Source organism: Manacus candei, unplaced genomic scaffold (assembly GCF_025592945.1).
Source record: "Manacus candei isolate 608988 ecotype Guabito, Panama unplaced genomic scaffold, ASM2559294v1 h1tg000096l, whole genome shotgun sequence".
Classification (NCBI taxonomy): domain Eukaryota; kingdom Metazoa; phylum Chordata; class Aves; order Passeriformes; family Pipridae; genus Manacus; species Manacus candei.
Window position 1 is genome coordinate 989,387 of NW_026138144.1, and position 60,501 is coordinate 1,049,887.

The 60,501-nt window shown below is 54.8% G+C and overlaps 1 protein-coding gene across 1 annotated transcript; it reads right to left on the reverse strand.

Annotated features, from left to right (window-relative positions):
• Positions 1 to 16,009: 16,009 nt before the first annotated feature.
• LOC127461173 (corticotropin-releasing factor receptor 1) lies at positions 16,010 to 47,090 on the reverse strand. The gene is made up of 13 exons (XM_051768674.1): positions 46,781 to 47,090; positions 38,742 to 38,826; positions 30,357 to 30,476; positions 29,168 to 29,253; positions 28,149 to 28,255; positions 26,880 to 27,000; positions 25,931 to 26,084; positions 25,081 to 25,141; positions 23,786 to 23,858; positions 22,678 to 22,763; positions 20,794 to 20,929; positions 20,576 to 20,617; positions 16,010 to 18,511 (listed from the first exon to the last, which is right to left on the reverse strand). Exons 1-13 carry the CDS (start codon positions 46,820 to 46,822, stop codon positions 18,371 to 18,373), a joined length of 1,254 nt encoding a protein of 417 aa, XP_051624634.1. The 5' UTR covers positions 46,823 to 47,090; the 3' UTR covers positions 16,010 to 18,370.
• Between the last annotated feature and the right edge of the window lie 13,411 nt (positions 47,091 to 60,501).

Consider the following 60,501-nt stretch of genomic DNA (forward strand, 5'->3'; position numbering starts at 1 on the left):
AGCATCTCCTGTTGTCAGTGGTTGTGGCTGTTCTGGGTGGGTGACAACAGCAGTGACTGGGAGATGGAAGCTGGGGCCAGGCTGTCATTACACAGTGAGCAGAAATGCTTTTGGTGGATGCTACAGTCAGATCCTTTGTCCCACAGCATGGATTTAAAACACTCCTTTTCTTCCCTCTGGAAAAGGAAAAAACCCCAGTGGGTGAGTGCTGATGCTCTGGGTGGGATGGGATTCATCCTCAGGCTCCCCAAGGCTGCCAGAGCTCCAGGAGGGTTTGGACAATGCTCTGAGGGACAGGGTGGGATTGTTGGGGTGTCTGTGCAGGGCCAGGGGTTGGACTGGATGATCCTTGTGGGTCCCTCCCAGCTCAGGATATTCCATGACTCCGTGGTGTCCCCAGACCCCTCTGCTGCCGGGGCAGGTCCAGGCAATGGATCTCTCCCGAGTTTTACCCACTAAACAGGTCAGAGGAGCACACAAGTGCCATGGACCTGTTGTACAGGGATCCTTGGGATGGGGGGACCCTGCAACTGCCCTCAGTGCTGAGAATTTGAGGATCAGGGACTCGGTATCTCCCTGAATCCCCCTCCCTTTGTTCAGAGAAGTGTCCCAAGCACAAAGCTGTGCTCGGATCACCCCTGAGCTCCTGTGCTCTGTGCTCCTGAGGGTCCAGCAGCACAGCCAAACCCAAACCCTGCCCTGGAGAAGAGCCCAGCACCAGCACACCCTGCTCTGGGTGACATTTGCTCACTTGGCACCACCTTCCCAGGTGCTTTAAAGCCCTTTTTTTGGCCGTTTCGCAGCGGGGCACAACGAGACAGCTCGGATTTCCTCGGATTTCTTTGTGGAGCTTTTATTTGTGGAGCTTCCATTTGAGCTGCTGCAGCTCGTGAGCACCTGTCAGCCCATTGCCAGGGGCTGATGGGTGCCAGCTTGGTTGTGCACAGGGTATTTTTAGCTCCTAGACACCCAAAGGATGGCAAAGCTGGCAGCTGAGATGCTTCCAGTGGGATTGAGAGGCAAACTCCCTCAGGGGGATTTTCTCCCTGGAGAACGGTGCCAGCCAAAAAAAAAAAATCAAAATAAAAATCTCCTCCTTGGAGGATTTGTTTGCTTAAAAAAAAAAAAGAACAGTTTAAATAACCTTCAGCTGAAAGTTTGTGCTGGAAATCACATCCCCAGGCTGCAGTTGCTGGTGGTGGAGCAGCAGGACAGGACCCCTGGGCTCTGAGAACCAGCTGGTCTTCAGTGCCAGGAGTCAGAGAGAAAAAAAAAACCACCTTTAATATCCTGCTTTCCAGCTTTACCAGCCCCACACTCACACCCATCACACCCTTTGCTTCCCATGTCCAACCTGGAGCTGAAGTTTTCAGGAGCTCGAAGAAAAAGCAGCTGAAAACTTTGGGTGAAGTTCATGTTTGTTTTTTTCCTGCAGAATCAATAAAGGCAGAGAACAAGAGCCCTGATATTGTACAAAGCCTCACCTAAGCTCAAAAATGTTTTCAGTACATTTTTGGAACTTCCTGCAGGAAATAATTGAATCCTTTTCAGTCTTCAGCCTGTCCTCAGCCAACCTGCTGTGCTGCTGGCCACCCAGCTGCAGCCAGGGTGGGACTGGGGGTGCTGGGGAGGGGAGAGGGGCATTCCCACCCCCCTGCTGCAAAAAGCACCACAACACCAGTTTGGTGACACTGCAGCAGGAGCAGGGGCTGCCTTAAAATCCCTTTTGGGGGTGGGTGAGAGGAAAGGACGTGGGGAATGACAAGGGTGGGTGGCTGAGGTTGGATCATTGTCAGCATCTGAGCCAACTTGGACAGGGATGTGAAGTCTTGGCTGCCTTATTTGGGGCAGTTTCTGTCTTTAAGTCCAAGCTCAGCCACGAGGAACAGGGTGGGAGTCCAGATTCACCCTCATCCAGGCCAGCAGTGACAGGAGGTTATTGCCACCTGCCAGTGCCTTCTAAGCTGCATGAAATGAGTTTGGTGGAGCTCAGTGACCCTTTAAATAAGTTCCTGGACAGCACACAAAGAGCCACTGCACTATTTGGCCTTGGACAGCACAGGGTGGTGGCCAGAGGGGACTATCTGGGGGTACCAGGGTGTGTTGGGTGCTCTGCCCTTGGACCTGCCCCACAGCAGCTGGAAATGGTTCAACAACCCACCAGTGAGGGAAAAACACACCCCAAGGAGAGCAACTGAGGGCTGGAGGAGAGAGACTGCAAATAAACCATCATCTCTTGAATAAGTGATTATAAAAACATGGAATGGTTTGGGTTGGAAGGGACCTTAAAGCCCATCCAGTGCCACCCCCTGCCATGGGCAGGGACACCTTCCACCAGCCCAGGTTGTTCCAAGCCCCATCCAACCTGGCCTTGGACACTTCCAGGGATCCAGGGGCAGCCACAACTTCTCTGGGCAACCTGTGCCAGGGCCTCCCCACCCTCACAGGAAAGGATTTCTTCCCAATATCCCATCTAACCCTGCCCTCTGGCAGCTTGAAGCTGTTAATCCTCCAGTTTAAAGTCCTTGATCCACCCTTGTGCCTGCACAGACATGGACATCCCAGCCCTGGAAGGTTTTGTGTTCCTGATCCCTCCTTGGGGAGTGAGCTGGTGCTTGGGGGCAATTCCCCACCTCCCTCTCTCCCTTTATCCCTCCCCATGGCTGCACAGGGTCATGCCAAACTTCTCCTTTCTCCACAGCTCTCCTGCTTTCTGGGTGTTGTGTGTGAGCACCTGAGAGCTGCAAACTCTGGGTCTCGGTGCTCTTTGCTCTGGGGGGTGTTTGTCCCCTCACCCTCGTGGCTGTCTGGTGGTGCAGGAGCAGAGCAATCCAGGGGAAGGTTTGTGGGCACAATATTGCTGAGGAGGACTTGGTTGCATCAGCAGATTTGATCCTGAAGAGGCACTTCCACCCTGTGAGTGTTTTTCCTTAATGGGAGGTGATGAACTGAAGTGTTCCTGTTGAATGAACTCCCCTTTGCTGCCGAGACTCCTGCAAATAAAAACCGGGAGAGGCCCCTGATGTGGCTTTGATTTGGTGACTTTTGCAGTGTCCTTGCACTGAGGGAAGTCAGGGAGGTCATTCTTCACGTGCATCACAAAAATCCCTCTGTTTCATGACACGTTCTGCCCTCTTTCCACAACTGCTTCCTTCAGAAGTTGTGAGTCTTGTGCCAGGAAACCCTAAGGAAGGGGCAGGACAGACCAGGAGCTGGTGAGAATCAACTGCACCATTGGCATCAGCTGGGAAATGCTGATTTATTGCCGTGGTTTCCAGGAGTGCAGGGAGGAAAGCTCCACACAAAAATAAAATTAAAAGTGAGTGCAGCACTTTTAACAAGGAGCAGCTGCTGCTGAACAACCTCCAGCTTTATTGCCCAGGCAGGTAAATAAAGCAGAACCTCCTGCCATAAAGAGCCCAATCCCCAGCAGCTGTTTGCTGGGAGCAGCTCTGGGTCCACAGGAGGGTGTTCACATTTAAACAACTGTTCAGTGCAGAGGGCAGACTTTGCAAATGCAAGATTTCAGTGAAACTTTGCAGCTTTTCCTCTTGCTGGTCCCTGCCCACAGCACAGAGCTGGAACTGGAGGACCTGGAAGGTCTCCTCCTACTCAAACCATTCTGGGATTTTCCAGTCCTAAGGAGGAGGAAATGTTAATTTTGAGCAGAGGACAGCAGGTGAGCTGGGGTGGAGTCAGCTCAGGGCTTTGGAGGCTGGTTTTCCTGGGAGCAGCCTGATGGAGGGATCAGAATGGTTTCTCACTGACAGGAGCTCTTATTCTGAACCCTGTTAACCCCCTTGGTTTATCAGGGAGTTGTCCCTGGTGCACACTCTTGAGAAGACTTGTCCACCAGCTTCCTGCAGTGCTTCTGGAGCTGCACAGAGGAGCAGGAAGGACATGGACACACAGGGATGTTGTAACCCATGTGCAAAGTGCTGGAGGGCTGAGGGAGAAGCTGTGGTGTGGAAGTGGTGTGACAGGAGCCAGGGAGGGGGTGGAGGTTGTGCAGGGCTGGAGATGGACAGGGCAGAGCAGGAGAGGCTTGTCCAGACTGGTTGGGTGACCTGGTGTTTTCCTGCCCCAGTTCCTGGTGTCACATTGGGGCAGCTCCCAAAGTCACCCTTGCAGAGTGGCCCTGCAGAGCTCGAGGGTGAGGATGGTCCTGCCAAGCTCTCCTGGCTCAGAGCCTGGGTCAAACCAAGGGTTTGCTCATTTCCCCACAGCACCTGCTCACCCCCTTGGGGTGTCCAACGGGGCTCCTTCTCAGCTCAGGACAAGCTGGTCACCATCAGCAGGAGAGCTCCTCACTGCCCGTTGGCATCCTGGCTCCCTCCAGGCTCCCACCTGGTGCAGGCTGGCAGAGCAGGATGTTTGGGATCCACATGCAATCCCCAGCCCCATTCCCAGCTCCAGGGCTGAGCAGGGAGCAGATGTCAGGGTGCTGCTCTCAGCCTCACATCCAGCTGCCCCCTCTCACCCTCGGTTCGTGATTCACGAGCACCCCCTGCCCTCCTCCCCCTCCTCCCCGTCGCTTTGTTACCACCAAACTGTTTCCAGGCAGATTTGATTGATGTCAAAGGCAGGCTCGGGATCCTTCTGTTCCTGCTCCTCACCATCTCCAGCAAGAGAAGGAAGATTGATCCTGTCTGTCTGAGTTATTACCCTGATGCCTGAAGGGCCATTAACAGCAGGAGGATGGTGCTGCTGTCACCCCTGAGCCTCCACAGCGCTGTCAGAGATGCTCCTGCATCCCCTTCCTCCAGCAGACACGGGCTGCAGTGACTCCTGCAGCGACTCCTGCAGCCACACAGCTCCAGCCTGGCTTTGGGATTGAGCTGAGCTTTGGGACTGAGCCAAACTCCAGTTTGGCTTTGGGATTGAGCCGAGCCAGGAGCTCGGGTTGCAGTTTTGGTCCTGCCCAGTGTCAGAACATCCTCAGGGGTCACACTGCAGCTCCTTCCCACATGGTCGGGGGGGAAAGCAAGTGCTGGGGGAAGAGCAGCAGCACACTGAGGGGGGTTCCTTGCCCCCAGCTGTTTGTGGCTTAGGGATTGGCGAGGCAGAGGGGCTTTCTCTGTGCAATGACTCTGCAGTTTTCCCTTCCCCGTGGTTATCTGGTCCCATCCCACTCCCCCGGCTGCAGCTGCATCTCCTCGCAGGAGCTCTTGGGGACACCCCCCTGCCCTCCCCCACACCGACAGACTGCATGACACAGATTTGATGAGATAAAACCGAGTTTAAGCTCTGTGCGAGGCTTTGCCCTCGGGGGGGAACCGGTCTCCTCTTTGGGAAAACCCTGGTTTTCCAGCCGGCAAACCCCGGTCCCTCCCGGCCACTGCAGCCACCCCTTGGCAGAGGGCGAGCAAGGTCCCCGAACAGAGAGCAGCAGGTCCTGGAAGGCGATAACACCGGGGAGGGGCTGGGTTAGGCAGGGGTTTAGCCAAGATGAGCTGTGTGAACCAAATCCTTCATTCAGCCCCGCAGCGAATTCCCTCGGGCTGCGATGGCGGGGCGGGAACGGGGCTGGCTGAGCAAGGGGCTCGCTCGGGTTCTTGGACACGGCTTGTGGTGTTTTGAGACCCCTAAAAACCCAATTCCCGAGTCCAAGCCCCCCTCCCGCATCTCACCCCAGTGTGAGAGGGGTTTTCCAGACACAACACAAGAAGGGAATTATATTACAATCACTACACAAATAAATACTATAATACATTATACACACTTAACTATCTTTCCTATGGCAAAGCAATATTTACAACGGATCAAATCTCTTCTCCCTCCAATAAAAGTCCAGAAGGGAAGAAGGAAAAGATCCTTTCCACTCTCAGAGCAGCAGTGTCTCTCCTCTTCCATGCAGCAGCTGTAGCTGGATTGTTGTAGCTGGAGGTTTTCAGAAGCACGTTCAGCTGATTTTGGAGCTGAGCACCAGGAATTGGAGCCCTTCCCAGAGGCAAATCCCACAGCTTTGAAATCAATTCCCGCTGAAGTTCATGGAATATTGGGAAATGGGCCAAGGCAGCTGTTTGGAGTTGAACACCTGCACATGTGACTCGTTAAGTGGAGCTTGTCTGTAGCAAGATATTTTGGTGCAATTATTTAAAAGCAGCCTCTGTCCAGGGGCTGGGGGCTGAGGCCTCATCCCAGGGACCAGGGGAAGGCTCTGTGCCTTCTCCAAAGGATAAAACACCCCAAACACTGTCCCTGCCTCCTTCCCACCCCTCCATGGATTTTAAATGCATTTTTTTCTGAAGTAACTCACATCCTACGTCAGGGCACGACTGGAGCTCTGTCTTCAAGCAGCAGCTCCTCTGGCCATGGAAAAATCATTATTTAAGTGGGGCAGTCCTGGACAACTTAACCTTGGAAGCATCACATGTGCTATGAACTCCTGGGTATTTACTGCTGTGGGATTCCTTGATGGACCTTTGGGAGTGGAGGAAAAGGGGAAGAAGGAGTAGAAGAAGTAACAGGAGGAAGAAGAAGAAGAAGAGAAAGACAGAGAGAAATGCTTGGATTTGATGATCTAAAGGGTCTTTTCCAACCTAAATAATTCTATGATTACACTTGTGGAATCAATTCCAGTTTAATCCAATTTGTGAGCAGCTGGTGGGCCCTTTGTACCCTCAGTGAAAAACAGGTAATAGGGCACAAATTAGGTAGGAGCAGTTATTTTAATTAACATAGAAAGTATAGCCAGGGAAGCACACTCCTGACAGAGAGGAAGATAAGGGTAAATTAAATCTCTTCAACCTGCTGCTGCTGCTGCTCACCTGCTGGAAAAGGAATTGGCACTGCATTAAATGTGTTTGGGGTTGTAGCAGATGAGGATTTTTTTATGGGTTTATAATTGAACAAAGACTCAAAGGAGAGAAAGAATGTGTAAGTCAGGAAAAAGTTCATGCTTGGGTCTAAATCCAACCTCTGGAAGTGTCCAAGGCCAGGTTGGACGGGGCTTGGAGCAACCTGGGCTGGTGGAAGGTGTCCCTGCCCATGGCAGGGGGTGGAACTGGATGGTCCTGTGATTTTTATGACTCTAAATCATTTGCATCCCAGGCAGGAGAGGGACAGCAGCCTTAGGAAGGGCATTTCTCTGGTCACACTGTGTTCCTGCTCCTTCTCCATCCTGGTTAGCATCTGCCTGAAGGGGCTGGCTGAGCATGTTTTAAAGATAAACTTCAGCTGTGAGGAATGGGATGGGCTTTAAGGTCCCTTCCAAACCAAACCATTCCATGTTTTTGTAATCCCTGGTACATGGGCTGAGGGTTTATTTGCAGTCTCTCTCCTCCAGTCCTCAGTATCTGTCCTTTGGAATTGGAAACGAGCAGGGGTAGTAAGTTAATAAATTCAGTAATTACTAGAGGAAGCTAAAGGGAGCAGTAAAATGTCCTCGGGATCCTGCTGTGCATTCGGAGCCTGGCTTTCTGCTCCAGCTCCTATTTATCACTCGCCTAAGAGGTGTTTTAATGCTCTGTCACACTCACCCATATCTCTCTGCAGGCCAAGAAATCCTCCACCCATACAACATAAATTCCCAAATGGCTTTTCACAGGTTTTGCTTTCAAGCAATGGCAGGGCTCCATTTGCAGATCCCTGCAATTTGTTATATTTAACCTGCTGGTAAAGACCCTGCAGCCTCCCGGGCTTCTCCTGCCTCGGGGAAGGGAAAAGCCAACACAAACCAACCCAGCAATAACCCTGTGCTGGCCCTGGGCAAACACCAGCACTTGCTGCAGCAGCAGCTTTTCTCAGCTGTCAGCAAAGTTGTCACAGTCAAAGGAGGGGATTGTCCCTCTCTGCTCTGCTCTCATCTCGAGCCCTGGGGGCAGTTTTGGGTGCCACGATATAGGAAGGATGTAAAGCTATTACAGAGTGTCTAAAGGGGGGACAGGGAGATGGTGAAGGGTCTGGAGGGACCATAAAGGTCCCAAAAGGGGGGGGACTGAGGTCAGACCTCACTTCCTCAGGAGGGGCAGCTCCATCTCTGCTCTGTGTGAGCAGGGACAGGACCCAGGGAACGGCTGGAGCCAGGGCAGCAAAGGATATTATTGTATATGGTTGTGTTGTACATGAATATTATTGAACTGCTGAAAAAAAAAACCCCACTCCTCTGGGTAAAGTAAGAGGTGCAGGTGCTTTTCAAAGTGCCTCTCTTTGGAAGCAGGATGGGCTGTTGAGGGGAGCAGGGAGAGCACAGGGAGCAGGGGGTATCAGGGACAGGCACAGGGAACATCAGCCAAGCCCCAAAGTCCACATTCATAAAAGCTCCTCCATAAATACAGATGACAGGTATTGATTTTCCTTTGCAAGCTGAGTGCTTTCCCCCGGCTAATGAAATGCAGCCCCTTCCTTAGACAGAGGTCACAAAGTGGTGCAGCCACGAAGGTTTAACGGGTGGGAAAATAAATGATGCTCCTCCGAGGGAAAACTGCTCTGCTCGGGTTGTACCCGCTGGAAAATGTCTCTTCCAGCCTGGAAATATGAGTTCAGACAACAGCATTTTGTGTTCTGAGCGGTGCTGGCACACAATAGGGTGTGTAGGGCTTCTGGTGGAATTTGTCAGCCTCCCCTAAAATCCAGAATGTCCTTCAAGCTTGAAATGTTTCTCTGTCATATTTCAAAATTACATGTTGTGGATCCCTTCCAGAAGATTGATTTGGGTGGAAATTTACTTCAAAGCCTTCTCCCCCTTTTTATTTTTTTGGACAGCTGCTCTCATCCAGTAAGGAATTCCTAACCCCAAAACAGATTCAGTGCTGGGGAAGGGAGGGGGGGGGAAATGCTTTACTTGACTGAGCAACCTGGTCTAGTGTAAACTGTCCCTGCCCAGGCAGGTGGAACAGGATGGTCTCTGAGGTCCCTTCCACCCGAACCATTCTGATATTCTGTGATTCTGTGATTCTACAACTTCCTGCCCCTCTTCTGAACCCCGGGTGTGTTCTCTCGTGTCCGGCAGCATCGTTCCTGCACCGAGACAAAACCCGCTGCCTCCGCACCGCCCGTGCCCCTTCCCGCAGTGCCCGGGTCCCCGGGAGGGATGCTGAGCTGACAAACGCTGCTGCAGCTGCTGCTGTGCCATTAAAATTCCTCTCACGCCCCGCGATCGCCCTCTCCGAGCGCGCTGGGAGCCCGGCAGGGCTTTTTCTCCTCAGCCCCGGCTGCTCTGCCCGCGGTGCTGCTGCTGGTGTTTGATGGAGAACCCCCCTCTCCTGTGGGTGATCATCCTCCTCCCGCTCTCGTTTTGCTGTGATACATCTCACATTTATCGTGCCCCGTGCCCTGGGAAGAGCCTTGTCCAGCCCCTTCCTCAACGCATCTTTGCCCCCATCAGATTTAACTAAACACGGTCTCCGATTGTCTGAAAATGGTACCTCTGAATGCAGCTTTCCCCTCCTTCCCAAGCACATCTGACTTTCTCAAACAGGCTCCCCAGTTATCTGAAAATGTTACCTCTAAACCCAGTTTTCCCCCTCCTTCCCAAGCACATTTGACTTTCTCACTCTGTCCCATCACGGGGCAGAGTTGAGGGTGTTCTGCTGCTTTGATGGGCTGATAACGGTGTCTATCAAGGCACAAACATCCCCCGAGTGACTCCGCGCGGTGCCGCGGGCGGGGAAACGACCTTAAATTCATCCCCAAGCCCGAGAATGTGACTCAGTCGCTCGCGGCTGCGTTTTGAAGCCACGCGTCCTGACACGCGGCCGCTTCCAGCTCCCCCTCCCTGTGCCAAAGCTGCTGGAGTTTCTCACACCGATAAGATAAGAGGCACTAATTCCCCTCCAGCGAGGCGCAGACGGGCTCAGAGCCCGCGGGTGTCCGTCCTGCTTAGCACCGGGCTGTGACACTGCTCGGGGAACAGGAGCCGTGCGAATTTTCCGGCTCAGTTTTCCCGTGCCCGGGGCAGGAGCTGCGGGAGCCCCAAGGGAAGGGTGTTAGCGAGTGGTTGTGAAGCACAGGGAGCGCGGGGCCGGTGCAAAACCCGGCCTGGCAGCACCCGAGCAGCCCCTGAACGGGGTCAGTGCCTCCCCCAGCTCCTGCTTGCTCCTTCCAGGCAGGAATAACCCATTTCCTACATTCCTACGTGTCCTCAGGGTGTGCCCACTGCCTCTGGTCGCACCCAGGGTGCTGGTGCTCCAGGACAGGGCAAGACCCCGATGGACACTGGCAGCACCTTCCCCAGGGGTGATCTGGGTACACAGTCACCTCTGCCACCCAAACACACCTCCCTGCCACGCGAGAGGCTTAATTTGCCTCGGGAAGAGTCAGTTGAGGCACGAGGGGGCTATTCCTGCTGAGGGTTGGGAGCAGACATATCCAAGACCACACCGTGGTTCACCTCTGCCCGCCCCGAGAGCCCCGGGGCTGCCAAAGGGATGATCCCGGCATGAGCAGGATGCTCCCGAGGTCAGTAGGATGCTCCCAGGATCAGCAGGATGCTCTAGGGATGAGCAGGATGCTCCCGGGATGAGCGGGATGCTCCCGGGGTCAGCAGGATGCTCCAGGGATGAGCAGGATGCTCCCGGGGTCAGCAGGATGCTCCCGGGACCAGCAGGATGCTCCTGGGATCATCAGGATGCTCCCGGGATGAGCAGGATGCTCCCGGGATCCAGCAGGATGCTCCCTGGATCAGCAGGATGCTCTAGGGATGAGCAGGATGCTCCCGGGATCCAGCAGGATGCTCCCGGGATGAGCAGGATGCTCCCGGGATCCAGCAGGATGCTCCCGGGATCACCAGGATGCTCCCAGGACCTGCTCCTCCGGAGCCGGCCAGCTCCGCCCGGCGCACGGTGTCACTGCAGAGTAATTAGCTCCCGCTTATCTCCGTTAGGTGTGCGATTAGTCTCTCATTAATGCAATTAGCGCCGTGGCGCCCGTGGAAGGCTGTAATTGGCACCGAGGCAGCTGCGGCTCAGCTGCTGAGCACCGAAGGCGCCTCTTTGGGGTTTATTTGAGCCAGGGGTCACCTCCCCAAGGGCTGGAAGGGATGGTTTTTATGTGCAGCCCTGGCTGGGCACCCACACCCGCTCCCCGCTCGCTTCAGCCGCGATAAAAAGTGATTTTCTACCGTCTGTTTTTTCTTCAACCCCCCCGAGCTGGTTCAGGGAGGTGATGAGGGGTGTCCCGGCTGCTCCCCAGGTTTATCCTTTTAGGGGCTCAGAGGCCCAGGTCAGACCTTGGCTGGATGCAGGTCCTTCCCAAAGCCTTTCACTCTCCGTGCCAGAGGTGCCCGTCCACCCAATCCGTGCCAGGGGGGGTGAGGGTGGGCAGGGGGAGCAATCCCGGGGATGAGAAATAAAAAATATGATTTTTTTATGGGCGTATGGCGAAGTTGTAAGATATTCAAGTCCCAGACTGGGACTGGGTCTCAGGGACTTTTTCAGCCGGATAAGGGAATATATAAAAATTCCTAAAAATTAAAATCTTTCGGGGCCACGTAAGGTTTTGGTACACAGGGGTTTCTTTTCTCTCTTTGGGCTAAGAACAAAGGAAGATCCATCACTTTTGACAGGGGATGGCCAGTGGCCAATTAGAAAGAAGGGAAAGCCCCTTTTCAGAGAAAAGTAACCTTTTTAGGCAAAAATGAATATATTAAGCTTATCTGAAAAAGGCGAGATTTCGTAAAACTATAAAACGCACGAAATTTAAACCCACGGGGTCTTTTCTCCCCGAAAACTCGGTGTGAGACCAGACCCAGTGCACTGAATACATTCTTATAAATTCTTTCTTTTCGTTTCATGACTTTTTGCCGTCTTTCTAAAATCGAGGGAGAATTTTTTTTTTTTCGCATTCCCGACCAGGGGTGTGAAACCCCCCCAGCCCTTTTCTGGAAAACCCGACACCCCAACCCCCCTCCTGCAGCCAGCGCTCGATGGCTGAGCAGGGGAAACCTCGGCACGAGTTCCCTGCCAGCCCTGGCTCCCGCATTTTTTGGCTTTGGGAGAGCTCCTGACAATCCTGATTAACAACCTCTCCATCCATTCACCGGCGATAAGCCCCGGGAGCTCTGGGCCGTCGCAGCTCTATAATCGAGACGGTTTGAAAGAAGCGATTTTCTCCTCCCGCAGCCCCGGTTAATTCTCTTTTAATTGCTTCCCATTCTGCCCAGATTTCCCCTGGATTGCCCTGGCATTGGCTCCGCTGCTTCCTCCTCTCCAGCGGTGCTTGACTCGCCCCTTGTTTTTTGCCAGGCTGGGATTTGGGATGGTTTGGGTCGTGCCAGAGCCTTCCAATCCCTCCGTGCAGTTTCGGTGCAACGTGCCCTGAAATGCAGCTTTTAGAGGAGCAAATCTCCGAGGGCTGGGCTGGTTGTTGCTATTACACAGCGTGTGTGAGCACTGCTCTTGGAAAAAGAGATGGAAAAGCAGGGGAATTAGACACAGATGGGCAATTTTAGTGGCAGGACAAACACACACACCTTCTTTACAAAAAACCAACCAACCAAGCAGAATTTAATGTTTAAGCAAAATTGTTTACCCAGAGGCGAAAAGAGATGGATGAAGCCTTTGTAAGCTGAATTAAAGTATGTAGGTTTGGTCCTTTTTCAAGGTGGGTTTGAAGCCATTCCCTGTGTCCTGTCCCTCCATGCCTTGTCCCCAGTCCCTCTCCAGCTCTCCTGGAGCCCCTTTAGGCCCTGGAAGGGGCTCTGGGGTCTCCCTGGATCCTTCTCTTCTCCAGGTGAACCCCCCCAGCTATCCCAGCCTGGCTCCAGCCCTTGGAGCATCTTTGTGGCCTCCTCTGGACTCTTCCCAGCAGCTCCACATCCTTCCAGTGCTGGAGGAGCTGGATGCAGCATTCCCTGTGTGGAAAGCTCCATGGAACGAGCCACACCTCGCTGGGGAAAAGAAAGCTACTTTATGTGCTTAGTCAGTCTGTGTCTCTAAGCACATCTGAATCATAGCAATGCATTAAAACACAGCTCCCACCAGCCACCCAAATAATTGTCATCAGAAATGTGACTGTTTCTATTACCATGGTTTTGGGTTAGTGATGGAGCATCAGCCACACTTCAGTCAAGACTGAACCCTTCCAGCCTGTAATCCAGGGCTTTTCCTGAATATCCCCTCAAACCATCAGGCACAGTCACTCTGCTTTTTCCTGGCTTCTGCTGAGCTCCCACTTGTGTTTGCTGCTTGTTTCATTTGCAGGTGGTTTGCAGGCAGCAGTTTTCCACTCTTTGTGTCCCTGCAGGTCTCTGGCTCCTGCTGTGCCAACAATTCTCCCTCTACAACTGCTGCAAGTGCTTAACCCGGGGCTTCCCTTTCTGTCCCATATTTCACACTCCCACAGGCTTCTCCAGAGCCACCAGTTCCCTGGGATTCTCCAGCCTCCCCACTGAAGTCATGCTGCTGCAAGAAGGGCCTCACCCAGCCTCCAAGACCTCACCCAGCACCCCCAGAGCTGCAAGCACGGGACAGGAGACCCTCTTAACTGCAACATCCCTGGATCATCTACTCTTTCAAAGGCTGGTTTCATCCCCAACAGCTGATGTTTGGAGATGCTAATAGTCCCTGGCAGCCACAGAAGATCCCTTGGGACCGAGCCAGGAGCTCTGACACCTCGTGCTGGGGGCTCAGCCACACTCAGCACACAAACCCTGAAGACTTTGTGCTGGCTGAGCTGTGCCAGCCCTGTCACCCACCCCGTGGGCTGGGAAGGGCAGAGGAGGACATGTCCTGGGGGATTTGCCTCCGTGGAACACGGGGAGGCAGCAAATGAAGCAGCCATGGAAGGAGCAGGAGAGGAGCTGGGCATCTGCCTCTCAGGCACTTACCACTGGCAGTGCCCAGCTGGGTGTTGGGCCCCGTGGGGGAAGCTGTGACTCTTCTGCTGCACCCAAAATGAGGGTGTCCTGCTGTGAGGGGCTGGCAGGGCAGCTGGAGCAGGAATCTGGCTGGAAATGGATGCTCCTTGGAGCAGAAAGCAGCCGTGTTTGAGGGGTGGTTGGCTGGGTCGGGGTGGGGTGCTGGGCACAGTCCCAGGGGCAGGAGGAGGCTGTGAGCTGCTGAGGAGGGTCCTGAGCCCCCAGTCACACTGATGGCTCCTGAAACAGGTCTCAGAGCTGGAGGATGTCTGGCAGGGTGGTGCTCAGCCAGCAGAGCCCAACATCTCCCTGTCCACCACGGAGCAAATCCGTGCCTCTGCTTCCCCTGCTAGCAGGAGGCTCAGGGGGGATTTGAGCAGCCTCAAAGCACCACTGTCCCATGGAAACTTGGGCCTATCAGGGTTGGGCTGTTTTGCAAGGGGCTCTCCTGGGAGCAGGTGGTTGGGAACTGCAACTACTCCCAAAAAAACCTGGAAAACCTGGGCAGCCCTGGGTGCACATCCCCGTGGGAGCATCACCGAGGGCTCCAGCAGGAGGATGGGTTTGGATGCTGGTGGCCACAATCAGCTTTTGGTTGTGGGATTAACCCACCCCTGCTCCTTGCAGGTGCCAACTCCAGCTCCTGTGTGATTCCCACAGCTCTGGTGCCTCGGGGCTCCTCGAGGAGCCTTTTTCTCCAGGGCTGGATGGAATCACTTGTGTTCTCTGAGCTTTAGTTTTCCTCCAAATTGGAAAAATAGCCCTTTGAAATTTTCATGAGGGTGGCAGGGAGCTGCCCATGAAAGCCACTTAATGTGACTGCAGTGACAAATGTCAGTGAGAGGCTCGTGCTGGGGGGAGGGCAGCGAGGGAGAGGGCACTGGAATTAAAGGATGAAATATTTATTTGGGAGTTTGGCAGCACTGGAAGGGCAACACACCACGGGCCAGAGGCACCTTGGGGCAGACAGAGCTGGGAGCCACAAATGGGCTGTAAAATGCCACGAGATTTCCTCTCCCTCCCCACCTCCCACCCCTTCCAGGGTCGTTGCCAGCCTGGGAAGGCACAAAGGGGGTTAAACATCCAGGAATGGCCCAAAGCTGTGGACAAGCAGGCAGAAATGTGGGGTGTGAGCCAAGGTGGAGGCTGGGGAGTGATGGTCTGGCTTGGCTGTAAATCCCAGCTCTGACTGAGGGCTGGAGCCTCATCCCTGGAACTGGGAACTCCTGGCTCTGGCAGGGGGGGTTGGCACAGGGCAGCCTGGCTGGAAGGTGGGATGAAAGCCCAGCTCAGCTCCCTCCACAGGGAATCAGGCTCATCAGCTTTCCTCTGCCTCCAGTCAGGCTCTGCATGGGAGATTTTCTTCTCAGGACCCCCAAACTGTGACCCTGGGGGGTGACCAGGGCTGGGGACAACCCCCATGGTGGGCTGGCTGTGTTAACCAAATAAAGAAGCTCAATAAAAATCCATCTCTGTGTGCTGGAGAGGCCCCTGGGAGTCCCCTCATCCCACTGGGATGTCCCACAGCACCACGAGGTCCCATCCCTGGGGTCCCACTCTGCTTTTCCCAGCCCTGAGAGGGGCCAGAATAACACCAAGGGTTAACCCACAACGATCTCAAGAGGCTACAACCTCGTGGAGAGCACAGGATTGGCAGGTCATTAATCTCAGAGTTACTTGATAACTTCAAATACAATCATGTAATCAGCAGGAACCTGTAATTATTATTTATGTGCATGGTGCTTACTAAATTACAGCTCTCTCCAAGGCTCTGTGTGATGAACAAATTAATTCTGCATCGGAAGAGCTTGACCAGAAATCTGTTTGTGTCTGAATTTCACTTGTAAACATTGATGTATGAAATGAAATCCGGGTTTAATTGGCCCTCCCTCCTGCTGAGAAGCACATTATGTTTTTATTCTGCGTTAGCTGAGCTGGGGAGGGGGAAAATTTGGAGGAGTTTCTGCAGCCCTGATGGTGGTACTTGTGTGGGAGACCCGTGTGGGATGTTCCTCACTTGCCTGAGGTGAGATGTTGTTGATCTCCATGCCCTGGGCCTGTGGATTTGGGGTGGAAAGGAGACAAAAAAAGCCACCAGGTGCCTCTGGAGCAGTGGGATGCTGAGCAGTGGGATGCAGGGCAAGGATGATGCCGTGGAAACCTGGGGAGGGTTGTCTTTTCCAAAAGATAAACGTGCCCCAAAAGTCCTCGTGAGAGGAATCCAAGTAGTTTTAATCAAACAAGACCGAGAACACACACACACACTTTTCTCCAGCTACGGAAAGCAAAGTCACATCAGTCAGAGCAAACCACCCAGAGGAGAAGGGAAAACCAGGGATGTGAACACAGATGCTTCTCTTTGGGTTTCTTTCTTTGGTTTTTCGATTTCCAGCTTCTTTTCCCCCCCAGACATGGACCTTGGCTTTAGAAAAATCCAAGTTGAACACGTAGCACATCATTTTTTTTTGGCACCATCACTTGTGGGGACGATGAAAAAAAACTCCCTGGGGCATTTCCCCTTCTTCAGATCCAGCAGATCTTTATTAACCTGCCAGAGCACCCAGTAGAGAAACCAAGATAGGAGAGAAGACACAAGTCTGCTCCTTGTAGGAGCATCTGCAGAACTGGGAGGTGCCACTTTTCCCACTGCATAACTCTGGGGGGGTCTTTTTCTCGCCCATATATTGGATTAAGGGCAGTTTTTGGGACTGTTGGTGATGGATGAACTTGTACTAAGCCTAAAACCTGCCCCATATGCAGGGTGTGGCCCTCACTGGGTCATACTGGGAGCTGTTGCTTCTCCCAGTGCATCCCTGGGGGCAATGGGATATTTCTGGTTTAGCTGCACTGGGGACATGCAGGTGGGAAACCAAAGCAGGAGGGAAACGTGAGGAATTTGCTTCAGACTCCTGAACTTCTCAAACGTTTAAAGAAAGAACCCAGAGGTTTTTTTTCCCCTATGCTTTCCTTTAAAGAAAACAAACAAACAAACAAAAACCACAAAAAAAAAAAAAGGAAATATTTTTCCTCCTTTCTGGTGGTGTATCCTGAGGAAATCACAGAGCACTGAGATTTCAAAGCTGCTTAAATCTCCCCAGGGCAGGACACACTTAGGCCTGTTCTTTATTGGGGGGAAACTGAGGCACAGAAGTGTGAAGGGGCTCCCACCACATCCTGTAGGGCCCCTGCTGGAAAAATCCCTGGGATGCAGAGAGCAGACTGGTCCCATAATGCCCTCCTGGCATCTGTCCCCCAAGCAGATCTCATATGGGGCAAGGAAAATGTGGCTCCAAGGAGGTCAAGGCAAACCCCAAAACCCTCCACTTGCATGGGCCTCTCTGCTCAGCTGCTTTCAGTGACCACATGGAACAGGGAGTGGGATCAGGGACAATCTGGAGTCTCCAGCGTGGGAAGGGAGAGAGGCAGGGATGGAGGGAGGGATGGAGGCAGGGATGGAGGGGGGGATGGAGGCAGGGAAGGAGGCTGCTGCTCCTCCAAGGCACTTAACCCCAGCCTGGGGATGGTTTGGTGCCATCCCCTGTGCGAGAGCAAGGAGCAGCTTTGGCACTGGGCTCACCTGGCACGGGGAGAAGCAGGGCAGGGGGAAGGGGAGCAGAACTACAGCGTGTCCCTGTGGTAGCTGCCTTTGGGGACCTCAGCCACCCCTCCAGCACAGGGTTCCCCCAGCTCTCCGCCCCCTGAGCAAGGACAGGGGGTCAGCCTGAGGGGCAGGGGCTGGGCAGGGACCTGGGGATCCCTCTGGGCTGCACCACACCACACAGTTACCTCACTCTCGTGCCTCCCTTCAGCCCAAACCCCTCTGTGGGGCTGTTCAGAGTCCCTGGCACCATCCCTGTGCTCTGTGTGGTTCCCCCCCCCTCCCACCCCCCATCCTTGGGGTCAAGGTGAGCAGTGACCTGGTCACACCAAGCAGCAGGTACAGGACACCTGAGGACCCAGCACGGGGCAGGGGAAGGGCTCCAGTTATCCCAGTGGCAGAGATGACCCCAGGGCTCAACTGAGAGCCCCCTCAGGGCTCAAGTGACCCCAGTGGTACAAAAACACAGCCACATAAAGCAACGTCTGCCATCAGTCCAGGGCTCTCCAACCACCCCCTGCCAACGCAGAGAGCTTTGGCCCCTCCAGAGGGTTTTCCCACACCAGCAGCATCCCAGCAGGTGCTCACTGGAAGGGCTGACCCAGCTTCCCAGGGATTAGCCCCATCAGCTGTCCCAGCAGTGTCCTGGTGTCCTGTCAGCTCAAAACTGTGACAAACTCAAGCCGGGCAGCGACGAGGGGCATCGTGCCCGGGCTGGAGCAGGCAGGGAGGCTGCTGCGACCTCTCCAGCTTCCTCTGGCTCCTTCTTCCATCCCACAGCAGGTCACAGCAGTGCCAGGGAGACGACCAAGCAGCCTCTCAGCTGTGCTGTCCCGCAGGTCCAGGCAGGAGCTGTGCAGGTCTCCCGTGGCTGCAGCGGGGCCGGGCAGGACCTGCCCCTGTGCTGTGCCCCCTCGGGGCAGGGCCATCGCCTCCCTCAGCCCCTGCAGGCCGTCTCCTGGGGCTCTCCTGGCTCACACAGCCGTGGATTGCTTGATGCTGTGGAAGCTGACTCTGGTGGGGGAGGTGGGGATGGACATGGCCCGGGCCACGCGGGCGCGGATGGAGTGTTTGTCCTGCCAGCGGTGCCAGCGCTTCCGCACGGCCGAGCGCACCTGGGGGCACGGGGAGAGGGGCACTCGGTCATGTGGGAAAGAAACAATCTGTTTTTGTTATAAGCCAAAGGAATTTGGTGGGAAACAGAGGGTGGTGGGATTTGCTTAGGCGCCTCGGGGAGGCCGTGAGGTGGGAAGGCCCCGTCCGGGCCTGAGGCCAGGGAAACATCACGGTCGGGATAGGGAAAAATATAAAAATGGGAAAATATCCCCTGGCTTCATAGCTGGCCTTTGTGTGCAGAGAGACCCCCTGTACATGTACAGGGGATCATCAATCAAATCAGGAGGGAGGGTGACACCCCCTCCTGGGTTTGAAAAATTACCTTTTAATGTAAAATACCTGTCACCGGTTGAATATTTAACAGAGAGTACAAAAAGAGCATGTTTTTCAATGGGATGGTGCTTTTTCCAGGCCATGGGACTTGGGATTGCACCCAGCGCTGCAATAAAGAATTTCTTGCTGCAGTTTTCCTTGTCCTGCAGGTATTTTTTGCCTTTTCATAAATGGAAAGCGAGGGTTTTTTCTGACAGTCACCACACAGCCATCCAGAGCCACCAGCCACCCTCAGCCCCAGGGCTTCCCACCAAAAATGCTGCTGAAACCCTGCTCAGCCTCCCCTGGGGGTCCCAGGAACCCCTGTCACCTGCCCAAGGCACCCAGCTTTCTTTGGTGCTGGTGAAATGCAGCCCTTGCACCTACCAAGGGAGATGAACCCATTAATTGTATTAATTAACACAGCCTTAAGCTGTGCCAGGGGAGCTTTAGGTTGAACATCAGGAAGGAATTCTTTCCAGAGAGAGTGATCAGGCATTGGAATGGGCTGCCCAGGGGGGTGGTGGAGTCACTGTCCCTGGAGGTGTTTAAGAAGAGAGTGGATGTGGCATCAGTGCCATGGGCTGAGTCATTGTCACATGGGTGACAAGGTTGGACTCAATAATCTCGGGGGTCTTTTCCAACCAGGTCGATCCTGTGATTCTCTAACATTAACTATTAAGAGAGATGGTGCCTCTGAGCTTAAAGTGGAAACAAAAGGGAGAAATAAATCTGAGCCAGGGGCTCTGTGGGAGAGGCAGCAGCTCACACCTGCACTGGGTGCTGTGAGGGGCTGGCAGAGCTACAGGAGCAGTCAGGGAGGTTTAATGGCTTGTCTGGTTCATGCCAGTGGCATTCCTTGGACATTAATGCCACCCTCCAGCAGCCCAAGTGCTTTGTGTGGCAGGTAAATGGTGAAGAAAGGCCTGGGATGGCCCTGGGAAATGGGGGCTGAGGCTGAGGTTGGGTGAGCACCAAAGTCCTGAGAGGTGAAGGACCATGGTGTGATGTGTTCCTGGGTCACCAGCCAGCCCTCCTCCAGCCCCTTTTCCTCCTGCATCAATTAGATGTGATTTGGTACCAAAACAAGCTCATCTGGGGCAAACTCTCCTGAGCCAGCAAAGGTGCAGGAGCGTTTGGAGGAGACAGAGGAAAGAGGTGCCCAAATAACTGGCTGCAGGATCAGCCTCTGCTCTCAGCTCCTTTGCTTTCTGCTGCCTGTGTTTTGGGGCAGAGCCCAGGAGGTGCCCTCACCCAGGAGCTGGGTACCCACCTGTGTTTATGGGGTCACCCTGGGGATGGAAGCCCAGGACTGGCAAAGCTGAGCTGTTTTCCAGTGCAATCCCCAAGGGACTGGGCTGGTTTGAGCACTGAGCACCTGCTGTGGTTCCTCCAGCCAGAAAAGGGCAGTGGAGAGCAGAGGCCTGACCTCGAGCTGGCGTGAAGTGATTGGGAAGGATTCCCCAGGGATGGGGGGACCCTTGGCTCTGCTGCACCAAATCCCACAGGGGCACCCAGAGAGCATCTGTTCTGGGGGGGTGGATTTTCCTCCTCCAAAGGCAGGGGCTGACAGCTGCCATTCCCATCTGTGGCTGCAGATGTGCCTGGGGCTGGAGGTGAGGCACTGACTCTGCTCACCTTCAGCTGGGGAATTGGGGACCAGCACCTTCCAAACCCTGGGCAGGGGCAGAGCCTCAGGCTGAGCTCGTGTCTGCAGACCCCCCAAGCACCCCCCAGCCCCCAGTGCTCACCTCACTGTTCAGGAAGCAGTAGAAGACAGAGACAAAGAAGCCCTGGAAGGAGACAAACAGCAGAGTCACCTCCAGCAGGCACCCCAGGACTGGGAGCTTTGGAGCAGCCCTGGGGTCTGGGGGGTCTCTGTTTTTGGGAGGGGGCAGAAGCTGGGGGAGGCATCAGCCCCATCCCTTGGTGGGGGAGCTGGGATGAAAGCCAGTGCTGAGGCCCATACCTGGAAGGACTCCAGGAAGGAGTTGAAGTAGATGAAGACTATCCTGGAGATCTCATCCTCCCCCGGGTTGACGAAGAACAGCATGTAGGTGATCCCCAGCAAGGGCAGCAGCACCAGCGTGGCCTTGACTGCTTTCCTGGGGAGAAAACATGGACCTGAGCTGCTGCAGGGCAGCCCTGGGCACGAGGACTCTGCCCATCCCACTCCCAGCACCAGCATGGCTGGGACTGGCCTGCCTGGGACTGGTCTGACTGGGAGGAGGAGGACAGAGCAAAGCTGAGCTGTTTTCCAGTGCAATTCCCAAGGGACTGGGCTGCTTGGAGCACTGGGACTTGCTGTGCTTCTCCATCCAGAAAAAGGGCAGTGGAGAGCAGGGGCCTGACCTTGAGCTGGCGTGAAATGATTGCTTGGCTGATCCCGGGCTCGATTAAAAAGGAATTAAGGAGGGCATAATAATTCATGCCCTTCAACGTGGGTTTATGAAAACCTCATCTCAGGTAATTAATTTGGTATCTTGCCTTGATGAGATTACAAGTGTGGTTTGTGAAAAGCCAAAGTGCTGATGCAGGGAGTGTGGGAAGGCCCAGGGCTTGGCATTCCTGTGGATCAGGGGACAAGAACAATGCCAAGCCATCGCTTTTTGCTTCAAGATCCTGTTCATGGACAGATTCCAACAGTAGCTGAGCATGGGAAAGTCATCCCTGGTTAGTCTGGGCTGGGTCTGTGTTACATCCCAGACCTGGAGCAGAGCACAGCCCCTGACACAAATGGGCTGATGACATGGAGGAGCTGGAGGAGACTGAGGACAGGAGCATCTTCAGGCTGGAAAACAACAGGAAAACACGTTCTTCTCATGGGAGCAGCCATGGCAGCGTGAAATCCATTCATTTTTTTACCAAAAGCCATCATCTAAGGTGAGCAGGAGCCCCCTCCAGGGCTGTCCCTTGCTGGTTTAAGCAGGACTGCACAGTTTAGAACCTACCAAATTCTCCAGGTTTTCTTGTCCCTTGAAATATTTCTGGGAAATGAACACGTTCTCCTGTCCAGAGGTGAAAAACCTTCCCTGCCAAAATCAGGCAAATACCAGAAAACCAAAAGTCTCTCAAAATTGCTGGCTGAGGCCCACCAGCCTTTTTCAAGAACCTTTCTCTTTGCTCAGCCCCAGCTGAACCATCCATCCCAGCTCAACACTCCATGAGGAGGAAAGCTGCTATTTCCTCATAACTGAACCAAAATACGTCCATTCTTGGCTGAAAAAGCCCCCCCTCCACCCCAAACCTACTTCTCTTGACCCAGCACTCGCTGAGATCCCCCAGTCCCTGCCCACAAAATGCTCCAGAGAGAAGCACTGATGAAGAGCAAGGTGTCTTCTCCTGCTCCAGGTACTTTGGAGAGCTGCTCTGACCACACACCTCCCAAGCTGCCTGCAAAACATTCCCCAGCAGGGAAGGAAGGGTTAAAATCCTCCTGCCTTGTGCTGTGGGAGTGCTGCCTTCTTCTTCACAAGGAGGTGTTGGGGTGGCATCGATTCCTCCCTCCTTCCTCAGCCTCTGCTCTGCTGTCAAGCAGCGATTTAATTCTCACCTCCGTGCCAGGATTTGCAGCTCCGAGCCTGGAGAGCTCATCAGGTCCCACCAGGACAGGCTTTTTTTTTTTTTTGCAAAGAGACTCAAATCCCAAGGGCTCCCTTCCAAGGCAGATCCAGCCATCCATGTTCTCCAGCAGCAGGCTCTCACTGATTTAATGCCTCCAAAGAGCATTTGAGGTGCTCTTGGGTGTCTGTCCGTGCTCCCATCACCTCAATGCCCGGCTGCTGGGGCTGTTCCCATCTCCCCTGATCCTGGGGGAAGCCAGGTCTTGCTGCAGGGTCAAGCCCTTTCTTACCTGTACTGGATGGTCTCTGAGGTGGTGGAAGCTCGGAGCTTCGTCATGAGGATTCGGACGATGTTGAACAGAAAGATGAAGTTGATCTGGAAGGAGGAGGGTCACTGCTTAGTGTCTGCTGCCCCAACATTCCCTCCCATTCCCTCAGCTGTGCCAGGGGAAATGGGAATGTTTCCTCCTGCACCTGATCTACTGCCTTCCCTGTCCTGTCCCAGGCACGTGCATTTATTGTTTTTAAAGCATTTCAGCAACAAGATTTAGGAGTTTGCTCAAGGGATCAGGGCAGCAGGGCATGCCAGGAGACTGGTGAGGCAGGACAAGTGTCAGAGGAAGGGCTGAAGGTGAAAAAGTTGGAGGGAGAGGAGGAATACAAGGCTGGGAGTTGCTGCCACCACAGCCAGCAGCTGCTTGGCCTCTCTCCCTCTGCAGAATCACTAATGAGGGCACGGGAAGGTGGCCCTGGAGCTGAGCACAAATGACATTTATTAGCAGTGGCCTGGCTACCTGACAGGCTGGGAAGTGGGAAGCAGGATCAATTGTTCCAGGAGGCTGGTGATCAGTCCTCCCTTGGGTGGTTTCAGCACTGGGCAAGTAGGGAGGGATGGTTTGGGGACCTTGTGCATGGCTCTCCCCCTGCAAACACAGGTTGTGATCTGCCACCACTGCTCTCTTTGTCCCTTCCCAAAAGGACAAAGTCCCAGCAAACTGTGCTCCCTGTGACCCCTGGGTCAAGCATCACTGCTCAGCCAGGAGCAAAGAGAGGTGGATCTGGGAATGGAGTTGAGGTTCCCAGGCTTCTGCAAGTGCAGAGCACCCACCTGCACCCAACCAGTGCCAGGGCAGGGATGGAGGGGCTTACTGGTACACATGGGAGTCTGCTGATGGGACATCCCTGTCAGAGTGAGGTCTCCAGGCACATTTGCAGCCCATCCCAAGCCCAGATTTTCTCAGGGGGCAGTTTGGGTGAGGGCAGTGCTGCTGTGGGGCAGCAGAACCAGTCACAGCAGAGTGAAGCTAAAGGAGGGGGCCAAGCCCTGGCCAGGAGCAGCTGCATCCCACCTGCAGCTGGAAGGATTCTGTTCAGCCCAGGAGATCACTTTGCTCTTACCAGCAGCACCAGGATCATGGGGCCTTGGTAAATGTAGTCAGTGTAGACCCCTGCTCGCTTCCCAAACCAGCACCTGCAAGGCAAGAACAAAGATAAGCAGTGTTGGGGACAAGCCTGCCATGGGGATGACCTGGAACCAAGGAAAAGGAGGTGCCCAGGGCTTGTGGGGCTGGTAACAGGCCCCATATGGATGTGGGAACTGGTTATTGTAGGATAAGCAGGGACTGACCCATTCATGAAGGAGGGGATTGTCCCTCTCTGCTCTGGTGGGGCCTCACCTGGAGTCCCAGGGGCAATTCTGGGCATCACAATATAAGAAAGGTCTAAAGCTCCTAAAGTAGGGACAGGAAGATGGGGAAGGGTCTGGAGGGGCCACAGGAGGAGCAGCTGAGGGCACTTGGTGTGTTCAGCTGAAGAGGAGCAGACTGAGGTCAGACCTCACCAGGGGCTGCAGCTCCTCCCCAGGGGCAGCTCCAGCTCTGGGTGAGCAGGGACAGGAGCAGGGAAGGGCTGGAGCTGTGTCAGGGCAGGGTCAGGTTGGATCTCAGGCAAAGGTTCTTCCCCCAGAGGGTGGTTGGCACTGCCCAGGCTCCCCAGGGCAGTGGGCACAGCCCCAAGGCTGCCAGAGCTCCAGGAGGGTTTGGACAATGTTCTGAGGGACAGGGTGGGATTGTTGGGGTGTCTGTGCAGGGCCAGGGGTTGGATGGATGATCCTTGGGGGTTCCTCCCAACTCAGGATATTCTGTGACCTTGCCCAGGTGTGGGTTGGTTCTGCTCCCAGCAAACCCTCTGGGGTCCCTGTCCTGGGAACACCTTGCTGGGGTTGTTAAATCAGTGCTGTGTGAGTAGCACAGGGCTGCTGAAATGGGGGAGCAGAAAACCAGCTGTGGAAAACAGGACAGGCTGCCTTTCATCTCAACAGGCTCCTTTTAACTCCCCAGTCCAAGGTATGAACTCTCAGGTGCCTGCTAAGACCTTCCTTTGCAGGTGCCTGTGAAAATGGCCCGGGGGGGATAGTTCAGATCTCTGCTGGTTCAATCCCAGCTGCATTTGGCAAACCCATTGTAGGAGCTGTGGCTTAATCTTGCCTTTTTTTTCCCCCCTTAAAAAAGATCTCATTTGCCTTTTGAGAAGAAACAAGCAGGGACAGGGCTGCAGAGAGACCAAAGGCAGGATAAAAGAAAGAATGGAAGAATAACATCCTTTTTTTCCTCCCTGCCAGAGCCCCTGGCACAAGTGGTCTCTGGGGATTTGGGATAGAGAAGGGAATGGGGAACAAAAGCAATCAGGCTCACTTCTCATTGTCGTAGTAGAGCTTCCCAATGGCCCAGGCCACGATGATGGGGAAGGGGATACCTGCAAGGGAACACTCAGGTGAGTCTCAGGGGGTGTCAGGGTTGACAGCAAGCCTGTCAGCAGCCTGGCATTTATCAATGAAGCAGTGGACACAAACAGGATTACAGCACAGCCCTGAAAGGAGGAGAACACAGCATGCAGAGGAATGTGGGCAACTTTCAGGCAGGAAGAAGATGGAAGGCAGAAATGGACTTCCTGTGCTTTTTACAAATCAGGATGACTCGACAAAAACTGTGTTTGTTAGTTTGCAACCAACCCTGGTGTGGGTATACATGAAAGTACCAATGGCAGGTTGACATGTGGATGGCCTGATGGCCTGATCTATGTGTACCAATAGCAGGGTGACATGTATGTGACCTGATCTATGTGTACCAATAACAGGGTGACATGTATGTGACCTGATCTGTGTGTACCAACAGTAGGGTGACATGTATGTGACCTGATCTGTGTGTACCAATAGCAGGGTGACATGTGTGTGACCTGATCTGTGAAGGCACCGACAGAAAGTTGACATGTGTGATGTGTGAAAAGTATAAATGTTTGCAACCTGTTGCAATAAAGTGATTACAGCCTTCTTGCAATCCTGTCCCTGCTTTGGAAGAAGATTCTGTGTCACATTGGCCGTCCCTGACACAAACAGCGACGAGGGGGGGGCAACACCACAAAATCCCGCTGCAACAGGGGCTCCCTCACACACATCTGCCAGTGCAAATCCCACCCTCCTGCTCCTGGCAGATATTTGGGTGCCAGACCAGGAGCAGGGGGTGCAGGGGGCGGCCTGGGACTCACACCAGCCGATGCAGATGAACATCCACTTGCGCAGCTTGTCGGTGGAGTAGGTGAGCACGATGGCCGTGTGCAGGTAACAGCCCTCCCCAAACATCCAGAAGAAGTTGGTGACGTGGAAGTAGTTGTAGGCAGCAGTGACCAGGCGGCACCAGACCTGCCAGGAGGAGATGTGGAGCCTCCAGAGCTCTGGGTTGCAGTGGGGAAACCAATGCCACCAGCAGAGCAGCTGAAGGTGTGATTCTCACGCGCCTGGGTTGTCCTCCAACCACCACACAGCCCTATCTGCCTCAAACTGACAGAGAGGAGGGTTAGATGGGATTTTAGGGAGAAATTGTTCCCTCTGAGGGTGGGAAGCCCTGGCAGAGGTTGCCCAGAAAAGCTGTGGCTGCCCCTGGATCCCTGGAAGTGTCCAAGGCCAGGTTGGATGGGGCTTGGAGCAACCTGGGCTGGTGGAAGGTGTCCTTGCCCAGGGCAGGGGGTTAGATCCTTCCAAACCAAACCACTCTGTGATTCTCTGATCTCAGGATCTCTCTACAACTACCTGAAAGGAGGTTGTAGCTCTCTACAACTCCCTGACAGGAGGGGGGAGCCAGGGGGGGTTGGTCTCTTTTCCCAGGCAACCATCAGCAAGACAAGAGGGCTGGGTCTGCAGCTGTGCCAGGGGAGGTTTAGGTTGGATATTAGGAAGAATTTCTTTGCAGAGAGGGTGCTCAGCCCTTGGAATGGGCTGCCCAGGGAAGGGGTGGATTCTCCATCCCTGGAGGTGTTTAAGGACAGACTGGATGTGGCATCAGTGCCATGGGCTGGGAACCACAGCGGGGTTGGATCAAGGGTTGGACTTGATGATCTCAGAGGTCCCTTCCAACCCAGCTGATTCTCTGATCCCATGATCCCCTCACTCCCCCCCAGCTGCTCAGGGCCAGGCTCAGCCCAGCAGAGCTGCACCCACCACGTTGCTCTCGTGCACCTCCGGGTTCATGGTGAGCTGCACCACGAACCACGTGGCGTTGCGCAGGATGAACGCCGTGATCAGGTTCCAGTGGATGATGTTCCTCAGGCACCGGATGCTCCTGGACAGGGGTGGAACGAGGCACCATCAGAGCTCGGGGACAGGGCTCTTTGTGGGGCTGAGTGTCCTTGTGGGACCCCAAGGGCGACCTGCTGGGGCCATGCCCTGGGTGAGGGGGGCAGGAAGGAGGCCAGGAGGGGGAAGGCACCAAGGAAGGCACCCTCTGCCTCCATAACCAGGGGCTTTCAAAGGAGGAGAACAACCCTGAGATAGGCATGATCCCTGTGGGATTCCATGGCAGGAATGGCCCTGGGGGAGTGTCAGGGTTGACAGCAAACCTGTCAGCAGCCTGGCATTTATTGACGAAGCAGTGGACGTAAACCAGATTACAGCACAGCTCTGAAAGGAGGAGAACACAGCATGCAGAGGAATGTGGGCAACTTTCAGAAAGGAAGATGATGTAGGACAGAAATGGACTTCCTGTCCTTTCTGCAAGTCATCATGACTCAACAGAAGCTGTGTCAGCCAATCCTGATTTATTTATACATCAAGACACCAATAGTAGATTGACATGAATATGGCCTGATGTGTGTGTACATAAAAATACCAATAATTAAGCTGACAAGTATGACCTGATCTATGTGTACCAATAGCAGGATGACATGTGGATGGCCTGATATATGTTTATATGAAGGCACCAATAGAAAGTTGACATGTGTGATGTGTGAGAAGTATAAATGTTTGCAACCTGTTGCAATAAAGTGATTGCAGCCTTCTTGCAATCCTGTCCCTGCTTTGGAAGAAGATTCTGTGTCACATTGGCCGTCCCTGACTTTAACAGTGACAAGGAGGGGGAAGGCACCAAGGAAGGCACCCTCTGCCTCCACAACCAGGGGCTTTCAAAGGAGGAAAACGACCCTGAGATAGGCATGATCCCTGTGGGATTCCATGGCAGGAGTGGCCAGGGGGGAGGATATGGCAAAACACGGGGGCTGGGTCCATCCCTGCCTGTTCTCCTCCTTTGAAAGCCCCTGTTATGGAGGCAGAGGGTGCTCCTTGGTGCCTTCCCCCTCCTGGACTTCTTCCTGCCCACCTCACCCAGGGCATGGCCCCAGCTGGTCTCCCCTGGGGTCCCAGCAAGGACACTCAGCCCTACAAGTGACCTCCCTGGGCTCGTCCCCCCGGCAGGGACACGTTTGTGTCACTCACCTGAGGCGCATGAAGAGCACAAAGGCCACCAGGAGGGCCCCCAGCGAGACACAGTGGCCCAGGTAGTTGATGATGACAGCAATGTGGTAGTGCAGCTTGCTCTTCTTCTGGGGGGGGACACGGGGAGGGGGGTCAGAGCAGCCCCAGCAGCCCCACAAACCCCCCTCCTCCAGCACATCACCCGCGGGAGCTGCACTGCCAATTTGGGGCCCTTTTTCAGAAATCAGAGGGAGCCCTCCCTGGGGCAGGGCAGGGATGGGAGGGGGTGGGGGTAATGTGGGCAGGGGAGGCACCAGCCTGGTTTCACACCCCAGTCCTGAGCCCTGCTCAGAGCTGGGCCATCCCCAGCCCATCCTCTGGGGAAACCCTGCTGGAATGGAGCTGAGCTCGCTGCAATCTGATGTCTCAGTTCATCCCCCCCTGCCCTGGGGGCAGCTGAGAGGCTGGGATGAATTCGGGCAGAGGGAAGGTGTGAGTGGTAATTAAATTAATTGATCACTCCTGCTGTTAGGCACTCATCCAACCTGTGAATTAGCAATTAACTGAGTGAGAAAACCATTCCTGGCAAGAGATATCAGCATCTTAAATACCAGAGGTGGTATCAGCTGCAAATGAACAACCCTTATCTCTTCCCCTCTGCTCTGAGGGGTGGCTCGAACCACTCAGGGGCTTGTAATTCTTGATCCCTGATTTTTATACCTTCCAGCTTCCTAAATACCTCCTTTATTTCACTGCCAGCAGGGCAGGATGGGGTTTGCCCTTAGTGCTGTGTCAGGAGGGGGATGGGGCTGAAGAACCTGTATCCAGATGCCTGGAGACTTCACACTGCCAATTCCCTGGGATTTTTAATGGGGATGGAAACAGGCTTTTCCTCTGACAGGGAACACAAATCCAAGTGAAGAAGGGGGGTTACCACTGCCACACACAGCCTCACATCCCAGAGCTCCCACTGGGCATTCCTGACCTGGATCTGCCTCCTTTCCCAACTCATCCCCAGGGAGGGCTTCCCCAGGTCCTACCTCTTCGCTGAGGATCTCCTGGCACTGGGAGTAGTTGACCCGGGCTGCCCAGCTCCCGTTGGCAAGGCACTCCCTGTAGCCATTGTCTGGAAGAGAGGGATGCCTTAAAGGAGGAGGAATAAATCCCTGGACTATTTTGAGCATTAAAAGGCAAAAAGCACCCCCTTATTATTGAGGATGCACAGGAATAATTTGCACACACACCCTGAGCTGCACAGGCTTCACAACTTTACACCATCATCTAATTCCAATATTCGGATCCTAATTACAATATTCAGATCCTAATTACAATATTCAGATTACAATTACAATATTTGGGCATTACCTCAGCTGTTACACCCACTTCCAAAACTGTCCCTCCCATAGCACCGCCCTCACCACGTCTCCGAAATTGGAATTAGGATCTTCTTGACCCCCAGCAAGGACAGTGAGTGGCAAAGGCTGAGTGGGGAGGAATTCCAGGAATTCCAGGAGGAGCCTGGAGCAGCCTGTGCTGGTGTGAGCAGTGGGGTGATGGCAGAACTGGGGTGATGCTGGGCTTCCTTCAACAGGACAGCCCCTGAGCCTCATCAGGGGGATGGGATGGGACAGGGATGAGAGGGGTTGGGAGGCAGGGACAGGTAGGGAGTAGTGCAGGGACAGTCCTGCAATGGCAGCAGAGGCACTACAAAGCAGGAGCCCCGTGCATGTCATCCTGCACTGCTGCAACAACATGGGGGATGGAAAAAGTGATGTTTTTTGTGGGAAAAAAGATTTTTCTTTCATCAAAAGCAGCACTTGGGTGGGCAGAAACTCCACTCTGTGTTAGGAATGGCTTTGGACACTTTTTCTGTGCCTTCACTTCGTCCCCTGCTCCCAGCACGTCCCTGGAAGTGACAGTGCAGCCACCCGTGCCAGGAGGGGCTGAGCTGCAAAGGCCCCCAATCCCTGCTCAGCTGGGAGCTGCAGACCCCCTGTGCCACCTGCAGTGGCTGGGCAGGCTCACTCCTCTGCCCTTGTCCCCAGGATGGGGACAGCAGCCCCTCTCCTCCATCCAGGAGAACCTGCTCAGGGAGCTGCTGCCGCGAAACCACCCTCCCCGAAATCCGGGATTCTTCGGTGGAAAAAGAGCTCTGTGCCCAGAGATGCTTTGTCCCCCGTGTCCCCCAGCCCTCCCCCAACATGTCCCCGGGGGTGCTGCCCCTCTTACTGGTGGTGTTGTACCGCACCCCGTAGAAGAACTCGGGGCAGGGCCGGGCCACCAGCTGTCCCACGGCGCTGCGGGGCCAGCACGTGCCGATCAGATCCACGGAGGCATTGCACTGGGGACCTGTGGGGACAAGGCCACGGGGTTACTGGGGGGCTGGGGGCCACCAGGGGCCACCTCCAGGCCGTTGGAGGGTCAGGATTTGCCTGGAGAGCTGGGCTGCAGCGCTGGATGAGCCCCAGGAGCTCAGCCCCCAAACACCAAACAGGGTCTGTGCTGAGGCTCCTGCCCATGGCTGTGACCCTGGTCTTGTCTAAATAACCAGATTAAGCCCAGTTCTGGCCAAAGGCCTGGCTTCACATCAGCTGGAGGTTCCCTGGCTCTGGTCTTCCAGCCCTGCTCCTTCCTCCACCCATCCAGCCCCACAACAGGCAACGAGCCAGAGTTTCTGTTTCCCAGTGGTGACTCCAGCCTGGTTCTGCTGGGATGCTCCTCAGAGCCCCTCCAACCCTCCCACACCTCCTGGCTCCAAACCCTCCCTCCTTCCCAGCCATTTCTGTTGGTCTCTTCCAGCCTTTCCCGGGAAAAAAGACTCCAAATGTGCTGCTTCTATTTCAGATTTCAAGAAGGACTTGTGTGCTTTTCCCAGCTCCACGAGTGTGCTAACGTAGGCATTAGGTAGGCCAGATTGCAGGCTTTTTTATGTATAAATTGTATATATTTAGAACAACATGTCCTGAAGCTAAATATGTCCCTGCTCCATCTCCCAGCGAGGTGGGAAGCACAATGGCTGGAATATCCATAGAATATGATCCCAGACGAGCAGCAGATGGATGGGCAGGAGACACTGGAAGGGGCAGAGTTCAGTCCAAACCACTCCTGGATAGCAGAGATGTTTGTGCTGCTGGCACAGAGACAGGAACTGCCCTTTCCTAAGGCAAACCCACCCCAATTCACAGCTCCTTGGGTGCAGGAACACGGCCTTTCCTCTCCCCCAGAATTCCTGGCTGCTGTTTGAATGCCTTTCCCAAAAAGTCCTATGGATGGAGCTGGCTGAAGAGTGACCAAAAAAAAAAAAAACAACTGTTTTTATGGAGGAATATTGTTATTTTTGGACCTTCTCAGAGGAAATTTGCAGCACTTCCAGTGTTTTCCTCAGACATCTTAGCAAGGGAGAACAACTTCCAAGCATGTTAGACAGGGAAGCATCAGCGTGGTGAGTGTTACCTTCTGCCTCCCAGAGCTTGTAGGGAGAAATTAATTTTAACAATGACCTTTGCTTTTAGCTTTGCTAATGTGTAGGGTTGCTGTGGCAACCTTGCCTTTAAATTAACTGTTTTAAGCCTCTATTTCATGGGAAACAAGGTGCCCTTAATCACGTGTGAGCGTCTCTGCCTTTTGCATCCATTTGCATTTATTGAGCTCCTTCGTTGTTTTGACCCAAATTTGACAGAGAAATGGAGGGTCACAGAGAAATGAAGGCCCTGTTTAAAATTTTATGATTATATTCAGCCATGTAAAGAAAAAACAAGCAGTAATTGCTTCGACTGAGGACAAAGTTAATCTGCAAGTGCTCTCCCTGGGAGCCACCCAGGTAAGGAGCTACTTGAGGGTCTGGAATGGGAAAAGCTTCACTTGGAATAACCCAGCCTGGAAAAGTGGGGATTGCACAGTGCTGATGCCCAGAGCAGCTCATGCAGCCACCAAACCCTCCCATCCTGGCACTGGTGGGGCTGAGCACAATAAAACTCCGTTTTTTCCACATCCCCTCGTGCCTCAGCTTCCCTCCTGCATCCCAGGGGCTGTGCTGGGGCACAGACAGAGGCTGCTCAGGGAGGAGAGTCAGGAATGACAAGCCAGCAGGGCCAGGGAGCAGCGAGGATGATGTTCTCCATCAGCAGGGCCAGGAATAACCAAACCCAGGCTAAACCCCTGGAGATGATGTGGCCAGACAGAGGTGGCGTCACTGGGTGACACATCTGCTCCAGTCTGGGTTTAATATCTCCCAGGTGCTTGATTTAATGGGTTTAATATCTCCCAGGTGCTTGATTTAACGCCGTGTGGCACTGGCAGAGTGTGACACACACCCACCCACCAGGTGACAAACCCGGGGGGTCCCACCGGTCCCACCACGGGGGAGGTGGAGCAGCAGCACCAGGAGCCCAACCCCCTCCTCATCCCACGGCTCAGGGCTGACATTTGGGGTGACATTTGGGTCAGGGGGTGCAGTCAGGTGCTCACCAGGCTGTGGGTGCTCCGGGGACCTCCCCCTGTGCTCAGCAGGCTTTGCCCCTGCATTGATTTCTGGGTCTGTCCCACCAGTTTTTAATCCAGTGGGTGGCTGGAATACTTTTCCCAGGCTCACGCTGAGAGATGCTGGATGAAGAAAAGCTGCAGAAAGCAGAGGCTGCTCTTCCTGCTCTTCCAGCACGTGGGGAAAGGGAAAAAAACCCCTTCCTGCTGGGGAAGGGTTAAGTAAAACAGCAAAGGCAAAGAGCGCCATGAGGGCTGCGAGATCCCCTCTGCTCCAGCTGCTCCCAGTGGCACACGGCTCCCAGCACTCGGAGCACTGTTTAGCATGGAAATTACATGTATCAGTGCTAAATGCTTCCCTGTCTGCTCGGCAGCCCATCCCTGTTTGCAGGGGGATTATCCTCCCCCGTTCTCAGCTCTGTTGGCTGCACAGGTTTGGGCTTTGCAGATTTACAGCAGGAAGGGTCAAATGAATTTCCTACCCGCGCTAAATCCCCCTGATTTGGCTTCTTCCCGCACAAAAACATGGAATTTTGGTTAGGAGGGAGCTGGTCCTGCTTTGAATTCCCCTGCTTTTTGGGGAATGTGGCACAGGGGAAGTCACTCCAATCCCTTCTCACCCCATTGCCTTTGGAAGTACTGCAAGCAGTATAAAGCATTTACTTTCTTCTGCAGGAAAAACGTGCCTGTCCAGGGACTTACACTGAGACAACTACATCACAATAACTGTCTCAGGATAACTGTAGCAATATCCCATCTGCTTATAGAAAACATCCTTCTCCAGCCTGCTCCCAACACTCGCTGAGGTCCCCCCGAGGTGGCTGCGAGCTGAAGCCACACACCCGAGTGAATCCTGGCAGGGCAAAGCTCTCCAGCCCCGGCTTCACCTGCCAAAAGATTCTCAGCGAATGTAAAGAGGATGGAGCGGGTTTATCCCGGGCCAGCGCCACCAGACGCGTGGCCACGATGCTCCTGAGCCGGTGCCAGGAGGTCTGAAGGGTTAGAGGAGGAAAGCAGAGGTTGTGCTGATGAAACAGTGCTGCTAAACACGCCCTCGTCTCCCCTGGGCAAAGCTGTGCCCCAGTGGAGGCTGTGCCCCATCCCAGTGTGCTGCTGGGCACAGACACTGCTGTGATGGTCCGAGGGTGACACCTCCCTCCCCTGTGCAGCGCAAAGGAGCCGGCAGAGAGGATGGAAATGTGAATCACAGCAGTGACGGGGTTATTTATCCGAGGTGTCTCCAGAGGCTGAGGAGCAGCCGAACGTTGTTAACTCCTATCACTACCTGTCCCCAGCTCTTATTCAACCGCAGTTCTCTCTGTCCATCGCTGGTGTCCCCTGTGACTGCCCTGCTGCCGCCTCAGCCCCTGAGCGTGTCCCCCGTGTGTCTGCTGCAGCATCTGCATTTGGCAATCAGGGCTTCATCTCCACATCTAATCAAGATACACTCACTGCAGCGCAGGCACGAAGGGCTGCTCGTCCCTCCCAGACAGCTCCACCACCCTTGGGGAGCGGAAAGAGCCATTTCACACCTTATTGCCCCAAAACAAGGGCCTTTGGGAGGGGGATGTTTTTATTTCAAGGTGCTGATGTGCCAGGGAGGGGCGACTCCGTCCCTCCCTTTGGGCCACTCGGGTGTTAAATGCTGCACAACGCCGGGAAACGGCACTGGGGGACAATTCATGTTAACATGGGGTAGAATTGGGGTGGTGGAGCTGCTTGCCCTCCCTCTGAGGCAGGGCTGGGGCCTCAGGATGGCTGGGAGAGGCAAAACACGTCCCTGCTCACACTCTGCTTCCAGCACTGCTTTTGGTGGCATTGGGTGCCTCTTATTTACCTTTGTCAGACTCCAGCCCTTAAAAAAATCCCCAGCCATCCTCCCAAGCGTTTCGAGTCCCACACTTCTCCATGAAAAATAATTACCCAGGCTAATTAAATGTTATGATAGCAAAGTGTCTTGGTAATGAATTTTTGGCTTGTTGCTATTTACCATCACTGACTGTCCCCTCGAGTCTTTGCTGCTGCTCTGGAGAAGAATAAATAGGAGTCACCAAGCCTGGCTTGTTGTCACTTAAGGCTGATCCATGAACAGCTTTGCAGCATGTAAATTTACAGAATATAAAATGTAGAGGGTTGGGTTTGGGGTGTATCACGTTCTCCTGAGATGACCCCCACAGTGGTGGGATTTGTGTTATAACCAAGAATGGCAGCAAGTGGTTCATTCCCTGCTTTTGGCTGGGGTTTGGTGGTGGGTGAGAGAAGCAGCACAGTCCCTCCCTGGCAGGGTTTTCCTGACAGAGCCTTCTAGTTTGGCTACAACTGCACAGAGCAGCTGGCAAGGACTTCTCTGCACCCCCTGCAAAGTACAGTTTGACTGCTGGGGCTGCTGCTCTGTGCCAGGACACTGTTTCCTACCAGAAAACCTCATCATCTTCCCTCCTCCACTACAATAAAACCTATGAATATGAGGGAGTTGCTGCTGACATCCCTCTTTCCCAGATGATGGAACAGGATGGCTTTATCAATGCCAGTACACACTTAAACCACGATGGTTTTCCATATAAGGTGATTTCCCATTTTTTGGTTCCCAAACCAAGTATCATGTCTCTCCTTCCATCCCTGCCAGGACTCATTGCTGCCTCTTTAGCCCCTGCTCAGCTCCTTTATTAATATTTCTGCCTTGGTGGGAGAGATGCCAACGAGGCTTGAAGGGAAAAGAGGCACTGCTGCTGTTAATTTGACCTTTCTGAATTTAAATTCCAGTCTCACCCCAGGGGAGTCAGGGAGTGGATGGAAGAGCAGTGGCACGACAGCTGCTGGAGCAGCGTCAGCGCTTTGGGGAGCTGAGCTGGAGTGGGTGGAAAAGCTCTTGGTCAAACTTGTCACCCGCTGGGAAAGGTGTTACCAAACCTGTCTGATAAAGTGCCCGTGAAAGAATTGTTCTCATCACTCGCTGCTCCTCAGCCACAGGGTTTTGCTGTATCTGGACCAATTAAATTTGCTTTATTCAATGCAAAGCTACGCTCCATTTCCCCCTCGAAAAAAACCTCCAGTTCAAAAAAAAAAAAACCAAACAAAACCAAAAAACCCAACCCAGACATTTCTTTTCAGTTCTGCCTCGCCGTGGTGTCATTTTTCCTTTGCTTTAGGTGAACTTGCCGTGGCAGGAAACGTTTCTTTGCTGAGAAGGAATCGCCTGCACTCCCCTCTCTCTCCTGAGCAGACACACGGGATTGAGGATAAGAATTTGTTGTGGTAACAAGCTTAAGGGAGTGGACCAGACAGGGATATTGGCAGTTGGGTGGCAGCTCCTTGGGCTGATCCCAGGCTTGAGAGCTCCGAGCAGCAAAGCAGCCCCACGAGTGCTCCGAGCTCGCTCCGCTCGGGAAGCTCCAGTGCTTCCCGCTGAGCTGCTCTGGAAAAGCCTCGGTATTCATGAGGAAGAGGCTTTCCCATCTGCTCAGATTCCCCCTCCCTTCCCCAGGGAAGCCATCCTGCAGCTGCAGGGGGATGCTTTGCCCCTGGGTGGATGAAAGGACCTCCCCGGTGGGTTTTGTGGCAGCCACGCACAGAGCCCGGGAGCTGAAACCATCAGCGAGGGAAATCCAGGGAATGTGTGGGCTGGGAGCCCTTGGGACAGCACCCATCCACCCCAGACAAGGGCTGCTGATCCTCCTTTTCAGGCCTGAGCTGGGAATTTCTTGGTTCCAGCTGCCTGGGGGTGCAGCAGATCCTACTTTCCGAGTGCCCCACGCTGGCCTCGAGTCCAGCCTGATATTCCTGCTTCACTGCTCCTGTGGGATGCAGCTTTCTGAGGGAGTCCAGCTGGGTGTGGGTGCCCTGGCCAGGATCAGGGGCTCCTCAAGGGGTATTTTGATGGATACCTAAACTATCAGGACCATCACACCTGTGCAGGCAGTCCAAGGGGACTCAGAGGGGGCTTGGAGAAGGTGGGTAAATCCGTGGTGATAAGAGGGCAGGCCAGGGGAGCTCTGTGGGGCTCAGCTGCTCCACTTCCTGGGATGAGGGTTTGCTTGCACTGCCCTGCACTGGTGAGCATCACCCCAGTCTGCCCCCACCCCACTGCTGTGGCAGAGACCTTCCCAGCTCAGTGCATGTGTCTCAGGGAGCGCTGGTACCCTGGTGGCATCACTGGCAGGCCACACATCCTCCTCAAAACCTGGGACAGCAAGTAAGGAAGGGACCGGTGGCTTGGGGGAGGAGGAGAGCCCACGCTGGGCTGTTTTTCAGAGGGGGGATGCTGCACACAGGCACAAGGCACTGCCCCTGTGTGCATCCAACAGATCCCCCGCCGAGCCCTGCGCCGGGGGAGCCCTGGGCTCGTGTTCTCAGCATGTGCCATTTCCCAAGGGCTGTGCAGGCACTCACAAATTAAGTCTCACGGCCTCGCTGCAATTCTCATTAGCATCATCCCAACAGCTCTCCATGTTAAACAGCCTCCAAACAAAGTTCCCAGCTCTGTAAACATCCCTCGGTGGGAATCGCTGCCTCCACCAGGCTGGGCTTAAACGGACCCCAAGGAGCGGGGCTGGCGCTGAGCTCCGCTTACCACGCAGACAGAAGACAATTAGTTTATCTCTGCCTCTTGTTCTAAGCCCCCTCCTGCGGCTGGAAGCGTCTCTCCTGTGTGCCAGCCCCATCCCAAATTAATGAGTCGCTCGGGGATGGCAGGGCGGGGGGGGTGGAGCCGACGGATGTCGCGCAGATTTGAAAGTTGTCCCCTGTGCCAGAGCGATGGGCACCGAGGGGCACTCAATCCTGCCTGGAATCACGCTGAGAAATCCCCGCTGAGCAAAGCCCAGTCCTTGCAGAAAGCAGCTCTCACTGCTTGGGGCTGGGGGTGATTTTTGCAGGGCACATCCATCAGCAAACCACGGCAGAAATTCTCCCTCCCCTCTCCCCCCTCTCCCCTGGGCTCGGGAGGTTCCAGCAGCGGGGGGAAAAGGCCACGAGGATTCTCTGGGACCTGCCTGCTGCCCTGGGTCAGCATTTATCCCAGCCTAACACAGCCAAGCACAGCACTTCAAGCAGCAGAGTGATGAAACCTTTCAGGGAGCAAAGCACATGAGTGATGACCGGGTTTCCTGAGCAGACACCCGGGCACTGCCATTCTCTCCCCAGGCTTTCTGCCTCCACCTCTTGGGATTTGGGATGCTCCTTGCAGGGCTCTGTGGTGGCCTGGGCTTGGCCAGGCATTGAATCAGCTGTGCTTTGTTAGGAAGGAGTCTGTAATGCTGCTGTTAACGGGAGCTGGGTGGTGGGCACCCATCCACCAGGGCTGGGTGCCCGTGGCCATCCCTCACCCAGGTGGCCCTGGGCTTCATTCAGTCATGGGAAAACAAAGCCTGCAGCATCCCTGAGCTGGGGAGGACTTTCTCCTTGTCCCTGTGAGCTCCTCTCTCTCTCTCACACCTCTCCTCCCCGAAACCTGCCACTGAACCAGACCTGTCACTGCTGAGGTGACATCCAAGTCACGTCCCGAATACAGGCTAAAAGCCACTTTTGGCACAAGCCCTGACCTGATTGGATGCAAACCCATGGACAATGCTGAGGAGGAGTGAGCTGCTCATGACCCTGCTGCTGCCACCCAGCTTGGCTGAGCCAGCCCTGGCCATGGCCACAACCCCAGCCAGCTCCTCGTGGCTGGTGACCTCCCAAAGTGCTCAGTGGCACATGTCTAGGAGGGCTGGGGATGGAGGGTGGCACTTGGTGGCCACACTGTGCTGGTGACACGATCTCCACAGAAGGTCACAACCTCCAGCCACCACCCCTGGGCAGGGGGATGGCAGAGAAGGGTGGACATAGGGGACAAAGGTGTCCCTGGGCATGGCAGAGAATGGGCACTGAGGGAGCAGGGGCTGGACAGATGTCTCTTTACCCACTTCCCCCCAAAGCCCAGCCCAACAGACACTTATTTCCCCTGTTTTTAGCTCTCCTGAGCTCTGCATCTCCCACCTGCCTCAAGTGTCACTCCGAGAGGAGCGACACGGGGCTGTGACAGCCTCAGCACATCCCACCTCCCCAAAAAGGGTCCAGGCAGCTGCACATCTGCCCAGAGACGCCCCAGAGACACCCCTGGGGGGGCTGGGGGGGCTGGGGACGGGGGGCACTCACCACTGTGGTTGGTGGCAGGCGCCAGGCTCTCGCAGTACTGCTCCTGGATGGAGGCTGCAGCCCGGCTGGCCCAGAGGAGACACGCCTGCATGGGGAGAGAGCAGACCCCAGGCAGGGTTAGATGGGCAATGTGCTGCTTCCCCAGCCCCACATCCCTCCTCGGGTGGGATCTGAGCCTGGCTTGCTGGGTGCCACCCCCACAGTGCTCACAAATCCACGTGCAGGATGGATTCCCAGGGCTCCTCCAGCTCTCTGCCCTACACACCCCTCCTCAGCAAACCCTCCTGCACAGCCCCTGCTGAGTGGTGGTGGAGAGCTTGTGCTCTTTAGCATTTTAATCAACACTGTTGGGTTTTGCATCTCTGAATCCCGGGAGCAGGCAGGGGGAACACGCCGAGCCCGACGCCGCGCTCGGATTTGCAATCCCTCATTGAAATCCCAGCCTTGTAAGCTGTCAGTGGGAAGATGTTCATACATGTCCTTAAGGAGATCAGATCCACAGACAACCAGGGCTGGTAAAGGCTTTTTTTTTTTTTCCCCAGGAGAACTGTCAGCAGACACCAAAATCCCATTGTGTCGGGAAGCACGGATCAGGATCTATCCCTGCTGCTCTGCTAGGAGTGAAAACCATCAACTCTGTGCACAGGGAGCTATTTTGGAAAAAACAACTATTGAATTATCGTGCCTTTGCAGGAGTTTGGGGAAATTAAAGCAAGAAAGGGAATTGCAGGGATGCAGGGATTGCGAGGGTGGCACAGGGATGGTGCTGTGAGTCCCAGATGGGGGAGGGAGGGGACCTGGTGTTTGGAAGAACAGAGATTTCTACCTGACCAGCTGCCCACTTTCTCCTCTGGCTCAGAGACAGGTTTGTCCCCTCTGCTCAGGGGATGGGGCTGATGGATGAGGCTGAACTCCACTTCTCTCACCTTCCCTGTGAGGACTGACCAAACCCCCTGGAGAAAACCCACTGACTGAGAGGCAGAGCTGTGCCCCTAAATACACCACACACAGATCCCTTGGGAAAAGCCCTGAGCCTGGAGGCAGGAAGGGCTGCACCTCCTCTGCTTGCAGGTGAGCTCCCCTCTCCTTGGGGTGGGGGGTTGGATGTCATCCCACATGGAACCAATGTCATGAACAACAACCTTCACCTTCCCCACCAGCCAGTGCCTGATCCCCCTTCCCAAGTGCCATTTAACTCCCAAACTGCTCTGAGCAGGGAGAAGACATTCCTCCTCTTGCCCTTCAGCCTTAGGAACACTGTCTGCTCTGGCTGGCACACCCAGCCTTCCCCGGGCCTTAGGAAGCATTAGCAGGATTTATTCAGACATGCAGACAAGCTCAGCACCCACTTGCTCTTTTCCAAACAATTGTTTAACTGCCTTGGGAAGCTGGTTTTGACAGCAAGAGAGCTGTCAGGTAGAACTGGAGCTGAGAATAGCTCCCTTGTTGTGACTGCTCCAAATGGCACAGGGGATCCAGGAGTTGAACCCCACCCTGGGAGCTGCATGGAGCTCCTGGGGGGCTGATCCTGCAGGAGCCCAGCACCTCCTGTGTCTCCTTTCTGAAAGCTGAGACCACCCAAACCCCAGAAGTGGAGTAAACAAGGTGTAGGGGGTCTGCACCCCTCTGTTCCCCCCTGCCTGGATGCCCACAGCTCCTGCCTGACTGACCTGGTGGCTCTTTGCACGGGTGGCTGGGACAAAAGGGTTCATCCCCAAAGGGGCTGGGATGCTCTGCCTACCTGAGCAGGCTCTCAAGTGTTAATTGGATGGGTTTCTCCTAATCACAGCCTGCTCCAGCCTGGCAGTGCCCAGTTCTCCTTCCAGACCCAGGGAGAGGTCTTGGCACGGAGCAGCACACGGAGCAGCACATGGCCCGAGCTGCAGCTCGAGCGGGGTGTGGATGGAGCGTAGTCCTGGCTCCTTGCAGCCTTTGCAAACGAGCTCAAACAGCTACAGAAGGCAGAAAGAAAGGGGAAAAAAACCTTCCCCCAAACCAGAACAAATGCTGAGAGCTTTTTCTGCCAGGCTCTGAGTCTCGTCTCGCTGCAGGGTGGCCACAGCCCTGGACAGAGGTTTTGTCCCACTCGTGCCAGCCCGTGGAGGGTGATGAGCTGGGGGAAGTGGCAGCTGCAGGGGGATCTGCCCCAGCCAAACCCCCCCTGAGCTGGCACCAGATAGGCAGGGGCTCGTCTGTTCTGCTCTTTTTGGGTCCCTGCAACCCCTCCCCAGGCTTTGCAGCGAGAGCAGGTCAAAGCTCTGTCCTTGAGGAGCTGCTCCTGCCAGGCCATCGCTGCCGTAAGATGCCACCTGGCTCCCAGCAGGGCCCAGCCTGGCGGGGCTGAGCCAACCTCACCTCACCAGCCCTGGCATGGCAGGGGTCCTGCTCGGGTCCTGCTGTCCCTCTGCCCCCCAGCCCCCCCAAACCCTGCTCTGCAGTGGGGAGAGCTCCCCCACCCCTCCCAGGCTGCCAAAATCCCGGGGAGCTCCAGCTGAGCGCTCAGCTGCCCGGGAAGGAAGGCAATCTGCTCCTCCAGGAGCTTTGCACAGAGGTCCCAGCCAGCCCTGGGAGCTGCTCCCAGGGGTTTGGGGGTTCTGCTGGGACCTGCACTGGCCCCATGAGGGCCCACACTGGCAGCAGCTTCTCCTCCATCAGGAGCCACCAATGTCTCTCCTGTTGGTGCCTCAGCACCCACCCAGCTCCCTTCCAGGCTCTGCTGACGTCCCCCTTTCACACACAGCAGATGCTGAGGGTGCTGGTTTAACCTCAAACCTCCTGCCTTTTAGCCCCACATTTTGTGCAGCAGGCAGCCAGTCCTCCCTGCACGGCTCAGACACCAAAATCTGACACTGCTGCCGTGTTTGCTGCCTCCCACCCACAGCAAACACCCACTGTGGTCCATGTCCCACCACCCACCACGCCCTGGCTGGCCCAGAAGGGACACTGAGGCACTGAGGAACATCTGCCTCGGGTCTCTCAGCCTGTGGGGCAGGTCACTTGGATCTGGATGCACCAGCCACGTCCTGGGGCAAACAGGGCTCCACAAAACCACTGTATATCTTGAGTTGTTCCCTGTGCCTGTGAGGGGCACGAGGGTGGCAGGTCCCCTGGGCCAGGAGATGCAGCTCAGTGAGCTGAGACAGGGTCAGCACTGGGGGGGTTGAGCAGCACAGCACACACACACACATGGTCTCTGTGGCCTGCCACTGACCTAGCAGCAACCTTCAATTAATAACAATTAGGAATTAATAGCCCCCTGCAGAGCTTTCCCTCTCCAGAGCAATCCACGGATATTAATTAATACATCCACATCCATTAATTAATACATCCATATCCGAGTCTGGTGTCACCCCCTGGCACTGTGGTACCCAGAGCCAGGCCTGTCCCTCCCCCCCCATGTCCTGCTGCCTCAGACAAGATGGGATGTGCGTGGCAGGGAGGGCTGGCAGCTCTGAGCAGGAGAGGGATGGCTCTGAGCCTAATTAGCAATCCAGGATGGGGCTGGGGCTTCCCACTGCTGGTGCTGGGATGGGAGAGCCCAGGGATCCCTGGGATGGAGCAGCACGAGCTTGGCACGGAGCTGGGGTGGCCACTGGGACTGAGGGGGTGCAAACCAGCCACCCTGGAGCTGTTCTTGCTGTAGGGACTGTTGTCACCCATCAGTCCTGCTCCCCTGGGCCCCTGCCCTCGGCAACACTCGGGGTGGAATGGGAAAGACTTCCCGGGACACTCCAGGAAAGGGCTGAGCAGCCACTGCCCTGGGCCTTTGTGAGGGCCCTGGGCTGGGCTGGAGCCTGCTCTGGGCTCTGAGACACACTTTGGGTGTTAAACACAGGGAGTGCTAGAAGAGCTGGATGCCAGCCTGGGGTGGCAGAGCAGCACCAGTGGAGAGGGAAGGGAGGGGGCAGAGCAGGTCCTGCCAACGCCACAGCCATGGCTGGAGGTGGCTTTGAGCAGCCTCACTGAAGGGGCTGCCCCTCCAACGTGCTTGGAGGTGTTCAGGGTGTCTCCAGCCCTGCCTGTCCCCTGCCTTCACTCTGCAAAGGGTCCCTTTGCCTTTGTCTCCTCTGACTTCCAGGCACCCTCAGAGAGCTTCTTCCCTGCTCCACCTTGAGGCCTTTCCCTGGGGTAAGACCCATCCTCAGTCCAAGCCACGAGTGAGACCCCCAGGGAGCATCTGGCCCATGAAAGACCCCCTTTCCAGCCCTGTCCCAGAGCTGGCAGTGACCTGCTTTGCCCCCCACCACGAGCTCAGGGTTCCTCTGATCCTCCTGCCCAAAGCCCCATCCCAAACCCTGCCAGCATCGAGGCAAAGCTCAGGCAGGGAATGAGGCTCAAAGCAAGAGCCACGGGGAGATTTTCCATGGCTGATGATACTCAGGGGAAGAGCAGCAGTGAGAATGCCTCCATCTGGCACTAAAACCCCTGAGTTTATTAATTTATCCACATTAGAGGGCCTGTCCCCATGGTGTGTAGACAAGAGGCTTTGGTGAGAGTATTTATTCTGCTTGGGAGTCTTTCTCTGAGTGTGCTGGATGCAGATCCTAACAAAAGAATATCAATCAGGGCTAAATGAATGCCCTGTAAAACCTGATTTATGAGCAATTAAAGGTTTTCCTGGATTAAGCTCTGGTCTCCCTCTCTTGCCATAAATAATTCTGACTTCATTTATCTGTCAAGAGAGACATGGAGATTTTGGGGGACAGGTGGAAAAATGACTAATGGCATTTGGCTATTGGAAGCTAATGGCACAAACACGCTGGGGAAGGGGACACAGTCCAGGGGGCTCCTGTGGGATCTGGATTTTCCAGGGTGGAGGCTGCTATGGAAGAGTTGGAGTGGTGGACACAAGCATGAGGAAGGGCTGCTTTTCTAAGGTGGTTATGTTAAACTCTTCTGCAGACTGTACATGTGGGACTCCTGTGCGTTCACAGTGTTTTTGGTTTGGGATTGGAGGCTTTTTTTCCCCAGCTGCATCCCAAAACCCACCTCCCCCCTTCACCCATCACCCTTTTAGGGTCGTACCCCGGGGGGGGGAACATCCACAATTTCATTCACCCCTCATTTTCTTCCCGTTTATTTGCATTCACAGCTCGGGAAAACTTGGCCACACCAAAGCTGCATCTGCCATTGCCTTTCCAGGGTGGATAGTGCAGGATTTCAGGAAGATTTCGGGGGGGAAGAGGGGCTGGGATCTGCAAAACTCCAACCCCCTTTGCCCTCTGCCATCAGAGTGGAGGTGACTGCTGCTGGGTGGGTGCCTGTGGATGAAGCAGGACACCCTGCAGAGAAGGAGGGTCTCTCCATCAGCTCAGAACACAGTCAGGGAGAAGGAAAAACAACAGATGGGCCCCTGGGTATGTGATTACATCTTCAGCAAGAGCCACCCGCTCGTGAGTGACAGCTCCCAGCGTTGGCCAGCAGCTCCTGGGCCCTGCTTGGAGAGGGAACCCCAGGATTTGGGGGTTGATCTGTGCTTTCTTTGGGTTCAAAAACCCTTCTCCCAGATAAAACCACGGGCTCAGCCTCTCTCAGTGCTGCAGACTCGGATCTCAGCTCGAGCCTGTCGCTCCCAACAAACTTCTGAGCCAGCCCTGAGCAGGGTTCTGGGGGAGCAGAGCTGGATTTCAGGGCAGGGTTGGGCTGGTGGTGCAGGATATTCTCATCCTATTCCTATATATTCCTGCTCTGGTGACAGAGCAGCTATTCTGGGAACAGGCTGTGCCTTTTCCATTCACTTCTTCACTGGAGATGCGAAACCACAGGGATGATTTCATCCCCACTGAATCAACTCCAGCCTGGAAGGAGAGCAGGACTGGGAGAGATCCCCAGGGCCAGCACGTCCTGCCACTGCAGCTCCACGTCTTATGCAAGGATTGGAGCAGGGAAGGGATCAGGGCTGGTTTTTGGGCTTCTTGCTGCTGGAGGTGATAAAGGGAGAGGGGAAAACCACCCCACCCCCAGCAGCAAACTCTGCTTTTGCATGAAATGCTTCCGCAGTTTTTTTCAGCCCCAGAAATGTCATCGGCTCCTGGCAGAGCTGCAGGTGAACTGGTTTATTTTAATCACTTTCTGAGTTTGTTTAAATGACTTGCAGGGTGCCAGGGAGCGTTTTGCAGCACGTTTGGCTGCCTGTCTCCTGCTCTGACTGTCTGATTCCCCCTCCAAGGGATGCCCACCCAGCAAGGCAAGGTGGGCAATTCGATGCTAAACTGGAGCTGCTGGGCAGGTGAACGGGGAACACCCAAACTGTGCCAGGCAGGATTCAAAATCTGCCCAGGCAGGGGAGGTTTGTCCCTGCTGAGCTCTGCTGAGCTGGAATGCTGCAGGTCTCTGCACTCCCAGGCTGGAGGCTGCTGCAGGTACACCTGCCTGCAGGGCTGTGCTCACTGAAGGCTGGAGTTCTGAGCTCCTTTAGCCCCACTGTCCCCAGGAGAGGGCTGGGATTGTTCTGGAATAGGGTCTGAATTTTGACGCCATGCATTTATGGGAAAAAATAGACAGCTGGTCTTGCAAAGGGGGGTTTTGGAGATTGGGTGTTTCTTTTTGGAGCCAGCTGGGAGAGGCTTCTCTTTGCTTGGGCTGGTTTTTGGGACCCCCTCCCGGTCCCAGCCCCAGCACAGGGATGGTTTTGTCTCAAACTCAGGAAGATTTTCGAGGATTTGCTGCTCCATCTTCCCAAGGAGCCCGTCCTTGGGGAATACCTCGGGATGCCCAGGGAATCCCCCGAGCCTGAGGAGGTTTGGCAGAGGTTGGGAGCTGTGTCTCAGCACCTTTGGGAGATTTTAGGAGCCTTTTTTGCTCACCCAGAGGCTCTCCCCAGGAGACCCTGCCCCTGTTGCAGGTCTGTGCTGTCCCCACAGACCGGCCAGGAAGGACCAGGGGGGGCAGAGATTCTGCCCTGTCTCACCTTCATTTCTTGCATCAGAGCCAAACCAAACCTGAGCAAAGCCAAACCAACCAACCCAGGGAATATAAGCACAAAAGAGCTCCCATAAATCAGGCTTAGGGGGTTGCAGTGACAGGAGGGAGCAGCTGCCTGGAAGAGGAGCTTTTAAAAGCAACACCAACTTGGCAGGGATGTCTCCTGGTGCTCATCAGCTCCTCTCATCACTCGGGTGAGAACTTTCCTGTCCCAGAGGGGCAGTTAATGCTCCCTCTGCTCCTGCTGCCAGGGATGCCCAGCGGGCTGCACAGCCCGAGGGGTGGGAGCCACGGAGGGCTGACCCTCTGCTTTTCCTGCCCTTCTAACTCTGCAGCCACAGCTGGGCCACTCAGACATCACTCTGCAGCCAGCCAGGCAGGTTTTCTCTTTTAACCCCCTTTAACACAGAGGTTTAGTCAAAAACCTGATCGTTTTTGCTGCCTCCGTAGGTTCGTTCAAATAATATTCAAGATTTCACCGGAAACCTCTTCACCTCCTTTGCCCAGGCTTTGGGATTTAAACGTGCTTTGGGCTGGCAGCGTTTCCTTTCCTGATGAGCCCTGGAGGAGGAGGAATATCGCTCCTGACAAAGCATTTGCATGTTGTGCAGAGCTGCAGAATTAGCAGTGGCTGCACTCGCACGGCGAGCAAACGGGAGAGGAAAAGTCTTGTGCTCTGCGGCTGGCGGGGGGGGAAGAGGAGAGGTTTCCTCAGAAAATCGGTTACGGGGGGCACAATTAGACCCCGCCTTTGTGTTGTGCCCATCCATCACCCCCTCCCAGGCAGCTGCTTTCCCTGGGAGGTGCGAGGCGGGAGCGCTGGGCTGCGCTCGGGAGGACCTGCCTGCAGTTCTTCTCCCCCTTAAACGAAATCCTTTCGGTGACTTCAGCCCCCTCCCCGCCAGTTTTGGGCATTGGCGAGCTCTTGCCGAGCCCCCCAGAGCCTCGACCGGAGGAATTCTCCCGAGGGGGGCCCTTGGTGTGGTGGTTTCTCCTCTTACTTTTCCCTTCCTTCCAAAGGGATGGAGAAGTCCCTGCGGGGAAGGCGAGCGGAGGGTGATGGGGAGGGGGCAGAAGGGCCCTTTCTGGGAGAAGAGAACTTAAAAGCGCCTTACCTGCAGGAGGAGGAGGAGGGCAGGACGTGGGCCGGGCACCATCCTTAGCTGCCCCTGTGCCCAGCTCCGCGGGGCATGGCTGGCACCGGCCCCGCTCCCGCCGGGCTCCTTCTGCCGTCGGGGGAAAAATCCTCCGGGCTTCGGGCGCAGGAGCGAGGAGGGTCCCTGCGGAAGCTGCGGGTCCCTTTTGAGTCCCCTCCGCTCAGCGCCCCAGCTCCTGCCTTTTATCACCTCCCCGGAGCCGCTGCTCCCGCTGCCCACCTTGCAGCTCGCCCGCCGATGGGCTGCATCCCTCCTCGCCAGCCTCCCACTCCCCCCTCTCTCCCTCCTCCTCTTCCTCCTCCCCTTTTCCTTCCTCCACCTCCCTGGTGCCTTCCAAGTCTGTTTGAATTTTTTTCTTTTTTTTTTTTTTCCCTTTCTCCTTCCCTCCCTCAGCATCCTTAGCAGCAGAAACTTCCCTCCTGCCCGGGATCCCCCCCCGGCTCCCCCTGGAACGGGGTGTCCCCTCTCTGCCCCCCGCACTCCCCTCGTGCAGCCGCCGCGGGGTCTCTGCTGCCTGTTTGGGGCCGCAATTTGCGGAGGGGGGGGGGTTGTTATATATTTGAGGATTCGGCTCCAGGGCTCTGGCAGAGGGACTGAGGGAAGGGGAGGCTTCCCCTGGCAGCCTTTGCAGCCCCTTTGCAGCCTGGCTGGTGAACAGGGAGGGAGGGGAGAGCTCCTTTCCCTTCCCGCAGGGATGGGTGGAAGGGGCTCCAGACCTTCCTGGGCTGAGGGAGATGCTCCTGAGACAAGGAGAGGGGTGTGGGGCAGGGGGATGGAGGTCCTTTGATCATAAAGGGGGGAACTGAGCCGCGGGGAAGTGGAGGGGGCTGCCGGGAGCGGGGTTTGTCTCCGGGGGTGGTGGTGGGAGGGGCAGGGGCGATGGGACGGGAGCAGGGGGGCTTGGACTCATAGAGCAGAGGAGCGGTGTTTTGGGGGACACGTGTCTTGGGGAGAGTGGGAAACAGCAGTGGGTGATGTGGGGGAGCCTGGATGATGCTCCTGAGGTCTTGGATGATGAGATTTATCCTCCTTCCCCAACCTAACCCCCAGACTTTAAAGGGTCTCCTGTCACACCTCCGTGTCTCAGTTCCTGCCGTGCCCTGGCAGCCTCCCCCCGGGGCTCCTGGGGAGGGATCCCCCACATCCTGTGTCCCTTGGGGGTGCCATGGCCAGCCTTGGGGCCATCCCTGAGCTGGAGGAACCTCTGGCTGGGTTAAACCTGCTCCCTCATGCCGGGGCACTTTCAGGGCATCCCTCCTGCACCCCCGGGGGCTGGGGGGGTTTGTCCCATCCCTGGGTGCTGTGCCCACCCTGGGCAGTGTGGATCACTCTGTTCTGAGGGGAGCTGGCAGCAGAAAGCTGGACAGCACGTTGTGGTTCCTTCTTTCCTGGAGGAAATCAGGAGATCCAAGGCGTGTTGGGAAGGGGAGGATGGAACACATCATCTTGGGGGTCACCACCCTGGGGGAACCTGAGTTGTTCCTTATCCTGGGGGAAGGGAGGGGGCAAAGGTGTTTCTCTACCTGCTGCTGGTGCATCCACAGGGAGCTGGATCAGGCTCCCAACCACAGCCTGTGCCTCTGGAGTGGCTGCAGCCCAGGGCAGGTTGCAGACGGATCGATAGCAGGGCAGTGTCCCTTGATGGATTCCTGGCCACAGCCTCCATCCATCTTCTCAGAGCCACTTTGTGTCTCTGAAGCACAGGAGAGGGCAGGGGGGGAGCAAAGTCCCTCCTGATCTGCTGCACCAGGGCACAAGAACTGCACCCCAGCACGTGGGGGCACCCACTGACCCCCCCAAGGCCCCACAGGGTAAATGTTCCTCACCCAGTAATGAAAGGGAACAAACAGCACAGCCAAAAATCTTCAGGCATTAGCTGGGTTTAATCAATTGTGTCACTGCTTTGGCAAAGAAGTTTGAAAATATGTGAAGATCTGGTAAATTTGGGAAACTCTTTGTTCCTTAGGTCTCTTAACACCCCTCCCCTGCCAAGTGATGGGGTGGGACGGACTCCAGAGCCACCCCTGTGTTACCTTTCACTTCAAAAAGCCCAATGGAAAATGGAAAACCTCCCAAAAAGGGCTTGAGAAAGCCCCACTCCTCCCCCCCCTGAGCAGCCTGGATTCATCCAAGTAAATCATAGGATGATGGGATGGTTTGGGTTGGAAGGCACCTTAAAGACCATCCAGTTCCAACCCTCTGCCATGGGAAGGGACAACTTCCACCGTCATGGGTGTAGGACACAGCTCCACACTCTGGTTTTGGGGATCTGCTCAGGGCTTTGTGCACCCCAGGGGACAGAAGGGACCTTGCTAAGGGAGACCCCATTCCCACACCAAGGGCTGAGGATTATCCTTCACCATCTCAGCCTGCCCGTGGCCACCAAGTGGGACAGGTGTGGTGGCCACACTCTCCTCAGGTGCCCAAAGTGGGAGGTCATGTGGGAAAAGCAAAAGGGAACACCCACTATTTTTAGTCAAGGAATTGGTTGCCGGGGACATGAAGGTAATTCCTTCCCCATAGATCAGGGAAAAGGCTGCAGTGCTGTTTGAAGGGCCTAATTGAGGGGATTTATAGTAAAATGCAACTTGTCAGATGTGGCAAAGGAGAAATAAAACAGTCCCTGAGACAAGGAAATCAGTCCATTTGTCATGGTTAATCTCCAACTCCTCGGTGAGGAGCAGAGACAAACGTGGGAGATGGGGATTAGGGACAGGGAGAATGAAGAGAAATACCAGATTTCCAGGAAGGAGGGAGAGGAGTGATTTGCTCTGACTTATCTGCCTTTGCTATACTATTCTTATTTTATGTAACTGCCCATGGTTTGTGTCTGAGCTGCTCTGTGGGGCCCTTTGTGGGACTTACACCACTGCCCTGCTCCCACCCTGCCCCTGCAGCCATCCCCTCCCTCTTTTTGGGATAGACTCCACGTGTCCATCCTGCACAGTGGGGATGGGACTGGGCTGGTCCCTGCACTGGGGGAAGGGGGCACGTGTGTCCCCACTTCCCACACTTCCAGCTGGGACACCTGCAGGACAAAATAATCCTGGATGTCATGGGCATGTAGGTCAGGTTGGTGAGGAGTGGAATTTGGCTTCTCAGCTGGAATCACACCTGGGAGCAGCAGCTGCCTGTGTTTCCCCATGTGTGTTGGGGCTGTTTCTGAGGTGGAAGGTGCTCTGGGCCCGGGGCAGGGAGGGCAGCACGTGAAGCTGCCTCAGCAAGGGTAGGCTGAGCAAAAACCCAACCCAACCCCGTGGGTTTCTCCCAGGGGACTTGCTTTTTTTGCCCTGGTTTTAAAATTAATTTTCAGCCTTTCTGTCCTGTGTCCTTTTCCCTCTTCCCAAACCCGCTCTCAAAATCCCTCTGACAAAAGGAAGTGGTTGCTGGGGTCGGGTTTCCCTCATTCCAGGTCACCACATCACATAATCATGTCCCAGATTTGGGCAGCCCCGTTGTATTTGACAGCTCTGTGTCTCCTGCCTCATCCCTGCAAGTCTTACATCTGCTCTGAAAGGAAGAGCAGGAGAGCTCAAACCTCAGCCCTGCTGGATCATTGCAGGGAATGGAGCCAAAGGCTTGTTATTCCATCACCAGGCTCCTTTAGTGGTTATCACCTTGGAGCTGTGCTGGCAGAAGGTTTTTCCTGAAGACCTTGTGAGAGGCTTGGGTGGCCCCTGGACCCTTCAGGCACCTGTTCATCCCCTCAGACCCTGCTGGAGAGGCAGGAGTTGGTCGTGCAGGGAGAGAAACCAGCGTCCTCCCGGGAGAAGGAGAACTCCCACGCAGCTGGGGCTGGGTTTTGCTCTGACTCACTGCTCCACGCAGCAAACAACCAATCCCTCCAGCACAGGGATAATTCCCTCCTGCCGCCCCTTCTCCCCCATCCCACGTGCTGTGCACTGATGGGAGATCCCACTTCCACAAAAACATGGGAGCTGCAAACTAAAACAAGCAAACTCCAGGAAAGCCACACAGGTCTGGGATGTGACTGAACCTGCCATTTGCTTCCCAAGTTTCTCCAAAGACTTTGCCATGTTTTTCAAATTGCTTTCGGGGGGGGTGCATCGATTTTGAACAGAAAAGAGAGACACAAAAGCTTTTGTTTTGCAGCTAATTAAACCTCAAGGCAGAATGCAAAACTAATCACAATAACAGTCATAATTATTATTTCTCTCCTTCAGAGCTAAGCCAACTGAAATTTTCCAAGCAGCAGAGTGGCATTTCCCATCAAACACAACGCCCGTGGTTTGTGGTTGGGAAGGACTCCATGGTTTTACTCTTGGAACCTGATGCCATCGATCCACCAGCTGAAAGTGGCTCTGTTGTCACACCCTGTGTGACAGGGACATGCAGGGCCCTGCCAGCCTGGAGCCTCCTCAGGGCTGTGTCTGCAGGAGCAGCACAGGGACCCCTCATGAGGACCTGCACTGGGGGTGAGGCTGTTGCACGGATGGACAGGAGTTCCATGGATGCACCTGAGTTCCATGGATGCACCTGAGTTCCATGGATGGACCTGAGTTCATGGATGGACATGAGTTCGTGGATGGACACAAGTTCCATGGATGCACACGAGTTCCATGGATGGACACGAGTTCCATGGATGCACCTGAGTTCCATGGATGCACCTGAGTTCCATGGATGGACCTGAGTTCATGGATGGACATGAGTTTGTGGATGGACACAAGTTCCATGGATGCACACGAGTTCCATGGATGGACATGGGTTCCATGGATTCACCTGAGTTCCACGGATGGACCTGAGTTCCATGGAGTACATGAGTTCCATGGAGTACATGGGTTCCATGGTTGTACTTGGGTGTACAGATGCTGTTGCAGGGATCAAAGAATCATAGAAGGTTGGAAAAGACCTCCAAGATCACCCAGCCCACCCTGTGCCCAATGCCCACCTTGTCCCCCAGCCCAGAGCACTCAGTGCCACAGCCAGTCCTTCCTGGGACACCTCCAGGGATGGGGACTCCCTGAGCAGCCCCTTCCAATGCCTGACCGCCCTTTCCAGGGAGAAATTCCTCCTGCTGTCCAACCTGACCCTCCCCTGGCACAGCTGGAGGCCGTTCCCTCTCCTCCTGTCCCTTGTTCCCTGGGAGCAGAGCCCGACCCCCCCCCGCTCCCCCCTCCTGTCAGGGGGTTGCAGAGCCAGAAGGTCCCCCCTGAGCCTCCTTTTCTCCAGGCTGAGCCCCCCCAGCTCCCTCAGCCTCTCCTCCTCTGCCCCATTCTCCAGCCCACTGGCTCTGCTGACACAGGGACATCCCTGTGCCCCTGGGGATCTGCCAGAGGAATGGCCACAGCCAGAGTGTTGCACACCTGCAACCAACACCCCCTTCCTTTGGGCACGACCCCACAGCAGCACGGGCATGGACAAGCCATGGCACATGGAAATGTCCTGCAGACAAGGGCTGTGACTCCCTCAGAGTGGCAAAAATACCTCCCTGCTCTCCAGGTCTGTAAATGCCCACGAAGGCAAGGAGAGATCCTGGATGCCTCTCAAAGCTGGTTATTTATTCGATGAAATATTAATCTCCTCATCTCCAAAAGGCAATCAAATAAAGCCCAGGAGCGCTGACGCACCGAGGCCTCCGCGCGGAGAACAAAAAACAACCCAGCAGAGTGGAAATGAAATCAGAAAATCCAAACCTGATGTCAGATTCTATAAAACACGTCTCTGTGGTGGCACAAAGGGCACAGATGAAGTGACCTGGTGTCCTTTGGCTGGGCAGGCTGAGCAGGACCAAGGGGGTGAAGAAGACTCGGCTCAGGGGGTGAAGAAGACTCAGCTGCCTGGGCGGGTCTGAGGCTTCTCTGTGAGGGCTGCTGGTGGGATTTCTTTGAAGGTTTCCCTTTCCTTCTCTGCTGCCTTAATTAGAGGGTGGGTTGGTGCCAAGGCAGCAGCCAGCTTGAGCCCTGCTGCTGGGGTGGGAGGGAGGCAGGCGGGGGGTGTGTCGGAACTGGCACCGGCTGTTCCTGGTGGCACAGGGACAGGAGCCTCCTGGGGAGAGAATTCCGTGGGGGATGTCCCTGCTTCCATAGGGGATGTCTCCCTGCAGAGCTCAGGGCTCATATAAGGCCCTGTCTCCATCTGCTTCCAGGGTGACACAGCCTCCAGCTGGGCTCAGCCACTGGTTGAGGCATTCTGTGTGCCCTCCAAAGCCACACTCCTCTGCCTTCCCCAGCCCAGGAACGTGGCTCTTGGAAAACATTCCTAGCTTCTGTGGGTGGTGCTGGTATAAAAGGGTTTGCACAGGCAGCCAAAAAGAGTCTGGCAAAGTGCTGTCCATTTTGTGACCTTTGTGTGTTTGGGGCACATCTTTTCTTTACAATGATCTCCTGGGATTTGATGAGTCCCAAAGCTTTCCACCATCTCTGTTTCTCCGGCCGTGGCAGCTCCCAGATGTGCTGGGAGGTGGTGGGAGCAGCTTGCCTGCCTGTTGCAGTGATAAAATAATTTGGCCACTTCGATAAAAATCCCCTTTCTGTCAAATTTTTCTCTCCAGGCACATGTTAATGATGATCCTGTAGGTCCTCACTGCGTTGGCTGGGGACAAAGGCCAGTCATTTCTTTATAAATTCATATCTCTTCTGGTTTGCTCTCTTGTTCTATAAAGTCCCTCAGTCCATGAGAAGCCCAGAGATTATTAATATATCTGTGATGCTTCATCCCACAGAGTTTCAGGTCCTTGGCAGTTTGCTAACTGTATTCCTCATGCATATTTTACTCCATCATTGCTCAGCCAGGAATTTTCATTCCTCAGGAATAATTAACTGCTGGATGAGGGTCACCCAAAGGGCTGCAGTTTGTTACAGGGGGGAAGGAGGAAATCACAAAGCTGCTCTGCAGAAAGGGCTCCAGGTTGGGCAGGGATGCATTTCCCTGTTTGGAATATGTCCTTGGACGAACTGGTGGCCCTGGGGGGGAGTGGATGGGAGGGGAAGGGAGGGTTTGGGAAGGTTTGGAAGGTTTAGGAAGGGAAGGTTTGGGAAGGTTTGGGAAGGGAAAGGAAAGGAAGGGGAGAGGAGGGGAGGGGAGGGGAGGAGAGGAGAGGAGACCTGCTTTTCCTCCTTTCCCACCTCCCCACAAATCAGCATATCCCACTTGCAGATCTCTCCTCATCCAGCTCCCCCATGCCTGTCCCAGGCTCTCTGGGATGGAGCCAGGTGTGAAGCCAGAGGAATCTCCCACATCCAGGCTTCTGCATGGGGGGTGTTTGACCTCAGGCTAGCAGGGAATTCCCACTGTCAGGAATGATGCTCACTCAGCCTGGCTCAGACTCCATCTATGCTTTCCCAGTTCTCCATGGGCAGCTCCAGACTGTGCACTGGGAAGGACACTCCTCCTCACCACATCCCAGCCCTGGGTGTGCTGAGCCAGGAGCCAGGACATCCCTGAGCCCTCAGCACTGCAATTCCAGCGGCAGCAGATCCCTCTGGATGCACTGCCAGATGCCTCTGCTCCAGCTCCTCCCTCCCTCCCATCCTTCCCCTGGATTTTCCCTGCCTGCAGCACAGCTGACGGGGGGCTGGGACCCCAGAGCAGGGCTGGGATGTGCAGCTACATCCTCAGTACCTCGTTCAATTCTCCAATCAATCCTGCTGCTCGTGTTTGGCCAGTTATCCCGGGAAAGGGCTCCGGGAGCAGCACCCGGATAACTCCGGGTTACATCTCCAGCACGGGAAGGAGAAGGGAAGCAGCTGGAGCTGCCTCTGCTCCTGTGCCAGGGGAAGGTGCACTGGCAGCACTTTTACCTGCCAGCAGGTGATACCCACACTGAGCTCTGCTATCCTAGCTCCTGAGTTTTACAGGAGCTCAGCCCCGTCCCCTCCGGAGCAGGGCCGTGTCTCTGGGGCTGTGTCTACTCGTGTTTTGTTGCTGCACAGGGTGACTCAACACAGCTCAAGGCTCCATATTCCCATTAACTGGAGCATAAGCATCTAATTTAACTAATTTGACGAGGTTTGGCTCCAGCTTGGCACTTCAGAGCTCTGCTCTGCTCCAAGCTGCCTCTGGCTGCCAGGTGTGCTCAGCGCTGGGCAGGATTTGTCCATCCCAGGCTGAGGGAGCTGCTGCCTTTGGAGGCTTTGCTGCTGCTCCAAAAGGCATCACCGTGTCCTTGAATTCCTCCCACGTGGGAAGGGACTGCCTCTGTTTGCTTTCTAGGCACAGAGGCGTTTGTGCTGCTCCACTTTTTACTCTGAGTCCCAAAAATGCTGGTCTGTGCTCAGGTTCCAGCTCCTGAACCTGCAGGAATGGTCACCTCCCATTCACACAGGAAAATCAGGAAAGGAAGGCCCAAAGTGGCCCAAAACCACTCAACCTAGGAGGGTAAAAACCCTGAAATGGGTATTTTTATTTTTATTTTTTAATAGACCACATGGAAATTTAGGCTTTTTAAAAACTGGGACCTTACAGTCAGTGGGGGTGGCTCATTCAGCACCAGGCAAGAGGCTCCCTGGAAGCTGAAGCTGCCAGAGCAGGTTGAGTGAGGCACAGAAATGCCCTTTGAGAAGCAAAGTCCACGAGGTATTTTCCCTGGGCACTTCCAAGGGCAGGTTGCAGGAGCTCTGTGGGAATCTGTCACTTCTGCCGCCCTCAAAAACTCCGGATTATTTCCCTCCAGGAAGCCACGGGGAGAGACTCTGTTCTTCCAGAGTGCCTGGAGCATTCCTGAGGCTTGTCAGCTGCTCAAGGGCCTTTAACCTAAACTGAGCTGTGTGGCAGCAGGAGAGGAGAGGGCAGGGGGAGCAGGTCAGGCCAGGGGTGCTCAGGGTGCTCCCCTGGCTCTCAGTAACATCATTTGTGGTTCTCCTCAGTCCCTGGCATTTCTAGGGCTGGTTCATCTTTCTGACAGCTTTAAACCCAGCCCAGAAGGGCACCAGCTCTGTTAGACCCACCTGCCCTGTGAGCTCAGCTCAATGCTGAGGGAGTGCTGGGTTTTCCAAGAGGTCTCTTTTCCTCCCAGTGTGTCCTTCACGAGTTCATTTTGCTCCTCTGGGCCAAGTCACACTCAGAGGGGTGAGCAGAAAAACCACCCTGGGCTGCTGGGGTTTAAATGGGAGCCTGGTCCAGCCTCCCAGGGCTGCTCTAAGGCCTTGGTGTCCTTACCTGCCTGGTAAAGGATCCCAAAAATGCCTCAGCCAGGTGATGCCTTAAGATTCTTCTAGTTTTTTGGTTTTTCTACTTTTTCTAAGCTTTATAAGTAGTTATATAGTAAGGAGTAGATTTTAGAAGCAGCAGCCCTTATTCCTCTACCCTTTAGCACAGTAGTTTACACATTCCTCAACCCCTACATGCCCCATTCCATGCTCCCAGATTGATATCCCCTGAATTCCAGTAGGAAATGTTTAGTCTCTCTTTAAGTGTGGGCCCTTTTGTATAAGGACACTTGTGCCTTGGCCTGAACCACAAAAGGACAGTCAAGAACTGGGTGTACCCTTTGTGCTCTGAAGAAGATGATGAAGAAAAGCCCCCAGCCCCAATTCCAAGGGGGTGGGATGGGGGTGGACCAGGGCAAAGCTACAGGGTGGAAACACTTGGGCTTGGCCAAGCAATATTATGAATTGTAACACCTGTACACGGCCAGGGCATCTTGTAATCTTATGCCCGGGCCCAAATTAAACCCTTTTCTTATCTCATCTCCCATTAAACTGCTCTGGAGTTTTTTTTCCCTCAGCTCCAGCAGGCAACACAGGTAACATTTTGGAAGGAGGAGGCTGTGCCCTTGTCCTTGGCCGAGTTCTGTCAGAGTGGCCTCACTGGGGCTGAGTGCTCAGCTCCCCATGGGCACAGAGGGCACAGCTGCAGGAGTCTCCAATCAGTCACTGCCTCTGGGCACGGCCTGGACATTCATTATCCCGCTGGCACAACTGCAGGGAGTGTGTGTCCCGTGCTCCCAGCAGGCCCAGCAGCACAGGCAGGGACCAGGGATGATTTATGTTGTTCTACCAATGTGCTGAGCCAGCTGGAGGGGTGCTGGATCCCACAGCCCTTCCCAGGGCCCTGGAGTGCCCCCCCAGCACAGCCACACGTGTGCTCCGGAGGCAGCACGGCCCAGGCAGCATCCTGGGGGAGCAAAGTGGGTCAGGGAGATGCTTCTCTGAGGCACCTCCATCCCTTCAACCTCCTCAAGTAGGGGAGAGGACAAATTCCAGGGTTATTGGCAGGGCCCTGCAGTCTAATCCCAGAATCACAGAATGGGGTTGGAAGGGACCTTCAAAGATCATCTGGTCCGACCCCAGCAGGTGTTTGCTTGCAGGGGGCTGCACTTGGCTGGCATTTCCTCAGCTCCTGCCTTCAAGGGCTGCCATTTCCCTTCTCCCTTTCCCAGCCTGGGCAGAGCAAAGAGGGGCAGCAGCCCTGGCTGGGCTCTGTGGGGTCCCCAGGAGGTGCTGTCTGGTGGGAAGTGTCTCTGAGCTGGAGGAGGAGGAGGAGAAGGGCTGATGGAAGAGCAGCAGGTGCTGGTTTGGAGGAAGCAGTGAGAGCATGAGAGTGCCAAGGCTGGAAGAGCAGATCCCAGGCAGATGGAAACCTTTAGAAAATTGGGCTAAAGCAAAGTGGAGTCCCAAAGGCCAAACCCTCCTTAGGAGAGGGACCTGCCCCAGCATCACCTCTTCCAACTCCCTCCAGCTGCACCTGCCAGAGAGCAGCAGCAGTTTGGGAAATCAGGCCCTTTTCCAGGGTTTTTCAGTCCTATGAGCAAGTTTCTTGGGCAAACCAGGGGCTGCTCTGTGCTTTCTTTTCCCTTATTGCAAACAAAGTTTAAAGCCCAGCTGGTAAAGGATGTTACAGAGCAAAGCAAAGTGTGTCAATGCTGTGAATCCCAGAGCAGGGGAGCACTGTGAGGGCTGGGGGGAACTTCAGGGGGGTCGCTGAGGTTCAACCCCAGCCACCAACTCAGCCCCACACATCCCAGTGTGTACTGACTGTGCAAGTGGCACAGAATCAGAGAATGCCAGAATGGTTGGGGTTGGAAGGGACCTTAAATCACCCAGTTCCACCCCCTGCCATGGGCAGGGACACCTTCCACCATCCCAGGTTGCTCCAAGCCCTGTCCAACCTGGCCTTGGACACTTCCAGGGATCCAGGGGCAGCCACAGCTTCTCTGGGCAACCTGTGCCAGGGCCTCCCCACTCTCACAGTAAGAACTTCTTCCTATTATCCAACCTAAATCTCTCCTCAGAGGTCTGATTAGATATCAGGAAGATTTAGCTTTAGATTAAACCTCCTCAGTTCTGCTCAGCAACAACAAGACCTTCTCTGTGTTATCACCGAATCTCAGGATCACAAAGGTTGGGAAAGACCTCCAAGGCCAACAACCACCACTGTTTCCAGCACAAATCCAAAACGCAGCCCTGTGCCAGCCGCTGGGAAGAAAAAGAACTCCACTCGCAGCTCCAAGCCCAGGGGGAAGGTCCTGCTGGGTTTAAAAAAATGGGTTTTCCCGAGGAGATGCTGTCGGTGCCCGGTGTGGGGACGGCCGTGGACGGTCCGGAGATGCCACCTAGGGGACACCGGCAAGAGCTGGCTCCGGAGCCTTCCCGTGGGCAACACAGGTCCCAGAAGGAACGAAAGGGGGGTCCAGAGACAACCAGCGGCTCTCCCCCGGCTGCTCAGCCGGTCCGGGAGGACTCGCTGCTGCTTCGGGGGGTTTTGGGGTGAATCTTCTGTGTTTGAGGCCACACCTGAGGATGAGCAGGTTTCACCTGGGCTTGGGCTTTACCACAGGCTGCTGGGACAGGGGTGTCCTGCCACGTTCAGGGGACAAAGGAATACAGGGAGAAAAAAACCTCCTGGCTGCTGAGTCTTTGCACACCGAATTTTTTAGCAGGGGGAGAGGAAAAGCACTCAGGACTGCAACTATTGCACCCTGCCATGATATTTATGCTGATATGAGACAGCATCTTTATCCAATCCTGTCTAACCTGAGGCAATCCAGGACCTTTGTCAGCGTTCACAAGCTCAAGGGGTTGCAGAGACAATTTGCTTCTCTCTGACAGATGCCAGAGATCATAAACCAGGAAATGGTTTGGGTTGGAAGGGACCTTGAAGACCATCTCATTCCACCCCCTGCCATGGGCAGGGGCACCTTCCACTAGCCCAAGTGGCTCCAAACCCCATCCAACCTGACCTTGGACACTTCCAGGGATCCAGGGGCAGCCACAGCTTCTCTGGGCAACCTGTACCAGGGCCTCCCCACCCTCACAGGGGAGAATTTTTTTTCTCATCTAAACCGACTCTCTTTCAGTTTGAAGCCACCAAACTGCTCTGGTTTGACCTCTGGGCACCCTCAGGTGCCCAGGAAACTGTTAATATTGCCAAACTCTCCCTGGCTTTGAAGCAGACACACCTTGATGAGCTGTGGTTTTGCCTCCAGCCATCAGTGTGGGTTTTTCCCTGTTTTCACTCTGTTCACTCATCATTTAACAGGCTCAGTGGTTAAACCACGACACTCCTTCAGCCAGGGACCAGGAGCATTTGGTTTCAGTGGTGGGCAAAGGGATGTTGTGCACCTTGTTTGTGATCAGCCCTTTTTCCCTGCGCTCCCATCAGATGCTGGGCTTGCTCTGGTCCCTTCCAGTTGCTTTTGTTTCATGTGGATCTCTGTAAGAGCTCAGCTGTGCCTTAGTTTTACCCTGCCATGAGCTTTCTAGGACTGCAGCTCCCATCAGGAGCTGGGAAGAGAAACCCTTCTGCTGCAGAGCCAGGCTGTGGATTCTGGGACTACCAACCAATTCCCCTCCCTAAATCAGCGTCTGGGAGCTGAAATCATCCCATTTCCCAACAGCAGGACGAGCCCAGAGCCTGGATCTCCTCCAGTGACATCTCTGCCCTGCTTACCCTGCAGTGATGGAGGTGCCTGGGGAGCCTGGGCCACCAAAGTGATAGTGGGAGAGGAGTTTGTGTGATTAACCTTGTTATTGCTCCAGAGGAGCAGGAGCAGCCCTGGCCACTTTAATGGCATCTCTGTGGATATTACCCAGCCCATCCATCTTCCCTGCAATCACCAGGCTGGAGGGATGAGACACACTGATCTGTGGAGCTCTCCTGGATTTCACCAGCCCTCTAACTGGGATTATTTAACTCCAAATGATTCAGGGGCTGAGAAACACTGTTCAGTGGGAAATGGGATGGATTCATTGGGGAAAAGGCCAAAGGGTACCCCCATATTGATTTTTTAAGGCACTGAAACATTCTGTCAAGCAAAAACTACATCTTTCATCTTTGTTCTTTCAGTTAATTTTGGTTTAAGTCTTTCATTGCTTGCTGGGGAAGGTCATCATTTGTCACCATGGAGGTCTCTCCTCGCTGGGACTGGTCACCTCCAGCTCCTCCTTCCCAAACGAGACATCTGTGTTAAATCAGCTGAATCAAACCCTCAGCAAGGCAAAGAGGGAAGTTGTCAGATACAGGGAAGAAAAATCAGCTCAAGGAATGGACCAAAATCCTGGGGTGAAGGACTTGCCTGGGCTGGGTGGAAGCTCTGCAACGTGAGTCAGAGCTGTTTGCTGGGTAACACAGACAAAAATTTCCTGAAACCCTTCCTGAAAAATGAGATGTAGTTGAGCTGATGGAGGGGAATTATCCAGAGGTACCCTGCTAATATGTTGTGACAGGCTCCCTGCTGCAAGGCATTAAGTCTGCACTTAAAAGCAGCAGCACAGAGGGAG

Excerpts from the sequence above, each read along its gene's own strand:
- LOC127461173 (XM_051768674.1), bottom strand. The coding sequence starts at position 46,822 with ATGGTGCCCGGCCCACGTCCTGCCCTCCTCCTCCTCCTGCAG. Across the intron at positions 20,618-20,793 it reads CCTTCCTGGAGTCCTTCCAG|GGCTTCTTTGTCTCTGTCTT; the intron begins GTATGGGCCTCA and ends GTCTCCTTCCAG. Across the intron at positions 18,512-20,575 it reads ACTGCTTCCTGAACAGTGAG|GTGCGCTCGGCCGTGCGGAA; the intron begins GTGAGCACTGGG and ends CCGTGCCCCCAG.